Source organism: Olea europaea, chromosome 11 (assembly GCF_002742605.1).
Source record: "Olea europaea var. sylvestris chromosome 11, O_europaea_v1, whole genome shotgun sequence".
Classification (NCBI taxonomy): domain Eukaryota; kingdom Viridiplantae; phylum Streptophyta; class Magnoliopsida; order Lamiales; family Oleaceae; genus Olea; species Olea europaea.
Window position 1 is genome coordinate 3,200,113 of NC_036247.1, and position 66,321 is coordinate 3,266,433.

At 33.7% G+C, this 66,321-nt stretch overlaps 5 protein-coding genes and 1 long non-coding RNA gene across 9 annotated transcripts; 4 read left to right on the plus strand and 2 right to left on the minus strand.

The window, feature by feature from the left end:
• Positions 1-612: 612 nt before the first annotated feature.
• On the minus strand, positions 613-5,229 carry LOC111404329 (kinesin-like protein KIN-10C). The gene is made up of 16 exons (XM_023033151.1): positions 5,203-5,229; positions 4,620-4,820; positions 4,357-4,516; positions 4,042-4,230; positions 3,689-3,884; positions 3,558-3,597; positions 3,459-3,473; positions 3,100-3,165; positions 2,856-2,961; positions 2,587-2,631; positions 2,268-2,521; positions 2,142-2,188; positions 1,867-1,930; positions 1,130-1,303; positions 750-788; positions 613-657 (listed from the first exon to the last, which is right to left on the minus strand). The coding sequence occupies exons 1-16, from the start codon at positions 5,227-5,229 to the stop codon at positions 613-615; spliced, it is 1,668 nt and encodes a 555-aa protein (XP_022888919.1).
• A 6,565-nt stretch (positions 5,230-11,794) lies between these two features.
• Positions 11,795-13,791, plus strand: LOC111402991. The gene is made up of 3 exons (XR_002704385.1): positions 11,795-11,892; positions 12,015-12,285; positions 13,524-13,791. It is a non-coding gene; the product is annotated as an uncharacterized LOC111402991 (long non-coding RNA).
• Positions 13,792-18,056: 4,265 nt separating this feature from the next.
• On the plus strand, positions 18,057-19,768 carry LOC111402993 (60S ribosomal protein L36-2-like). Its single transcript, XM_023031328.1, has 4 exons — positions 18,057-18,202; positions 18,571-18,675; positions 19,134-19,333; positions 19,457-19,768. The coding sequence occupies exons 2-4, from the start codon at positions 18,574-18,576 to the stop codon at positions 19,485-19,487; spliced, it is 333 nt and encodes a 110-aa protein (XP_022887096.1). The 5' UTR covers positions 18,057-18,202; positions 18,571-18,573; the 3' UTR covers positions 19,488-19,768.
• Positions 19,769-19,988: 220 nt separating this feature from the next.
• Positions 19,989-27,824, minus strand: LOC111402992. Of its 2 annotated transcripts, XM_023031326.1 has the most exons (10): positions 27,369-27,823; positions 26,854-26,940; positions 24,620-25,587; positions 23,671-23,759; positions 23,452-23,555; positions 23,271-23,370; positions 22,759-22,834; positions 22,547-22,661; positions 21,938-22,469; positions 19,989-20,818 (listed from the first exon to the last, which is right to left on the minus strand). In XM_023031326.1, exons 1-10 carry the CDS (start codon positions 27,667-27,669, stop codon positions 20,326-20,328), a joined length of 2,865 nt encoding a protein of 954 aa, XP_022887094.1. In that variant the 5' UTR covers positions 27,670-27,823; the 3' UTR covers positions 19,989-20,325. The 2 variants fall into 2 exon arrangements, with proteins under 2 accessions (XP_022887094.1, XP_022887095.1); XM_023031327.1 differs by lacking the exon at positions 26,854-26,940 and having other exon boundaries at positions 27,369-27,824.
• Positions 27,825-41,072: 13,248 nt separating this feature from the next.
• On the plus strand, positions 41,073-50,290 carry LOC111402995 (pectin acetylesterase 9). Of its 2 annotated transcripts, none has more exons than XM_023031330.1 (13): positions 41,073-41,650; positions 41,776-41,858; positions 44,695-44,824; positions 47,153-47,232; positions 47,844-47,930; positions 48,324-48,448; positions 48,546-48,606; positions 48,782-48,838; positions 48,914-48,991; positions 49,100-49,205; positions 49,412-49,560; positions 49,826-49,943; positions 50,058-50,290. In XM_023031330.1, the coding sequence occupies exons 1-12, from the start codon at positions 41,626-41,628 to the stop codon at positions 49,928-49,930; spliced, it is 1,086 nt and encodes a 361-aa protein (XP_022887098.1). In that variant the 5' UTR covers positions 41,073-41,625; the 3' UTR covers positions 49,931-49,943; positions 50,058-50,290. The 2 variants fall into 2 exon arrangements, with proteins under 2 accessions (XP_022887098.1, XP_022887097.1); XM_023031329.1 differs by having other exon boundaries at positions 41,073-41,646.
• Positions 50,291-57,781: 7,491 nt separating this feature from the next.
• Positions 57,782-65,596, plus strand: LOC111402996 (tripeptidyl-peptidase 2-like). Of its 2 annotated transcripts, XM_023031331.1 has the most exons (16): positions 57,782-58,272; positions 58,389-58,467; positions 58,789-58,862; positions 59,028-59,137; positions 59,292-59,372; positions 60,314-60,400; positions 60,491-60,633; positions 61,224-61,400; positions 61,660-61,810; positions 61,901-62,023; positions 63,306-63,389; positions 63,692-63,879; positions 64,058-64,232; positions 64,331-64,452; positions 64,545-64,624; positions 65,362-65,596. In XM_023031331.1, exons 1-16 carry the CDS (start codon positions 58,116-58,118, stop codon positions 65,439-65,441), a joined length of 1,911 nt encoding a protein of 636 aa, XP_022887099.1. In that variant the 5' UTR covers positions 57,782-58,115; the 3' UTR covers positions 65,442-65,596. The 2 variants fall into 2 exon arrangements, with proteins under 2 accessions (XP_022887099.1, XP_022887100.1); XM_023031332.1 differs by lacking the exon at positions 61,224-61,400 and having other exon boundaries at positions 57,785-58,272; positions 65,362-65,586.
• Positions 65,597-66,321: the final 725 nt, after the last annotated feature.

Genomic DNA, 66,321 nt, shown 5'->3' on the forward strand with positions numbered 1-66,321 from the left:
ACCATTTACACCAATTTTCCTTTAAATTAAGCAATCATACATTGGAGATTACTACCTGAAAAATCAGATAGACAGAATGAGAAGGGATTTTACACTGATCCTTGGAGTTCAAGGATAATGAAGTAGACGTTAAGCATGACACAGACCAGACTTCTGAGACGAGGCTCAGTAGATCCAAAGTCTTACTCTCGCAGCTCCATAATGCTAACAAAGTAAGAGTCGAGAAGGACATTGGACGGCTTTAAATATCTGTGTCTGATACAACTGCTGTTGGCATGCAAGAAGATAAGGGCAGAGCATATCTATGTAGCACTTCTTATCCGATATTGCCATGAAAGAGGGCCAGATTTGGCCCTGCAGACGAGTTAGCCTTCGAGGCTGCCATTCTCGATATATTCAAAAATGAGGAATTAAAACAATTTTGACTTGATCTAAGAATAAAAATAACAATTTTACTAAAAAAGTTTGCTCCATGAAGTTACAATAACAATCGTCTGGTAGATGAGTCAAGAATAAAGTACACATATAGTTGAAGGAAATAAATTCCTTTTCAAACATAAAACAACCAGCAGTGGCAACTTCCTGTTGCCAAACAAAATTATTCAATTTTCTCTAATTGAAAAGCTCTCCAGCGACCTGTTTCAGCATTCCTTTAATCTGTGTAAAGAAATATTAGAAAGTTAAAATATACATAAAAAAAAATTAAATAATTTAAAGAGCAATGTTAAACCAGTTCAACAAATAAATACCTGTTTTGCTGAAAGGCCAATGTCTTGTAAATCATCCAGCTGTGAAGTAAAACATTCTTCATGTTAAATACAAACAAGAACAAAATGACTAAGGAGACTTCGCATTTGGAATTGCACAAAAAAGAATATCCATCTCAACAAGTTATATGAAACTAGTGGGAGAACAATGACTGCTGATTTATTTGTCAAGAAAGATGAGATAAGCTGACTCAAACCCCTTATGTTCTGGTCTTGCTCATATTCTGAGCAAAAACTTTATTTCTTATAAGGATTTAATCTTTTCGAGAAAAAAATGCACATTCTCGTAGCACTTAGAAATATGAAAATGGTTATAGGATTAATCAATCAACGGTAGTCGTACTTTGACAAAGAAATCTTACTTGCTTGAATGGTTTGGGAGTTTCTTCACGGAGTTCAAGAATATATGTAGCTCTTTTCTCTCCAATGCCCTGTATAATTAGTACATCATGTGATACTACTTCATCTAATCTAAGGAAATGCCGAATTAAAAACATCAAAGATATGAACATACCTTCAGGCCTTTCAGCTCTTCCCTGTAAATTAGAAGAAAACAAAAACCCAAAAAAATATGTTTATGAGTGACACAAAACGTGTGGTAATTCATGACAATAAGGTAACAGAGTAGATGCATGGTAAAACATTGTAGTCAAGAAATAACAGTAGCAAATTAACCTACATCCCTAAACTAAAATAAAGATTTACTATTCTAACATTAGTTGCAAGAACATTAGTTGTCGGCATAGCAATCATTAGAAGCATGTATGCTCTAATATCATATGTCATAACTAATTATCTTCGAACCCGTTTTCCATGTGCAATGTTGTCTAACTAATGATGATTGTGTTCCAAAATTCTAGTATCAAATTTGATTTTGATTTTCTTTAGAAGCGATTTTCTGAAAAGTGAGTTTGTTTGAGAGAATGAGTGGGTTGAAAATGAATTAAGGAAAAGTGATTTTGAATTGAGTGGGTTGAAAATGAATTGAGGAAAAGTGATTTTGAAAAAAATTCAAAATCGAACAAAGGCTAACAGCTGAAATTGATCAAAATACAGAATTTTACTTATAACACCTTCTGGTTAACTATTTTTTTCCAACTTCGATATCTGCAACTTGATAACTGGAAGGTGCATGAGTCAGTTCATATCCTGACTGGTTGGCCCTGTTGTTGAGAATCATCAGCAAATAAGAACCACTAAGGTTTGCAGTGGGTTTCATAACCGAACATTTGGGTCTAATTGGATTATATTATATTTGCCACCATATGAGTTCAAATATTAAGGTCTAGTCTTTTAAAATATTACTAGTTTATGAATGCAGAATTCAAAAGGCGTAGATAAGAACCAGGGAAAAGGTTTGGTAGATTTACTTACTTGTTAGCAGAATTCAAAAAATTAAGGTACTTTTGAACAAGGGAATGCTGCCATGAACAAAGAATACTTAATTAGCATTAAACTAATAATGAGTTGCATGGAAATAAGGTATATGGTACAACAAACCTTCACTCCCGAGCTGCGACTGCTGAAAGTACCCCTAGGACTACGGTATCTCTTGACAGGAAGTTCCATGACGGGGGTTTTTGGGTCTATCTGACTACTATATGGTGTAACTGCATTGTCTAAAAACTTAACCCTGGATGGAATTGATGAACATAATGACCTTAGATTGTTTGATATTTCTCTTAGTCTTTGAGTAAGTGACGGGACTCCATCTTCATTCTTCTTCAAAGGCACATTTTCCTCTCCCAAGCGACCTGAAGCATTGAACAATATGTAAGGGAAATGATATACTAAAAAGGTTTTGCATCAGCAGTAATACCAGGAGAAACAACTACATTATCACTCCTGCTGTGTGTGAAAAATCCTGAAAAAACAAAAGCATACAGATTATGCAAATTAGATCTTCATTAGCGTGTAGTAGTAAAATTTCAAAATAAGACCAACCTTACCATATTGGCAATTTAAAGAAAAAGTTTTAGTAGTACAGTCAAAATAGTCCACAAATAAACTAAGTAATGATACATTTTCAGCAAGAATAATAGCCATATCCTTTGGGGAAATTGGCAATGCAGTGCTCGCAATTAATACTCTGATTGAGTGTAAATTCCTTAAATCTGTAGTAAATTTCAGAATCAATAATTCTTACATTTTCTTTTGGTTCCACTGCTGAATTTACATCTGAAATATATTTATCCTGTGTTTGCAGCATTGAACAAATATTCTTAAGGATAATGACAGTATCAATCAAATTACATTGTTATCTGTTTTAACTAAATGTATTACAAAAATTTTCTGAGAATCGAAATATCTGTTCCAAGGAAAAGGGTGTAACATCTGAAGCAACAAGAGGGAGAAGCATAGATTTCCTGGCTGAAGTATCTTCAGGTGGGCATCTCAACTGCATCATATTTGAAGTCTAGATGATCTTACAGCTAAATGGAATTAGTGCTTAGTAACTGACCTTTTATTTTCATTTTTAACCAAACCAAACAACACCCGTGTGGCCAAGGTATGGTTCGGATTGAACCATAAAACATCAATACACGTGGTAAATGATGCATTCATTTTTCCTCCACAAAAGGGGAAAGGAAATAGAGTACATCAGAAAATAGAAAAACTTTAAACTAAAAAAAAGTTTACAACAGTAACAGTTTTCCGTGCTTAGCGCTTTAAATGTCTAAAAATCATTACCACAATATCTACATGCTGGAAAGACAAAAGCAAAGGAAAAAGAAAGAAATGAGAACCTGAATGAATATTCAATGGATTGCAGAAATTAATAGACAATACCTGCTTAGAATTGTTTGATTTTTCTCCATCAAAGAGTTTCCTTCAGTGGCATAAAAGAGAGAGAGTTTAGTAAAATGCAATATTGAACACTTCATAACTTAGGTTCCAATATGAGATGAAAGTAGTTTTACCTTCCTCTCAAGATGCTGCTATCCTTCTTTCTCGACATGAGCACACTCGAGGCAATTTGTTTTTCCATGATCAAGGAAGTATATGGTGTCTTCCCACTTTTTCTTGAAGAAGGCGCCTTCACTTTGGCTGCTGAATTTCGACTTCTGTTTGTGGAGCCTATCAACACTTGCTTGGCGTTTCGGCGTGACAGAGAAACTAAACTTATTGAGCAAACAGAGTCTTGGCAAAAGGAAGGGTTCTGAATTCAGTAGGGATGAAATGAATTAAAAAGAGAAGTAGAAGTTAAAAATAAGATCACAATCTAGGAACAAATACTAACATGAATACAACTCCTAAAGTATAAAACCCATACCAAGCATGTAAGCATCATTACATGACTCGTTCCTGCAAGAGATTCTTGTAATATTCGAGTTAGTTTGCTCATGTTTCTCATCCGCATTAACGGCATAGACTACATTCAACAAGGTATATAGTGACTTAGTCCTATTACTCTCATTAAATATGATTCCATCTTTAATATTTCTTCGAGAATCTTCATAGCCTGATACACGAAAAGAGGAATCACAAAGACAAGTTTACAGAAGTATGAATACAGTTATACAATCTTAAATCCTGTTAAAAGTTTCGTGGGTTAAAACCTGCTAAAAATCAACAAAATACATCTTGCTTGTTAACATGGTTTTCAGATTGTCATCTTCGGGTGTTACGCGAATCATCAAGCCCTTGTGGTTGCGCGTTTGCTCTGTTGGTATCTTTTGTGCAGACTTTTGAAAACTACCACGACTAAAGTATATATTGTGGAATTCTTGAATAGATTTCACAGAGACCTAGAAGAGAACAACATTAATAAAGCACCATAAATAGATATAATATCAAAACATGCTAAGTCCCCTATAGTAGAAAACTCTACTTCTATCCGTCGTTGCTTGCCTGAGAAAGTCCTTTAAGATGTATTTTTCCATGAGCAGCTTCCAGTATTTGAACCTCGAGGTGTTTAGGATCCAAAAGATCATAAGCATGGTCTTGTATCACCTCATAGAGAGATACAGAAACTGACATCTCAAATTCCATTGCTTTTGAAAGAATTTCAGATATTGCCCTTACTGCTAAACCTGGTTTTTCTTGAGAGCCCTTCAATGGATCAAAATAATAAAATAAGCATACAAATTTCCTCGAGTTATATAAGAAAAAATGGGGGACTTTTAAATTTGACCCAATCAAATGTTCAAAATTCTACTTTGATTTTGAAAATCTTGAATATTATCACATTGGTCTTTTGTATAATAAAAGACAAAGATATCCTTAAATGTATTATACAATTACAAAACAATGTATAGTTGAAAGGACTTTACTACCCTTTTAGTTAATAATTGAAAATCAAACACTTCCTCACTTATAAAACTTCAAAACGAGCTTTCAACACAGAAAAACTCTCATCTTTCATCTGCTTGAACCTCAAAATTTCAAAAAACTTTCAAACGCTGAAACCAAAGATTTTTTTCATATCAATTACTTCAAATCGATAAGTATATTTACGCATGTTTAATTTCGTTTTCAGTAAATTAGTGTACATTTGAATAGAGATATTTTATTTCGACATAATAATAGTGAGTATAATTTTTTTTAACAGATCTTACCTATCAAAAAAATATTTTTTTACAGTCGCGTCGACTATTACAGCCCACAGCCGGCTACTAAATAATCAAACAGTCAATTTTTGTGTTTCTATTTCCACAAAAACCTATTGCTAAAGCTGTTTTAACGAATTTTTTGTTAATTAATTAATTAATTAATTTTTGTTGGCACTGATTTTTTTTCTTATAATTAATAAATAAAATTGATTATAAATAAACATATGAATTTTATTGTTGTAAGTTATTAAAAAAAATTATATTTCCTCATGCAGATATGATAATCACCGTCTGTTATTTCGGTGATCTCGAATTGCATGAAAATAATCAATGGGAATGAAGATGGACGAGTGACATATATGGTTGTATTGCAATTCTCATAACAGAGAGTACATCATACTCAGAAGTGTACCACAATTTGCAAAATAAGCTGGATGTCGATCAATCTCAATACGATATGCAACTGAGATATCTATTCAACAGTTATAGGGATTCATCCATTCCGATTCCACTGATATTCGTTATTAATGATGTTGAATTGAATTATCTATTAGAATTGAATAAAATGCATCGAATTTTGACTGTTCTTGGTGTGACTTTAGTTAAGAAGGATGTTGTCGAAGGTGAACGCGAAGATTCAAATAGGGAGGATAATAATGATTGGGGTTTTTGGGAGACAGTGGAGATAGTTCCTGTGGATAATGTGGTTATTCCTGAGACAGTTGCTCCTGATCGTAATGTCGCTGTTACGCACAGAATTCTATCGACAGTTGAAGACAACGAGACTATAAATGATTTTACAAATGAAAATTTGATTACTTTATCCCAACAGAGACATGAGTCGGGTGGGAGCTCAGAGGTTGGAGCAAGTGGACCGTCCTCTAATTCTTCCCGTGTGGCTCCCGATGATGAGGACTTATATATCGAGCAACTGTTTGAAACCAAGAAAGATTTGCAGGAAGCTGTGCACCGGCTGACATTAAAATATAACTTTGAGTTCAAGGTAAAAAAAACCAAACAAGTTATTGTTGACAATTGCATGCGTCGAAAACAGTTGCCATTGGTGCTTTAGAACAACTAAGATGGACACGAATGAGTACTTCGTAATTCACAAATATTCGCGGGAACATACTTGCAAAGTGGGAATTCGTCAAAACGATCACAAGCAAGTTTGAGCATGGTTTATTGGTTGACAGATAATGCAAAAGTATCAGGACCCACGGACAAGCTACAGACCTTCAGACATAATTAACAACGTCCATCGAGAGTATGGAGTGATCATGAACTACCAGAAAGTTTGGAAGACCAAAGAATGTGCGTTGGAGGATTCAATGGGATAGGCTGAGGAGAGCCATGCTACATTGGCCAAGTATTGCCATAACATGGGAACAACTAATCCTGGCACGACATTTTTTATTGAGATGGGGGGATAATTGTTTTAAGTATTTCTTCATGACTCTCGAACAATGTATTCGGGGTTTTCGGAATGCAATGCGACCCGTAATTTTAGTTGATAGTACAACTTTGGAAGCTAAATATCAAGGTAAATTAATTATTGCTACATGTCAAGACACCAACATCCAAATTTACCCTATTGTATTCAACATAGTCGACAACGAGAATGATCTGTCCATGCGTTGGTTCTTTTCTAAACAGAGGGAAGTGATCGGGGAAGTCGAAGACCTTACCTTTGTAATTGATCGGGAACAGTCTATAATAAACAGTATCGCTGAAATTTTTCCCGAGGCACATCACGGGTATTGCATGTACCATATACAAGGTAATTTGAAAACTAAATATTGGGGCAAAGGCATCGTTTCATTGTTCAGGAGAGCAGTCGAAGCTTACAGTGTTGAGGAGCGTAATAAGTTCATGTTCGAGATAGGAAGTAAATTATTACCGGCGTTGGAGTATCTAACGAACATGGGGAATGGACATTGGGCACAGTCATACGTTTCAGGACGTCGATACAACATGATGATGTCGAATAACGTGGAGTCGCTCAATGCATTGTTTAAGAAGGATCGAAAGTTACCAATTTTGCAATGATTGAGAACATTCGTAACAAGCTGCAACAGTGGTTTCATGACCGACGTGCGGCATCAAAAAGTTGCACTAGTGTGCTGGCCCCAGCTCAAAAGGAGAAACTCTTTAAGGCGGTAGAGGTTGCAAGAAAGTTGAATGTAGAAGCACTAGATGAGTTCCGCTTCTCTGGGCAATGTGCACGTAATATGGCATATATGGTGAACTTAACTGATAACACATGCACTTGTACGAGATTTTAGTTAGAGAGTTTTCCATGTGAACATGCACTTGCGGTGGCCATGTATCAATACTTTACAGCGAGAACGTTATGCTCTTTGTATTATATGACTAAGTCTTGGAGAACAGCATATGCTGAGACTATATTTCCTCTGTCGAATGAAGCCAAGTGGAAAGTTCCCCAGCACATTCTCCCGTTTGATACTTTGTTGCCACCAGCAGTTGAACTGCATGGTCCTGGATGTCAAAGTACATCTAGAATACCATCTACCAGAGAGTTTCCTCGACCGCATAGGTGTAGCAGGTGCAGAGCCATAGTGCATACTCGGCAATTTTGTAGCAGTCAAATTCCCCTAAATGACAATTAGACAGGTACGTCAAATAAATAATATTTTCGTTTACTTTACACTGTTAAATATTAATTCTTGATAAATATTCAATGTTCAATATTTATTCTTGATAAATATTCATTCTTGATAAATGTTATTTATAATGATTCATATAAAAAAGTAATTTCATACTCGACATATGTGTAAAAATCAACTTACAAAAAAATAATTAAATTTTCAATTTGAATGTTATATATATTGAACACAAATTTACAATTATTTCATAATCACAAAAAATAATTAAATTTACAATTCGAATGTTTCATATATTTAACACAAATTTACGGGTCACCATCAAATTCGAACAAATCACAAGCTAACTTCTTTCTTCAGAGAAGTATCCACGATTGGTTGATTCTATCAATCTTATGTCTTATACTTAAAAATTCAACGTACTTAATGGCAAATATGCTGCAGTCGCCTACAGCTACGGACTTCAGGTGTTGCTCGAGCCGGCCTTGTTTCAAACATGAATGATCTGGGTCGTCTATAGTCGTGTCAGCAAAACGATCTCCAGCGTAACATAGTGATTATTGATGCACGCTGGAATGTACATATATGTACAACCCTCTCATGATTTTTCCCCGACACTCGGCGACATTCCTATGACCCACTCGAGCATATATTCTGGCACCATGTACTCGTTACCCATAAGTTGGAGCGACTGATACTCTATGGTAACGGCACACAGGAACTCGGTGTTCAATATGACTCGGCCATGGACGTCAAATGATTTTGGATGTCTTTGAGCTCGATCTCACAGCAAGTCCATGGCCAGGTCGATGTGCTGCATCAGGAAACACCAGAAAAACTATGAGTTATTTATTTAATAAACACAAAGTGACGTATACATAAAAAACATGAAATGAATACTTTACTTACATCGTCGGCGAGCCAAGCTCCCGCTTCCCGAAGTGGTGATATCGTGGAACCACTTGTAAGCGTCTGAGACCGTCCTCTGACCTATCGTGCGCTAACTCTGAAAAAAAAGGGAAATCTTAAAAAATAAGCACAGACGAGTTAGCGTACAGTGCTTTATTAAAATCATACAATACTTACCCGGGGATAATTTTTCTCCACTCCGTCTCGAATGCTTTCCACTTGGCGTGGTCCACCTCCCTAAATAAGTTTGGGTGCGTCCCATCGATGAACGATCTCCTCTTGGTCTCAACCGTAAAGGGGGAAATAACATACTGTGATAGTACTCTCGACCTCTTGCCGACCACCTGCTCCGTCTCATCAACAGCATGTCTCTTACCTCCAGTCACGATGCCATCGAGGCCACCTCCTCCTCCGCCCCTCCCATCGGGGCCACCCCCCTCCCCCTCCATAGACAACCACAATGTCATCACGCCAAAAATGTGGGTGACTCCCCTCTTCATCACCATCTCTGCCACCCTCTCGATCATCATCTCCGCCATGTCCCCCATCGCCTACCAACTAAATTTCCAATAAGTGCCGCTACTGTATCCTGAAGGTCGACAACGTAAGACCGTAGCATTCCAACATCATGGGATAGATTGTCAATCCTCCTTGTCAACTCTCGTCTCATATCGTCGACCCTCCCTATCAACTCTCATCCCAGATCATTGACATTTTCCATCAACTCTCGTTGTAGTGCGCCAACTTCCTCTGCTATAAATCCAGTCACACGGGCATACAAATCATCACTGTATGTAAGAGATACACGAGGGAGGTGTCTGGACGAGGGAGAAGGAGATACCCTTGGCGGTGGCGATACCAATGGCGACGACGATGCCCTCGACGAAGGTGATGCCAATGACCGCGACGATGCTCACGATAGAGGTGATACCAATGGCGACGGAAATACCCTCAGTGGAGGTGATCGTCGATCAGCTGAACCGCCCTCCTGCACAAATAAAAACATTAAAAATCATTCAATAAATTTATACAAAACGATATTCAATAAATTGTATTTAATTCACATACCCAATCTCTGTCCAGGCTCGGATCAAATATCTTCGATATCTCCTCGTCTTGGGTGTACGGAACACCTAAATCCCGCACAAGACTCTGAGCCTCCTCTTCCATTGACGACGTCAACTCAGGTATGATTTCAAGCTCACATATTGACATTTCAACTAATTAACGATTATGTACACAGATTTTAAACTACGTCTAATATAAATCACAAATGCTTATACTTATCTGAGGATCGTCGAAGAAGGTCGATAACTGTTTCCCAGTGGGATATCCATCCGCTCGCGATGATGTATAGTATTTACCTGCACCGCTAAGGGCAATCCATATGTATCGTATTTACGCGTTGACCCATTGGGCCTCAATATGATCTGGTGAAGACATGTACGGTGTCTTCATAGCATCTCCGACCCCATGGATAGTGGTTGAACGCATTGATGTCGTCAACAACTTGCAAATGAAAAATGTCGATGGCAGTCTTCTTGTGAAGACACCTCATCACACCCTCGAGGATGTAGACCAGCCCAAACTTCAATCTATTTAGCATCTGGTCGCACCCCCTGATCGCGATTATCAACTCGGGTAGAAGCACCGACCCATGTCCCTGGAAGTACATCTCATACAGCTTAATGTTTTCTCTTAATGGCTGTATCGTCGCCCGTAATCCTCAGTCCAATAATTAAGGTAAACTCAATTATTGAGAAACTGACGACCTTGCCCCTGAGGTCGAAGTGGAGGGAATCGCCGTCGACTGGCCTCAGAAGCCGACATAGAAGTGCATCGATGATCTGTCCTGAGTATTGTACCTCTTGCAACTGGTACAGTGGCCACAAGAAGGACTGTCGTAACATATCTCCGTACTGATCATCGAGCAGCTCCAACACAGCAGTAAAACTCTCAAAGCTACTGTTCCAAGTAGCTTTCCCTGCCATCTGTCTTAACTCCCTATCTAAATGATACTCCATCCTACAAAAATTCAAATATTAGGATATTGAACAAGAGATAATAAAATAACGCATAATCTCAAAAAATCAAGCGAATCGAATTCTAACTACCATACAATACGCAAGACATTAACGCTAACAAAATAAATTCAGCACAAATGTAAAAAATAATTAATTAAATTAAAATACAAACATGAAAAATAAACAAGCTGTAGAGTAAAATCTATAGAAGAAAAAAAAATACATGTATTCGAATACGCACTCGGTCGTTTTACAATTACATAAATGCAAAATTTTCTGCAAAGTAAACAAAAAAAAAAAAAAGGAAAATGAAGTTACCAGGTTAATTGAGATTCATAAGAAACCGTAACTTTACAAAATGAATCTTCTTCTTGAGATTTCTTAACACTTAACCGTGATCCATTTTTTCGATTCTTGGGTCAGAGATTGAGATTCTTGATCTGTGAAAAACCTGATTTTCCCAATAATTCTGACTTTCTTTGATGCACTTGACCCCTTGCCAACTTTAACACGGTTTGGGTCTGTCGTTACTGAATCCATGGAAAAATTTCACAATTTCTTAACGCTGGAGAGATGAATAATAGGATTACTTGTGCACCTCCGACTCTCAAAGCAATCCACAAACAGAACCAGCAGTAGGAAGTAGGAACAATAACATGGATGGAACATGGAAACAAGAAGCAGAGATGAATGTGAATGAATATAGCCGTTGAGGTTTTATTCAAACTCTGGTCTGAGCACTCTCTTTCGCTCCGACGCTCTTAAATTTAAAAACGAGGGTATTTTCGTCAGTTCGTCGCAGTCTTGCCCTTTTCAGCGCACACCAGAGTGACCATACGCTCACTGTCAGAGTATACTGACTCGAAGAAATTACACAACGGGTCCTCAAATTCTTGTATGAATAGCAAGTTAGCCTCAGTATTAAATAGAAGGAAGTTCCTCTATTTTTCTTTCTCCTTCATTCTCTACGGTTCTTTCAATTAGCATCTATAGGCGACAAATACACTAGATTCTGGTAATTTTCTATTCTAATATATTCTTTGCAATCTATTTAGCTAATTTCTTCAATCAATTGTTTATGTAATTATAAACCCTAGTTTGATGTAATTTGGTAAGCTGACTTGTTGGATGAGCAAGAAATTGTCGTTTCAGATAATCGACCTTTACTCGCTGTAATCCGAGTATTGGATTTGAAGAAAATGGAAGGAATGGTGGATAACTACAGGAGCAGTACAAAGAAGATAATGTCACCATGTGACGTGGAGGCTCTGAAGAAATGTTTGGAGGAAAACAAAGGGGATTATTTCAAATGCCAATCGCAGATTGAAGCTTTCAGATCTTCATGTTCCATAAAAAGTGCGAAGACATCTTCGGATTCCCGCAAATAGTTAAACGCTGCTGTTTAATTGTAAGTTTCAGCTACACTTTTTACAATTTTGTTTCGCAGAATTTGTATTTATGGTTGTTATAGCTGCAGAATTTTAAATTGGAATCCTCAGTATGGGTTGAATCTGAATCGTGTTAGAAATCCAGAACCTTTCTATCTCTACAAAGGCTAGACCATGTTTGCTAAAGTTTAAGGTTCGCTTATAAGTAATAAGTTTTGAGAGTAGGTTAAAGCTGGAAATACGTAATTGTTTTTACTCGAAAGTGAGAAGAGAGTAAGTTATTCAATGTCTTTTTATGTGAAGACTAGGAAAATATCTGATGCTTCTTAAGTAGAACCGGCCAGCGAGAGAAAATTCTTGAGCAAGTGAGAGTTTTTGGAGCTATGGAAGAGAGATCTGTATCCGTACTTGATGTTTAGGATGAGTATCTTCCTCGTGAATCTCTTGATTTGCCTCCCTCCCACATTTTTTGAAAATTTGATGTCCTGAACTACATGGTACTGAAAATTAGAAATTCTAATTCGATACCACAAAGAACAATGATCTCGGTAAAGAAAAAGAAAAAAAACAAACGCACAAGATTTATAGATGGTCGCTTGAGTGTGAGAATATATCTTCTTCCATCGCTGCAGTAACTCACTTTAATGAAAAGAAGTTTACAAGAGAACAAATCGAACGCCCAATTTTCTAAGATCTATCTCTCCTTTGATGATGATATTTAAACCCCGACAAAGGCTTCCTATTTAAGGCCACATGACGACAATAATTAGGCTTCACAACTTAATATCAAGATATTAGACCATATGTTATGAAAGATTGGAGGAATCCTCAATTTATACATTAGTGACATAAAGAAATAAACTCTTCACATACTTGAAACTGCTTTGCCTATCATCATTTTAGCTATTGCATTTATTTCTCTTTGTTGCTGTAATGCGTATAAATGAAATTTAGAATTGGACACAGTATCATATATCTTTTAGATGCTTGTATTCCTTGGGAATTCTTAATAGAGGTCCACATTCTAAAAGGTTTATGATAATCTATTAATCTGAACAAAAACAGGAAAATGCTCAGTGAGGGTAGCAACACATTTTCTGTAGGTCCAGTGGATTTAAATGACGTTTATTAGTTTAGCAGGAATTTTAGATTCATATGTATACTCTGGTTGTCGTTCTTCTTCAATAGTTGATTGTGTCTATCTAACTATATTGGACTGTGACGATTTATGTGTGTAAGTGCTCAATTCCCATTTCAGGTAATCTACATCTGTAATACGAAGTGTTGTGCCTAGATAAAGGGGAGACAACTGCTTAAAGATTATCAGGATGTTGTGCAGGCTCTCATGAAGAGTCGAGCTTTAAAATCTTCTCGCTCTCTAGAAAATGCCTTCTATATAGCTCAACATTGATGTTTACTCTTTTTTTGTAGCCTTCCATTTTCAATTGGACAAGTCGGGCATTTCTGCTCTATGACACTGTTGGTTTTGAGAAATTTGCAATAACTATTTTTTTCACTTTTATTCATGTTCTTGGTTAATTTTCTTGGGCATTTGAGTGTGCACTATGGGTCATTATGATCTTTTGCTTCCGTTTTGGTTTCCAGTTTCAGGCCTTGTTTGAGCCACGTTCTTTGAAAAAAATACATTTTTCAACAGTGATTTGACATCATTTTAATCACACATTCTTTAATAAAATAATATTACACGCAAATTCAAGACATTTCCTTATTTTTTAATTACACATTTCTTATCAATATACTATTCAAAAATGTATTTTCATTCCAATAATATAACTCAAACAAGGGCTTAATCTTTTGTTATTTGTGGTTCGGAGTATAGCGCTGTCGGTTTTTTTTTGGGAGTTCAACGATGTTAAAGTAAGGATATTTATAGGTGGATATAAGTTTATAAATTGTAAACAAATTCAGTTAAACTCAAAGATTGATATTACTTATTATTATCTAAAAATTTTGAGGGATTCACTTCTATTTTTAGAATAAAATGTTCAAAAATTTACTCATGCCATGAAATAATTTAAATACAAATTTTTGTATCAAAAGATTGTGTGTAATCATGTAATGTACTTGAGGGGTAGGGATGGCTATTAGGGGTGGACAAAATAACAAATTCAGTTAAACTCAAAGATTGATATTACTTATTATTATCTAAAAATTTTGAGGGATTCACTTCTATTTTTAGAATAAAATGTTCAAAAATTTACTCATGCCATGAAATAATTAAAATACAAATTTTTGTATCAAAAGATTGTGTGTAATCATGTAATGTACTTGAGGGGTAGGGATGGCTATTAGGGGTGGACAAAATGTCGAGATCAAACCAAGTCAAACCAGAACTAAATCAAACCAAACTAAACTAAGCAGTTCGGTTCAGTTCCACAAAAAAAAAATAAAAAAAAAATAGAATGGTTTTGGTTCTTAATATCGAGAACCATTTGGTTTTGGTGTTCTAGAATCGAGAACCAAACTTATTTTATAATTTTATTTTTATATGAATTTAATCTTGTATTAATTGAAGCTGGTCCAATAGTTATTATTTTTGTACAATCCATAAATGGTATTACTCCAAATTCAAACCCTTAAAGAGTCCCAAACTTTGCCCTTCATATCCCTCAAGCGAAGCAATGAAGTATTAAACGTTTAATGATTTTCTGGATAGTAAGTGCTAAGTTTCTATCATGAAACTTGATGTTATTAACTTTTTGGTAAAGAAGCATTCGTTTATATTTTGTTTGTCAGTTTGAACTTTTGAAGTATTGATAATTGATAATTTAAACTTACTAAATGTTTGATATTTATATTTTTTATTTAAGTTATATTACTAACAAAACAATTGGTTTATGGTTCGATTCAATTCTCTAAAAACCATAGCCAAATGGAATCATGTCCACCCCTAATGGCTATATTTCTAGGAGCGAACTCCAACCGAATATGAAGCACATCTATGTAAACTCCAGTTTGATAGAAATTATAATCTAAATTTTTATCAAAATTACAGTTAACAACTAATTTTAATTATATATTTAATGAAACTCACAACTTTTTTAATCACATGTTTCATTAACTTTTATCAACATCTTATTTTAGCCTCCACCATACATGGACTAAATTTTGAATTGTGTCGCTAAGTTATTTAACCCGTGTTTGGGTTCTATTCTTCAAAAACTCATTTTTATTTCTTTAAAAACTCATTTTTTTCAAAACTAGTTTTTATCCACACATTCTTCCATAAAATAGTTCACCTAAACTCAATTTAATTTTTTTTTAATTACACGTTCTTCTAAAAATCACTATTTCAAAATACATTTTCCTCCAAAAAATAGCGTAGTGTTATTGTAAAACTCAATTATCCTAATTTTCCCTCAAAATTTATTGAAATAACATAAATTAGTTAATTTTTATATATTTTTAAAGTGAAAATTACATAATACCAATTATTTAAAAATTACAAAAAATCAAGTATAAAATTTTATTATTCACAAATCAGGTATTATATATAATTAATCCACCCAATTCAATTAAAAATCCTAATCATTTTACCCATTTTCAATCTCATCTCTTCATTCTCTCTTCTCGACGCTGGCTTCTCTATTCTCGACGCCGACGACCCATTCAAACACTGCAATGATGATGAAGGAAATTCGTCAGCGTGTGGAGGTGATGCTGCTGTGAATGCAACGTTTCGATGTTGCATTTATCTTTCTCTTTCCGATTTGCAGATGATGGTTTGTGCCCGTCTCTACCGTCTCTCTTTTCAACGTGGCTATCCATTCAAAAACTGCAACCGATGCCAAGGAGATGCTCTGGTACCTACATGGGGGAGGCGACATTCGTAGCAGCATGAAGTTACAGTTTCGATCTGCACTTTCTAGGGAATTTTTTGGGTTTTTCGATCTGGCGACGATTTTGGTTGAAAGTGTTGGTGGGGTGTTAATGGTGGCGGTGGCGGTCGATGATGGTGATGTGATGGCGACGCTGTAATAGTTTCCTCCGTGCAGCGTGGATGTGGGTGGTGTTGATAGGGCTATCAATGGATTGAACTTTAATTCGAATTCAATCCGAATTCGATGAAATTAACGGCAGATGGATTTAGGACATCAGTCCGATAACCCGATTAAGATTCAAATTCGATAATTCATTAACTAAATAAAACAAATATGGATATAGGTCAATCTGATCTGATTTATTATAATAATATAATATATTTTATATATTATTTCATAATTTATTACACATAAATTTATTTTTATTTTTATTTTTATTTTGAAACTTGTATTATACTTAAACATAATTTTCAAATAACTAATAATATTAGATAATAGTATAATGTTGCTAATTGAAATATACGAAGAGATTTAATTTTTTATTAATTAAGATAATATAAAAATAATATTTAATTTATTTTATAAATTAAACAACCAAAGGAGTCGACATTAGAATTGCTTTTATTATTTTCAACTTATTACTCCCCACATCGAATATTTACTAGAATATCATAAAATTTACAATCTATAATTACGTAGGCAAAGAATTGGGTAAAAAAGCTATCTAGGCAATAAGAAGTTGACTAAATTTTTTATTTTTCTAATTTTTTCAATTTCGGATCGGGTTATCGAATCAGATATCCGACAACACGACAGATCAAATATAGATTTAATAATCAAATATATGTTAGATTATGGATCAGATCGGATAAGATAATTTTCTTAATGGATCGGATCGAATTTGGGCAGATCCGATCCATTTACAACCCTAGGTGTTGGTGATGTTGTAAGGTGATGGTGTGGCGATGGTCGTGCAGGGGATCTGGTAGGACGGTCGTGGTGGTGATGGGAGCGGCAATGCTCATGTTGGCAATAATGATTTGGGTGGTGTTGGTGAGGTTGGGAGGTGGTATATTATTGGACGTGTTTGGTGGTGGTTCTAGTCTTGTTGGTTGTAGTGATTTCTAGTGGCAGTGGAGATTGTGGCGAGGTTGTGGGTTGGGAATTGTTGTTGTATTTGATGGTGGCGGTCGTGGAGATTTTTGGTGGCGATGAGCGGCAATGCTCATGTTGGCAATAATGATTTGGGTGGTGTTGGTGAGGTTGGGAGGTGGTATATTATTGGACGTGTTTGGTGGTGGTTCTAGTCTTGTTGGTTGTAGTGATTTCTAGTGGCAGTGGAGATTGTGGCGAGGTTGTGGGTTGGGAATTGTTGTTGTATTTGATGGTGGCGGTCGTGGAGATTTTTGGTGGCGATATCATGGTGTTGGTGGCAAGGTGAGGATGGTTACAAGTGGCGGTGGTAACAGTGGAATTGTTGGTGGTGTGTGATCGACTATTTGACCTATAACCAATTATTCGGTTACTCATGACCAATTATTTAATTGTAACATTAAAATTTGATAATTTGTGACCAATGAATTTAAAAATATGTGATTGATAGATAAATTGTGACTATAATTTTTTGATCTGTGACCAATGAAATAAATTGTGATCTATGAAAGTTTTTATTTGTGACCTCGAAATAAGTTATGACGAATTAATTCGATAATGTGTGACCAATAAATAAGTTGTGACATATAATTATGTACATACATGTGATCATTAATTGTATAATTGTGACTTTATTATATTTAATTTATAAATATTTTTTAATTAATTAGATAAAAACCTGATTTGTGAATTCTTCATAGTTAAAATCTGGTTTGTGAATTTTTCCTTTTTTTAAATATGTTCATTCAACCTTTGAGTAGACTGAATTGCAAGAACGGATCCATGTTCAACATGGCCCAATGGGCTATAATAATCAGCCAGATGAACTAGGTATAGAAACTCCGTCGTATCTCACGACACCATTATTATAGTATAAATATTGGGGGTTAAACCCTAGTTCTTTTAACGGTGGCCTCCACAGACCAGAGAGATCAAAGGAAAGGTAATCTCCCATCTGTTAGCTTGGTTACGTTTACAATTGTGTATGCCTAGCTTTCTGTAAATGTGTACGAATGTATACAACAGTGTTTAGTTTCGACATTTTTGAGTGTGCTGAATCAGTGAACAATTTGTATATCTGTGTAAATATGTTGAAAATTATTTAAAATAAAAAAGAAAAAAATTCTACGGATTCATTGATGCTCAATAATAGCATTTCTGTTTGTAAAGTTATATCGAGTATACTTGGAACGATTTCTGTCGCTTTGATCGAAATTATATTAAGATAATAGCGTTAATGTTTTCAGATTTGTGTGATAAACATGCAAGAGAAATAACTATCTGGGACTGTGCTTTAATGTTCTAATATAGGTAATGGCTCCAAAGCAGCCGAACACTGGTCTATTTGTGGGTTTGAACAAAGGCCATGTAGTGACCCCAAAGGAATTGGCACCCCGCCCGTCTGCTAGAAAAGGAGTGAGTTCTTCTATGCCCTTTGTCTAGTTTCTTACTAATTTGTTAAGAGTATTTCTGCCTAAGGAAACTCATAATGGTTTTGAATGATTGCACTTGTTCTAGCAGATCAAGCTTTTGATGATATATTACAATTTTTTATGTTAAGACTTTTTCTTCCAATTTACCATATACTTCAGCAAGAATGATGAAATGATAGGTTGTATGCATATTTAATTTTAAGCTGGAAGATTGTTCCTTGAATCATGGTTGTTTTGTCTATTATTATGTGCTGTACAGATATCTTAATAACCATTTAACAAGCCTGTTCGAGAAATTCAGACTTTTGTTAAGTAGATTAGTTTTTTAGGTTAATAAAGCATAAGCTAATATCTACAATTCACAATTCATAAATTCTTTTTCTAGCTAAGTTAGACGCAAAAATTCTGACCCTTGCTGTAAACAATTTGGGATTAATTCAGAAAACAAGCAAGAGAGTACATTTTGTGAGGAGCCTTATTAGGGAAGTTGCTGGATTTGCACCATATGAGAAGAGGATCACTGAGCTTTTGAAAGTTGGAAAGGATAAACGTGCTTTGAAGGTTGCTAAAAGAAAGTTAGGCACTCACAAGAGGGCAAAGAAGAAGAGAGAGGAAATGTCTAGTGTTCTCCGCAAGATGAGGTAATTTTCCCAAGTGATATTATTGTTCTTTCCAAGTTTCATAATACCAGGAATTTGCCATGGTCTTTATATAATTGATTCCTTAATCCTTTTTTGCTTATATTATTTTGGAAATTTATGCAGGGCTGCTGGAGGTGGTGAAAAGAAAAAGTGAAGCTTTTATCTTAGGCTTTCAGTTTTGGAAGTAGATCTTGAATCAGAGTATTTGATTAGAAGTGTATTAGTTTATGCATTTTCATTAAGCTTTAAGTATGTTTTGTTGGTATTTAGACATTATTAAATTAAGGACCTTTTTTTATCATGTTGGAGTTACTTTTAAATTTTATTATGTAACCTATCTGATGACCGAGAGTATTTTGTTCTTCTGATAACTGTTCTTGTTCTGCATAAACTTATGAACACTTTCAAGATCGAAGGAAATTTAGTTAACGGGAACGAGTATTTCCAGGCCATTTAGATTTGAATTTACAAAGGATCTGATCCTGTTCAAATATCTAGCTACTGCAAATTTTATTCACTTTTGTTAGTCGTTACGTAATTTGCTTATTCAAGTAATGATTAGAAACAAAAATATGCTTCCCGCTTACTTTTAAGCTTAGCCAAACATGCTGCCAAGGAAAGAGGCTATTAGGTCACTTTTTTATGGTGTCATTGCTAAAATAGAAAGCAAGATGATCATTTCTCCTTCAAATTTTCCTGACAAAGCAGTATCAAGTTGACTCATAATTAAAACTACTTGACCCAAATGCGGGGTTTAATTATCCATATCAATAATCGACCACCACAGTACGAAGGAAATATTACAATTCTACAATTTCCTTTACAATTATTTAACGATAACATGCGACAACATTCATTGATGCTATCAGTTTCTTATACTGCATTCTTCTCTATTTTGGTGAACAGAAGCCCAACAAGCAGTAAAGCAGCTTTTCCATGGCCATTACAGTCTATATAAAAAAAGGACGCAATTGAAAAATTACAACATGAAATCATGTCTTGAACTTCTGGGATATTCTCTCGACCCCTTCTTTCCAGTTTCCAGCTGCTCGCTTTGTGCCTTCCTTAACAGCTGAAGTAAATTTGACAGAGTTTTGCCTTACCTCTTGTAAAGAACTTTCCAATTTTGATTTAGCAGCATCTTTTATATCGCCTGCCCCTCTGCCTATGTTTAAGAACTTCTCCTTCAACATTGATATCAAGAGAAGTATTTTCTCAATGATTTTACTAATAGTATCTTTTGATTTACCCCTCACTTTGTCTGCCATCGCCCTAAGCTTGTCCACCAAATTCTCAGACCTTCCAACAGTTCCTTCAACTGAGAGCTGCTTTCCAGTAGCAAGCCATGTAACTGCAGCATCTTCTTCTTTGCGCAGATCATTGTCAACCACAATTTTAAGGCCCTGCTCCTCCCAACGCTCTCTGGCCTCCTCCAGGACTTTTAATTGCTCTCTTGCTCTTTTCGCCTCGTCTTCAGCCCAAGATCTGGGTAAAATAAAATATGAACGTGAGTTAAATAATTTAAAAATAATAAGAAAACAATAGAATCATCGTTTCAAGTATTATTTTTATATTCTTCTTCTACTTCATGAAACATATTGTTTTTCTGCTTCCCTCTCTTTTGAGATGTCTCAGAGAGAGATTAAAATCAAAATTGCAATCACCTCGTCTTTCTTATCGAAACCTTCCTACATTTCTCAGAGAGATCAACATTCAACTCTTAGTAACCAAAAGCAAAAACTGTGGAGGGTAGTTAAAATGTCCACCACACCCCCACCCCCCAACCCCCAAATGTTAAACTCCCTAGACACCATAGACACTTTTTCCAAAATTCTGTACTACGCACAAGAGCAGATCTTTTGACATGTTCAGTCCCATGGTGTTGCCCATCCATCAGTATAACAGAGACAAACCACCAATGGCTATGTTAGTAGTTCAATGATCAATTTTGACCCTATTCTGTCACAGGGATGATACCGGCTAAAGCATTTAGAAGGTTAAGTTAATGGTAGAAAGAATAGGATGTCTTCCTGGTAAATTTATCTGTTACTTATTTTGCCACGAGGGGAAAAAAAAACTCTCCAGAGGATGTCTCCCTGGTAAATTTACCTGATAATAATTTTGCCATGAGGTGAAAAAACTCTCCAGAAGAGAACATAAAGGTAAAAATCAGCAGGAAAGAAACTATAGAGATATAACAATCTTGACATTGCAAGAAACAATCTATAAAGAAATCTTTTGATATACTCGAATGAAGGAGCTTATTTTGATGGTTACTTTGTGCTATATATTTTTGCCTTGATAATCCAGGAAATGTGTCTCACAACATATCCGTGAAAAATTTTCATAAAAAAATAACCCGTTAAAAGTGGCCATGTAGACAGACATTGGCCAAAAGGAAAAGGAATTGCAGGCCACACCTATGACCAAGTTATACTGCTTAGACAATGACACACAAATCTAATTAGAATGCAAATTAGAGGGAATATTATCTTCAAAGTTTTATGATATAAACACATGCAATCCCTTTATCATTATATATATAATTTTTAACCACTCGAGAAGCCTCTATTCAAATGTAAAGATGAAAGAGAGGTTTCTCACCTAGCCATGGATAAGGCTTTTCGCTCAACTTCCAGCTCATACTGTAACCGGGAAATCTCTTGATTCTCAGTTTCTGCATCCCTCCGAAGCTGGTTAAGCCTTTCTTTTTCATAGGAAATCTCGAACTTATTACTCATAAGGGTTTGCAATTGTTCCTCCAGTTCACGCCTTAACTTAGAAAGAACTTCCATTTCTGAGTCCACAGCAGCTTGTTCCTTCATTAAGGTAAAACTTTCATTTTCCCGTTCAGCCCTCATCCTCTCCAACTCTCTTCTTGCCTCCTCTGCCAATTTCTCAACAGCATTAATCTTTTCCCTTTCCAGAAAAAGCTCCTGCTCATAACTAGCATTGAGATCCTTTTCAACTTGAGCAACTAGAGTACTATGAGCAGCTACAGCCTTTTCTGCCATAGTTTCAGCCTCAATACGTGCAAGTTCCTCGCTAACAATGGCAGAAGCATCACCAGTTGCAAGGGCAATAGCAGCTTGTGCTTTTGTTACAGGTTTTTCTGGCTGGAATAGTCTTGTATATCCTATCGTAGTAATAGGATGGCTTAACTCCATATAAGAAAGTAAGTTAGACGAAAATGATGACATGGATGAAACTCACCAAGTGCTAGGGTTATAATCCCTTGTTCTCCAGCAGCTAAATCAGCTACAAGAGCAGGCCATGCATCTGGATGGATCTTGTCAATATCTATGAAACCAGATAGCTGCTGCAAGGTCTGGTTGCAGAAAAGGGCAGGTTGATTAGAATATGATCTCAATGCTATGCTATCCACAATAAGTAAATAAAAGCATACATTATCGAATTTGCATAACCTTTCTATCAACTACTGGTAGCTGCCTTTTCTCTAGGGCCATCTTCCAACTCACGAGATCCTGACGACACAACGGGCTGCAACACAACAGTTTGAGAAATAGTTCAAGAGTTGGAAGCAGAAAATGCCATAAGCCCACAATATGCTATATTCATAAGCAACACAAACTCGGGTGTGCAAGAACAGTTCGAGTAGGAAAGACACAAGACAGGGAAATGACTGAAGAGTTACCATAAAGTAAAATATGTTGATCAGACAAAGGCTCCAGATGATTTTATAGCTAAAAAGCACATGAAACCACAGAATAAAGAATGAAGAAAAAGGTTCAATAAAAGAGAGAATTTAAATAGACTCAAGAAAGGTAGCAAGAAAATTGCTATTCTATATACTATATGCAGGTCCTAGAAAGGCATCCATTTTCTTTTTCTTCTGCTATGCTCAATTCAATTAACTATACAAGCCAATCATGTAGGAGAAAAATGACATATATCAGTGAGCAATCATATCACCTACCTGTCAGGAGAGAAGCATAGAGGACTTGCGTCTTCATCTAAAGATGACTGCATATCACGTCTCGAAAGTTTGCTGGCAATAAGTCCAGCTTCCGCCAGGCCTGAAAACATCCCATTGATTCAGAGTCCAGAACACAACAAAGGAAAGTCAATCAAATTACACTCTATATTCAAGCCCCTACCTTGAATGGAAGGGAAGTCAGGGTCTTCAGGTGTAATGTCATCAAATGCAAGTTCCGAGATGTTCTCAATGTACATAGCTGGATAAACTTTTGAAGAAGTGTTCCTAAAATAATTCAGAGATACTGTAATAGCAATATACAGCCATTTGATCTTAATCATTTCAAACACTACAAATCAATATCTTTCACCGTTTATTATAAAACAAGAGAAATTAGTACCTTGAAAGAGCATTGCTTGCTAAAACCAACCAACGAGCATATTCCCGGCGAGTACATAGATCTCCTGGTTGAGCATGAGCATCAATAACCTAAAAGCGTGCAATAAATTGAAACTGAGGTTGGAAACCTTCACACTTGTTCTTCAGAATTTACAGCTGAATTTCTACACTATCGAAAGCTAAGGAATGCCAGTGCCATCTTATATTGCCCACTTGAATGAGTTACTTTTTATCATATTAATTTCAAGAAAGTAAAAGTTATTAGTGAAGCCGATTACATAAGGGCTCTGCACTCGCACGAGAATTAAGTGTGCATATGTACCTGTGTAATCTAGAATTCAAATGAATCTTTTGGCCTTTGGAACACTTCTGGTTTAATTTAAAATACCTACAACAGGTCAAAAACTGCTGGTAGAAAATGCATGAAGTGATTGCTGAGGAAGAGGTAAGCCCTCTTAACGGGCGTGATTGGTTTTTAATCACAATACGAAGTTTTGATGAAGTTGCATGGCATCTAGTCCAATTTTTAAAAAAGTTCTCATACCTATTTAATTAATAATTAATTCATCTAATATATACATAAAGATACTTTTCCATGAGTTCTTCAAAAGAGCACTCTTAACACCCTCCTATTGCACTGCCATGTAAATCACTTTCCACATAAAAATAGTTTAAGAACAACATTAATTTTCGTATCCAGCAAATAAACGAAAATCTCAGTAAATCCATGTTTAATAAAATATACAGTTCAGAAATCACTGTACTATATATACTAAAGGAATTCGGTTCAATTAAATTCTTCTAATCTTTTTCAGTAACTTAAATAAAGCTTAAATATTCACATTGAAAGATAATTATCCAATAAAAATAGGTGAAGCAACTAGTTATGTGAACTACACAGCTGATCTAGCAAAAACAGAATTAAAGGCTAGAGCAATCTGATAAAGTACCTTTAAAATTTGCAACGCTGCTAATGCCTGACCTTGAAGTTGATCGACGACAGAAGGAACCAAAACCCTTCCTGGAAGTGCATGCAGACCCTTAGAGACAATGGATGGAGCAGGAATGCCAGCTGAAGTAAAGAACTTTTCAGGATTTGTAGATTCAAAAGATGAACTGTTAAGATTGATATCATTAAAGTCATTGCCATCTTGCTCATATGCAAGATCATAATCTGCTTCCGGCACAAAAGCAGCTCCATTCAATGCAGTTCCATTTATATTTTCCACTTCGGGATGTATATCATCCATGTCTACTGAATCACCTCCAGCTTTGCTTGACTCAATACACTCTTCATGGCCGAAGCTTGGTTCTAAAACTGCAGCGATCTTTGATTCAACTGAGATTTTTAATGTTGAAGGCTCAACAGAAGAAGGATCCGATGAAGAGTTAGAATTTTCTGTCTCATTCAAGCCAGAAACCCCACCCCTGAAATTGGTGCTTAAATTTGCAGAATTAGCATCAGAGACTGATTGTTCAGGAATAAAGTCATCAAGAAGGTTCTCAGCTTCTGCTTCATTGGTTTTTTCGGCAGTAAGGTTACCACTTTCACACTGAATGCTTGAGTCATCAGTGGTATCAGATTCTGGTGGTTTATTGATCACTTCACGAGCAACCACAATATTGCTAATTGCTGATTCACCATGGGCAGCTTTTTGAATAGAACCATTACTGGTGACATCACCATCTTCAGGTAAATGTCCTGCAACAGTACCATCAGTAATTCTACTTTCAGTAGTTTCGCTGTTTCTTTCACCTGAAGAAGGATCCTCGTATGCAACAGTTTTGCTTGGATAGCTACTCTCTTGCATATCAAGTTTCTCAATATTTTGCTCCTCTTCAACTCCACCAAGATGTTTATCAGAGGACGATGACTCTTCTTGTTGTGTTGTCAGTGGCTCCATCTGCTGTTTCACTCCTGTGAGGGGAAAAAGTCATATCTAGTGAATAAACATATCAGAGCAATATAATCAATAACTGAAGACAGAAATATAATGATGCTAGCACAGAGCATGGATGCATAAAAAGACGCTTAATGAAGCTGAAGCCACCGGTAGAACACCTAGTAGAGAGATCCAATCTTGAGTGAAATAAATATCGTGACTTCAATCATTTTCAGTAAAATCATCATGCAGTAAATCAACAAAGCCCAAAGTCGTGTCTCTTTCCCCTTCAAGTTTACCTATTACAGTACCGGAGTAAATATGATATCCACCAGTATACGTAAGAGCATCTCCAAGAGACTCTTTAAACATGAAATGCTCTTTATTTCAAATAGTCAACCTCCAAAATCATGCTCCAAAACACTCTTTAAATTAACATTTTAATTTAGAGTCTCACTCTCTATAATTAAATGCATTTAAAGTGTTTCAATTTTCAATATAAAAAAATAATAAAATAATCTAAAGGAAAAACTAGTTCAAATAAAAGATAGAGAAAAATAAAAAATATTATTTTGAAGTAATAAAATTAAATGTTAAATATAAAGAGCTTGTTGGAGTATTTCAAAATTTTAACTCTAAATTTGTAAGTGCTCTTGAAACAATAGAATATGCTCTTTAAAAATAGATAGACTCTTAGAGATGCTCTAACGCTTTGCTAGTACACAGAAGTGTATACCATGATTCTTGTGTCTATCAATAACTACAAGCATTACACGGTGAACGTGAAAAAGTAGGCCATTATCTTGGGGATTTCAAAACTTTGGTCTAAATCCAACCTAAGCCAGTAGAGGATCTGTTGAAAAATGATTGGGCCAATCCTAAATATAAAGGGGACTTGCAATCCAGTAGACAACAAATACAAAGAAAAAGAAGCAAAAATAATCAAGATTCAAGTGATTTGGTCAATGGATGGACCTATGTCCAGCAGATAGGAGTGAAATCCACTATCGAGAAAAGAAATGTGGAATTAATATTTAACGAATGGAAATTCCTGATATCCCAAAACCCAAATTCTAATACAAATAAATCAGAATACATTCAATGACAAACCCCCAGACTTCCACATACAAGTACTCAACCCTATTATGCCCATTAGTGGATGGCTTCAGGCTAATTAATTGAAGGAATAGTGAAAAATGTTTCTTAAATAGATAATTTCTTCCAACGATTTGATCCTAACGAAAAACGCACATATCTAGGCTTAGCTTACTAGACAGTCACGTCTGAGAGAACAGACTCACTTGAAGTGCCTCGCTTGCTTATGGACAATGTGGCAAAAGTGAGTCCGGTGACAAAAAGAATCCCTGCAACTCCTGTTCCCAGTATCCCTGAAAGAGAACCACTTCACAAGTGTTATTAGTCTATAGGAGAACCCACCAGTACCAAAAAACTCTTAAATATACACCATTTATGGCAACAGCAGCCTCTAAGGTTATCTGAGTCATTTTTACAATTAATATCATACTTATAGACTTCAATTGGGCAATTTTTTATTGGAAGATTTTACTCATACCACTTCCTTTAATCAAAAAAATAAAAATAAATGGCACGTTAATCAACGAAATTTAAAATAGAAAATCCCTTCTACATACAAAGATATGGCTAGTTTTTCACTTGCTTTTCCATTTCAAAATTTTAAATGATCACATTCAGTCAAATGCATCAACAAACTGCTGTTAGACAGAAATACCCAATTTAATAAAATGAGTAAGATCTACAATAAGAATAATTAGTTAATAGACAGATATGCTGTCACCTGCAAGTGATTGCTGGGGGCGTGAGTCACCCGACTGTTCTTCAGCGTCAGCATTGGACCAACCGGAGAAAGTATCTGAATTTGGATTTGTCCACGAATAATTTCTAGAGCGGCGCTGTTCCACTCCATTACCACTAGCCGCACTAGTACGAACCACCAGCGACACGAAATTCAAATTGTGGCAATCGAGCTTCTGAAACCGCGTGCATACAAAAATTGGCGGAGATTTCCGGTAATTGAGCGCCAGTTTTAGCTGAAAGGAGCTCGGGCACCACGATGTGGTGGCGGTAAAGGCGCTCATTTCCGAAATTCCACCAGTTTAAAGCTCCATTGAAATTCAGTAGTGAAATTACTACAAACCTCAGGATTTTGTTATACAGTGGTTGAAATTGTTGGAATTTGACGGTTAATATGAAAAACTATAAGAGGATAATTTCTAGGGTTTTCAAGTTTATTTAGCCCTGTTTAAAGAATTTTTCAATAAACTAATTTTTAATCCAATATTAGTACATTAAAATATTTTACACGTAAAATTAAATTTTTTTCTACTTTTTAATTACACATTCTTAAAATAATAATAATAATAATAAATCACTATTCTAGAACTCATTTTCCCTCTAAAACTACCCTTTTCGACTTCCTTTAAAATAAAACAATTTATTTTTTATACTCATTTTCAATCAAAATAAAATATTTTACATATAAATTCAATTTTTTTTCCATTTTTTAACTACATATTCTTCAAAAAATTACTATTCAAAATATTGTTTTTACACAATAATGATCATTAAACAAGGGCTCATTAAAATGATTGCGAAAGAGGGAAATTTATAGGTTTTTGTTGTATGTCTATATAAGTATTTTATCTATCTATCTAGCAAACAACGGCTTCTAAAACTAAGAATAAATTAAACCCAATCATATTTTGCATCTTTTCATTTTAACAATGAGCTACCAAGTTTTTTCTTTCAAAAATTAGGTGTATTCTACCTACTCGATTCCGCGACACAACCCACCAACCTAACCTAATTCATTTTCCAAACCCAAGGGTTCAATATTCCTCGATTGTTGGCACCATTGCTTATGACATTGTTTCAATCTTCTTTTGTTGTTGTTGACATTGCTTCCAACGCTAACGGCGAGCGTCACTATAGCAATGGCGTTTCTCAATTTCATAAAGCTACTATTCAGATTTTCTTCTTCTTTAGGTCAAAGCTGCCTCCAGTAGCAACAACAGCATCGTTAGGAATTTCGCAAACCTGTTTTCTCCTTTTAAGTAGCTATTGTTTCTATTTTCTTCTTTCGTAAGTAGCGGCGCCCAACCACTATGCTTGCATGCACCCTCACATTGCTTACTAGTGACAGTGTGCTCGATGGTAGATTGTGGTGCGATGGTGCTAGCAAGGCGAAGTTGTGTGTGTTGTGGTGTGAATGTGTGGTGTGGTGGTGCAGTGGTGGTAGTGGTGGTGATGGTGGATGCAAGTGGGGTACAGGCAATGGTGGTTATAATTTGTTGAAGGTGATGGTACTTATTATGGTTGTGGTAACGATGTGTTCGTAATGTTGGGATGTAGTGGTAGGGGATTGTGAATTCGAGGTGATGGTATTTTTTGGGTGGCATGGACGATGATGGAGGGGAGAGATGGGGGAGATGAAAGGTAATTTATGAACATTTACTTAGATAATTATAATCAGTTAATTCGATAATATATGATAAAAAAATAAGTTGTGATCAATTAATTTAATAATATATGATCGAAAAATAACCTGTGACAAATTAATTTGATAATTTATGACCGATAAATAAATTGTGACTTAAAAAACTTGTAGTTCATGATTGTAACTAGTATATAATTGCAAAAATGCTAAATGGATGGGGCTTGAAGACAGGCCTCAATGTAACTTCTCTCATATAATTGTGAACGTAAATTGTATGCTATTGTGACCTTAATTTATTTAATTAATAAAATTTATTTAATTGCCACTTTGATTAATACTACATGATTTTTAAAAGATCTTCACATGTTTGTCAAATTTGAAGTATATTTTTTTAAAGTTGGTAGTAATGTATTTTTTCCTTCTAAAATCACCAACAAACATATCGAACCAAAATAATTACTATCACCATATTTGGAAATAGTTATTATTCATCTATTTAAACAATTATGATAGTTAAAGGTTGTGATACTATTCATTAAATACTTATAGATGGTTCGTCGTTATTCCACACAAAAAAAAAAAAAGAAAGAAAAAGAAATCACTCAATCGCTTCAAATTAGAGTCTTGAACAATGCTAGGTGTACAATTTTGCTTTAAGGTTTTTTGCAGATATAAATTTGGCAAATTTTCATTTGTTCATAGCAAAAAACACAAAAAACAGCTAGACATAGCATCTGCAAAACTTTTGTAAGGATTTCTTCTATACACATATGGTTTTGGTCTAGAGACTTTTTAAAATCTAGACCGAACTGTAGGGGACAAGCCAAATCGATGCTGCATGTGATGAATTTTAATACAGGAAATTTTGAATGGTTAGATACATTCCAATGTGTTACATTTTACACTGGAGTTAAGATTACTTGTCACAAAAAGCTTGTGCTGCAAACTTGCAACATCAGTAATCTGTCAAGGGAAATGTGAACAATCATTTTCGTTAGTAATTTACGAGTATTTCTTTTTTACTCTACATTCAATTTGTTTCAAAATTATCAACCTCATAGGTATCGATATAAAACAAGACGATCAAAGTGAAGGAGCTCGGTAACTTCGCATCTATTTGCTCTAAGGTAGGGTTAAATCTCGATCGAAATGCCATAAAATTTATAAAGAATGCCCAAGTTACACCTAGTATGAAGAATAATAGCATTAATGGATAATCAAAACCCATTTGACATATCAAATATACAATAAAATTAAGCCCTTGTTTGATTCCCATTTTGGGGTAAAGAATGTATTTTGAATAATAGATTGATGGAGAATGCGTGGTTTACAATTAAAAAAAAAGTTTTGGGTCTACGCGTAATATTATTTTATTAAATAATGTGTGATTGAAAATGAATTTTTAGGAGAATGAGACTCAAACAACGGCTAAATTCAATTATCTTGGTCTCAATATTTAAATTATGGCCATGTTTGTTTATCATTATTTCAAAATTCTTTTCTTTTTAAACTCATTTTCAATCACCTGTTCTTACAATAAAATATTTTACACGTAAACTCAAATTTTATTATTATTTTTTTTTTACTTTTTAGTCCACATTCCTTCGAAAAATCACTAATTCAAAACTCATTTTCATTAGATAATGTAGACAAAGTGGGGGTAAGTTTGTCATTCAGCAATAAGTTGATTGCTATGTCACAAGTGCTTGATTTATGAAGCATCGGTGCTTTACTTATCATAAGCATTGATTACACGACAGATGAATTCATTAGTGGATAGGTTTATTGTCGATTTCATAAGAGAAATGTAATTTCTAAAGAAAAGCTTAACATATTTACAAAATAAAGTTTCTTAAAAGTAAATTTTAAAATTACTAACCTAGTAATTAAACTCAAAAGTTTCTTCCAACTAATAACCTTATATTTAGCGTTTGTTTTACAAACCTTTTTGATATTGTAAGTTAGTGTGTCTCATAAAATGTGAATTTAAAATAAAAATTATTGGTCCAATTAAAGGTGTTATGCTTCATCATATGAGACCCCAACAACAACGGTTACGTGGCAGTCAACTAACAAATTACCCGAGGCTCGTAGTCCCCATCTCTTGCTTATTTGACCTAGCCGAGACCATCAAAGATGAAGTTGAAATGATGTCTTCACCTTGGTCGAAAAGTGCCATGTCGAGGTTGACCCTCCATGGACAAGACTAAATGCCACACTCTGTTGCAACTCATTTTCAAAGCTACGAGCTTTTGATTCAACAAAGCATCTTCCAACTTTATTTCTCTCAAAAGATATTTTGTACATGATCTTTCTTATGATTAATTGATGTAATATCTCTGCAGTAGACGTCTCTCTATCAACTTATCAATATACTTTTTCAAATGTTAGACCTAAGCTATAGACTGATCAATTTTTAGAATCATTAAATGTCATTTGAACCTAGAACTGCAGAAAGTGATGCCTACGAGGATTACACGTCAATCGTTAAGATCATGCTATTTATCTTTCATTGATGATAACCACTTCATCTCTTTCCACCATAAAGTTTCCCATTTAGTGTCATTTTTTAGTTAATGCAATCTTACACTACGCAGTAATCTTGCTTAATGTTTTCTCTTTACAACCCGGATGTACACATACTTCGTGACTCAAAATATTCCGTTCGTTCCATATAATATAAGTTGATTGATTTGATTGTCGAAGTGCTCGGGACCAAGGCCTTCCCCACCATTGAAGAAGTCCACATACTTCAACGATTTTTTCAAGTATGTAGGAGCCTTAAGCATTGACCACTCCGTCCAATCGAAAATTGAGTTCAACAAAAATGATGATTTAGAATTAAATTTGACTACCTAAAAATTTGAATGAAAAGAAAAATTCCACCAAACAAGAGCTTCAAAATTGCATCCTTATTTGACCATGGTCATTAAAAGTAGTCTTTCAAACAATATTGCATCCTTCTTTAACAAAAGTTTGCACTTTTCATTTTCAATCTTTGTAAAATTTTAATTATATTACCCTTAACCCTTTTTAAGCATTATTCTTAACATTTCAAAAATGTTGTAGAATTCGACATTCCATAAATTTTGACTAATAATTTTCCTCATCTTTAAATAGAAAAAAAAAGGGAAAAAGAAAAAGAAAAGAAAACGATTTAATAGAACAATAAAGGGAAATTAGCAGGTGCCCTAAATATTTTTTAAAAAACTATAAATATATATATGTTATAAAAGTGAAGAAAAGAGAAAAAAACAAAGGGAAGTTAATAGATTTGTATGTTTTATTAAGAATCAAAATCCTGTATTTATAGGGTAGAATTAGGGATAAAATAGTAATTATTTCTAGGGTTGTAGGGGTATAATTGTCATTCACTTCTAAACGCTAATAATATTTCCTTTTACAACACTCCCGCTTGAATGACACATTACAAAATATCTGTCTCGTTAAAACTTTGTTTGATAAAAACCCAATGGAAAAAAATCAAACGAAGGAAAAAGAGTACAGCTACTCCCCCTGATGTTGATCACTGAAAATCTTTGAGTCGAGGTATTTCAATCTCATGAACTAATTTATTGAATGTGGATGTTGACAGTGCTTTTATGAATAAATCGGCCACATTGTCACTTGAGCGAATTTGTTGGATATCAATATCGTCATTCCTTTGAAGCTTATGTGTATGAAAGAATTTTGAAGAAATATGTTTCGTCTTATCACATTTGATATAGACTCCTCTGAGTTGTGCAATACAAGCTGCATTGTCTTCATACAAAATTGTTGAACTATCTTTTGTTGAAATTAATCCACATGATGCGTGGATATGATGAGTCATGTTTCTCAACCATACACATTCTCGACCCGCTTCATGGATTGCAATAATTTCAAAATGATTTGAAGATGTAGCTGTCAAGAATTGCTTCACAGATCTCCATGATATAGCCGTTCCTCCACATGTAAACACATAATCTGTTTGTGATTTAGTTTTATATGGGTCAGTTAGATAACCTGCATCTGCATATCCCACTAAAGTAAATCCCGACTTTTGAGAATAAAATAATCTCAAATCAATAGTACCCTTTAGGTAACGAAAAATATGTTTAACACCATTCCAATGTTTTTGAGTTGATGTAGAACTATATCTTATAAGGAGATTTACAAAAAAAGTTATGTCGGATCGAGTGCAATTTGCAAGATAAGTTAATGCTCCAATTGCACTAAGATATGGTACTTCAGAACCAAGAACTTTTTATCCATCTTCAAGTGGACGAAATTGATCTTTTTCCACATCAAGTAATCAAGCGACCATAGATGATGTCAATGGATGTGCATTATCTATATAAAATCGTATTAAAACTTTTTCTGTATAAGTAGATTGGTGAACAAATAATTCATCTGCGAAATGTTCAATCTACAATCCAAGATAAAATTTGATTTTTCCCAAATCCTTCATCTCAAATTCATTTTTCAAATAATCAGCAATTTTGTTGAGTTTTTCAAGAGTTCCAATTAAATTTAAATCATCAACATAAATTGCCACAATTGCAAATCCACTATTTGTTTTCTTTATGAAAACACATGGACAGACATCGTCATTTTTATAACCCTCATTCAACAAATATTCGATAAGGCAATTAGACTACATGCGTCCGGATTATTTTAATCCATAGAATGATCTTTGCAATTTAATTGAGAACATAATTATCGGGCATGTATTGTTTGTTCCTGATATCTTAAGTCCTTCGAGGACTTTCATATATATGTCACTGTCAAGTGAACCGTACAAATATGCAGTTACTATATCCATAAGACGCATATCAAGCTTTTGTGATAAGGTCAAACTAATTAAGAATTTAAAAGTGATGGTGTCCATTACGGGAGAATATGTTTCCTCATAATTAATTCCTAGTCTTTGTGAGAAACCTTGAACTACTAGTCGCGTTTTGTATTATTTTCATTTCTCTTTCGTACAAAGACCAATTTGTATCCAATAGGGATTACATTTTCAGGTATTTGAACTACAGGTCCAAACACTTTTTGTTTCTTCAAAGAATTCAATTCCGCCTGTATGACTTATCTCCATTCTGGCCAATCATTTCTATTTTGACAGTCTTTAATCGAATGTGGTTCAGGATCCTCATTTTGTATAATATCAAGAGCCACATTAAAGGCGAAAATATTGTCTATAACAACATTATTTCGTTCTCATAATTTATGAGATAACATGTAATTTATTGAAATGTCATTATTTTTGAACACTTGTGGTTCTTCAGGAATAGTATTTTCAATATCTAATTGATCAATATTTTCTAAAGTAATTTCTTCCAAAATTTTTGGTTGGTTTTTCTCATGTACTTTTCTTTTTCGAGGTACAGAGTCTTTTGAACTAATTGGTTGACCACACTTCTAGTGTATTTGATATTCATTTGCTACAGCAGATTGTCCTATGGGGACATCAATTTTTGCTGAATTATTTTCTGCTGGAACATATGACTTTGTCACTTTTTTGTGTTAACAAATATATCAGGTAATTGATTTGCAACTCTTTGCAAATGAATGATTTTTTCAACCTCTTGCTTACATTAATTGCTACGGGGATCAAAATAAGATAGAGTTGTTTCATTCCAAGAAATTTTACCTTGTTTTTCAGGATGTAGTGTTTCCTCTCCCAAAGTTGGGAAAGTCATTTCATCAAAATGACATCTGCAAAACGTGTAGTAAATAAATCACCCGTTAAAAGTTCAAGATACCTAATAATTGATGGTGAATCAAAACCCACATAAATTTCAAGTTTTCGTTGGGGACCCATTTTAGTACGTTGTGGGGATGAAATAAGAACTTGAATAGCACAACCAAAGACCTGTAGGTGAGAAATATCAGGTTCATAATCAAATGCCAGTTGCAAAGGTGAATATTGATAATATGCAGTTGGTCTAATACAAACCAATGATGCAGCATGTAGTATAGCATAACCCCAAACAGAAGTTGAGAGTTTTGTTTTCATAAGTAATGGTCTAGTAATAAGTTGTAAACGCTTAATAAACGACTCTGTCAAACCATTTTGTGTATGGACATGCACAATTAAATGTTCAATTACAATCCCGATTGACATACAATAATCATCGAATACTTGTGATCTAAATTTACTAGCATTGTCAAGGGGAATAGTTTTAAGTGAGTAATTGGGAAATTGTGCTCGTAATTTTATAATTTGAGCAAGTAGTCTAGCAAAGGCTACATTCCTAGTGGAAAGTAGGCAAACATGTGACCATTTTGTAGAAGAATCAATTAATACCATAAAAATAACAAAATGGTTCACATGGTGGGTGTATTGGCCCACATATATCTCTGTGAACTCTTTCTAAGAAATTTGGAGGTTCAATATTGACATTTGTAGTTGAAGGTCTAATGACTAACTTGCCTTACGAACAAGCTACACATAAATAATCATTAGGTAAAAAAATCTTCTGGTTCTTTAAAGAATGTCCATGTGAGTTGTTTATTATTCGACGCATCATTATAGCTCCTGGATGTCCAAGTCGATTATGCCAAAGTATAAAACTTTCTGGATCAACGAACTCCTGGTTCGTGACATTGTTTGATTCAACAATTTTTATAAATGTATAATACATGTCAGATGGGAGTGCATGAAACTTTTCTTCTATCTGCTTCTGACCAGATACAAAAGAAGTTATAAAAAGATATTCAATATTATTTTATTGTGTCGTCTCAATATGATATCCATTGCAACGGATATCTTTAAAACTAAGCAAATTTCTTTTGGATTTGCTAGAATAAAGTGCATCATTAATATATAATTTTTTATTATTTGGTAAAATAATACAAGCTCTTCCAGAGCCTTCAACGATATTAGATGTACCTGATATTGTATTGACATTATTCTCTTTTAATATTAAGTCCAAAAAATATTTTTTGTCTTGAAGAATAGTATGTGTAGTTGCACTATCAATCAAGCAGGTGTTTTGACAATCTAACATGAATTTATCAATATAACAAAATAGATATATTTAAAAAAACTTGAATTTAAATTCAAAATGATAAGCATAATTAATATTTTGAAATTAACGATAGATAATAAAGTTCAAAATTTTTGTAAAAAGTAAAAACATATTTTTAACTAAATTTCTAAAATAAAGGGAAATACCAGAAATAGAAAAAATAAATAAATAAATAAATAAACTAATCTATATCTTCCATCACACCACCTTAATCAAATGGTCAATATTTTCATTTGGATCAGTAAAAAAATCGGAGACATCCAAATGAGTCACATCAATTGGACCATCATAGTCAGCAAAATTTGTTTCCACCTTTCTCTTTCCCTTAATTGATTTTTTACAAGGTGTTTTACCATACGACAAGTACGTGTCCAATACCCTTTTATTCCACATCTAAAACAACTTTCTTCATGTACCTTTTTTGGTGTGCTACTTTCGTTTACTTTTTGCCTTTTAAAATTGTTCTCTTGTTGTTGATAACTTTGTTGATTATTTTATCCATGGTTTACTCTGCGTGCAAGTCCAAATCCACGTCCACGTCTATGTCCTTGTCTTGATATTACATTTGCTTCAGGCAATGCAGTACCATTTGCATCGGGCAATGTTACAGAACCAGTTGGACGTAACCCATGATTTTTTATCAGCAGTTCATTATTCTGTTCAGCAACAAGCAGACAAGATATAAGTTCTAAGTACTTTTTAAAACCACGCTCGCAATATTGTTGTAGCAGGAGCACATTCGAGGTGTGAAAGGTGGAAAAAGTTTTTTCCAACATATCTTCATCAGTGATTTTTTCTCCACAATATCAATTTTGAACATATTCTGAACAATTCAGAATTGTACTTGCTAATAGTTTTGAAGACTTGCAAACGAAGGTGCATCCACTCATAACAGGTTTTGGGGAGGACTATAGTACTTTAATGATCAAATATTTCAGTTAATTTTTTTTTAAAGAACCTGTGGATCTTTCTCAGTAAGATATTCAATTTTTAGTCCATTGTGAAGATGATGACGAAGGAAGATGAGTGCTTTTACACGATCCTGCAGGAATTCATTATTTCCTTCTTTTATTGTCTCTCTCAAACCTTTTGAGACAATATGAATATCAGCATCAAGTACCCATGATAAATAATTTTTGCTAAATATGTCAAGTGCAACAAACTCAAATTTTGTGATATTTGCCATTTGATTAACTACACAATAAAGTAAAAGAAAATATAATTAGTTTCGAAAAATATGATTAAATATCATATAATTGTAAATCAAGTAACATGACATAAGTTACATGTTTTCTTTCAGGGATAAATATTAAAATAATATGTTTTTCGAAACATATGCTATTTCGAGAGCACATTATATTTTATTATTACTTCTTGAAGAACAATATGACAATATTCTTCTAAAATATTGAAAATTATAATTTATGCTCTTCAGGAGCAAGTAATATTCTTCAAGAATATTAATTATAGTATAGTGCTACTTCAGAATCATCAACAAACTATTTATAATAAATAGATATTCGATTAATATTCTTCAAGATTATTAATTATAATGTTGTGCTACTCCAAGAGTAATAACATGATAAATTATTAATTTAAGTTTAAAGAAGAATATCTAAAGTATTCGATCAAGTAAAAAAAAATTAATTATCAAATTTGCAAAATAAATCATTATGCTGTGAATATAATAGACGATGATTATAACGTAATTATTAGTAAAAAAATATAAGAATAGAAAATTAACTATGCATACAACAGAAATTGAAATTTTTCATCATTAATTAAGGTGATCATTATTGCATGACATGTAGTGAATAAATAATTAGTAAAGAATAAATCATTACCATGTAGACATGACATGAATATATATAGAAAAATTAATTACCAAAAATGTATAAGTAAAAAAAAAAAAAATCTTCCAAACATGCATGTGAATTGAGTGAAAAGACCAAAAAAATTCATAATTATGACATGCAGAAACAATTTCACATATTATGACGTGAATTTTGTAAACCAATCATAAAGTTTTTGAAAGCAAGAGAAGAAGAAGAAGCAATGACTAATTTCATAAATCAATTAACATGCAAAAGTTAATTAAAGTAAAAACAAAAATGTAGGCACAAGGGCTACCTGGGTACACGTATGCGTAATTAAAAAAATTGAATTAGAAGGAATCAATTAGGACGTAATAATTGATTTAATTAGCACCAACCAATTTTGCTGAATTCAATTAGCATGAATTATTGGATTTGAAAGAAACAAAAAGTTGGGTACAGCAAATGATGGTGGCGACGGGTGTAATTTTGTAAAAATAATTTAACTATGTATGTATTATGTAAAAGAAATTTAATTTTGGTACTGGTACATGTAAGAGATGATTATACTTTAAAAGAAATTACAACCTTCACTAAATTTTGAAAAATTAAGTTTTCGTGCTGATAACGTGTTATAGAAGTGAAGAAAAAAGAGAAAAGTCAATAGACTTTTGTGTTTTATTAAGAATCAAAGCTCTATATTTATAAGGCAGAATTAGGAATACAATAGTAATTATTTATAGAGCTGCAGGGGTGTAATTGTCATTCACCTCTAAACCCTAATAATCTTTCCCTTTACAACAATATCACAATTAAATACAATTGACAAAATTTGTTAAATTATAATGCATCAAGCCTTAACCCTTGTTTCATAAGGATTAAAATCAGATTTTTAGTATATTTTGGTAAAAGATGATGAAATGTGTGTTTGAAAGGTTGTGAGTTTTATGAAACATGTAGTTAAATTTAATTCTTAACTTTAATTTAGATTAAAATCTAAATTTTAAACAGTACCAAATATGGGCTTAATTTTGATGAAAGAAATAAATTCAAAATAGTGTGCTAAAAATAAATAAAAAAATAAAAATATTTCTTCTCCAATAATTGAACTGTTAAATAGAGTGACTCAAAATGATCACACAATAACCGAAATCACAATACTCTATTATGTAAATTATGGTGAAAATAATACCGGTAATAAATAAATAATGCGCATTTAACCTAATCAATGCCTTGCATTATTATTTTGATTTCTTCTTTCGCACTCTTAATTATTATTAATTAATTAGATTCCAATTTGTCCACTTTAGACGACTAATCCCATCATTGTCAGATCTCTTTCTAACTGGTAATAATACGTGATATCTTGTTTATTCTCACCACATATACAATTATGAATTACCTAAAAACTTAAGCCCCGTTTCACTCCTATTATTTGAAATTTTAATGGTCGAAATAATATATTTTGAATAACGTGTGATTAAAAAAGAATTTTTTTTGAGGTTTATGTATAATATTATTTTATAGAACAATATGTAGTTGATAAGAAAAAAGAGAAAAATGAATTATATTTTAAAAGAATGTATTTTGAATAGTAAAATTTTGTGTGTTTTACATAAATTTTTACATAAACAATTACCTAAATACCTAAACAATGTGTGTTTTACACAATTTTTTGTGAAAATAATGAATTTTTGAATTGTAAATTTTGGGATAATATGGGATTAAAAGATAAGAAAAAGTTTTGATTTTACATGAAAAATATTTTATTATGAGAATGTGTGATTAAAAATAAGTATGGAAAAAAAAAAAAAAGAATGAGAGATAATGGATGTCAAACAAGGGCTAAATTTTATTAGCCGCTATTTGGTTTAGTTAAAAATCATATTTTTAGTAAAATTCTATAAAAATTAATAAAATGTGTGTTAAAAATTTGATAAAGTTGTGGATCCCATTAAACGTGTGGTTGAAAATGAATTTGAAATAAATTGAGTTTTAGAAAGCGAAAACTAAACATGGACTTAATATTTTCGGTGCATTTCAAAAATAAACTCCTCAAGTAAATTTATTCTAAACTTAGAAATATTATGATTTTAATGCGTAGAAGTGAAATTATTGGTAACATCGATTTTGCCAAGCCAAGCAAATACGTCTTATGATGCGTTTCTCCGTTCAAATTTTTTTATCCAACCTTCAAAATTTTGTATCTAGTGATGTCACACTGATGGCCATACGAGCATACAATTGTAACTTCTGTTTGGACTATATTAAAATTAGTTTTTAGGAAAAAATATATTTTAAAATAGTGATTTTTTGATAAATGTGTAGTTAAAAAAGGAAAAAAAATCTTAATTTTAAATATAATATTATTTTATTAAAAAATACGTGATTGAAAAAAAAGAAAAAAAATACATTAAAAATAATATAAAGTCCAAACATGGACATATATTGTTCTCACCACCATTCACGGCCACTTCAACTCATATCTCTGTACCATTGTTCAATTCAATCTCAATCTCAAGACAATTCAAGAGGGGGTTAACTACCATGACCAAAAGCAAGTGAAACTACTTACGCAATCAAAATTACGTGAAATTCACTCTCCCTTCCTCATCATTGCCTTTCTCAGGAAAATTGCAGCATTGTTCCTAATCTTAAGTCAATACTCAAACCTTTGAAAAAGAGCAATTTAAGTCTTAAATTACACAACGAGTTTTCAATGATATAATGCTCCTGTTTTGGTTTGGATTAAAATCCAACTAAAATTTTAACTTCACATTTTATGAAAATCACAACTTTTTGACCGTACATTTCATCAATTTTATCAAAATTTATTAAAAATATAATTTTAATCTCTACTATACATGGACAAATTGTACAAATCCTTTATTAAATCGTCATTGGATCTCAGAGAAATCGTGGTTTTTGCAAAAGTTAGACACGTAATAATCATGTGACAATTTAATAAAGATTTGAACATTAATTGAAGAAGAATTATGCAACTACAATGAAAAGTTGAGATGGTGTACTTGTTCATTTTTAAAAGTTAAAGACCAACTCCGGCTGTCGAACAATAAATTGGGGATCAATAAATTTTCCCTCCCTCTTATACCAAAAGGGCCCCGAAACTCATATGCAATTGGGCCATTACGCCATCACAGTTCTCAATAAATAAACATTCCACTCTCGGGAATCCCTCCGCTTTCTATATAAAGCCAAATACCGTAATTAACACTTTTCGTCCAAGTTTCCCTCTCTCTTCAGTCTCCCTTCTTCTCCCGTCTCCATCTCTTGTTAATTCTTTTTTCTGAAATTCAATTCAATTCATTCCAATAATACATTGAATTTTGCAGTCACGATTCAGAATTTCATTACGTTTACATGAAAACTCGTTATTAGGTTCTCTAATCTCTCTTAAAATACACCTAATTAAAGAATTTCCAGAGATATATTCAGTTTTTTCATTCACATTTCGGTGAAAGTTCATTATCAATTACTGTAATATTTTAAAGAGACACCGAAATAAAACAATTTTCTGATATAGGCTCTGTTTCAGTGCATATACATTATTTTTTTCTCAAGTGATAACTCATTGTGAATTATAGATCTCGATTTGCGTTGTTTCATATACATTCAATAGCAGAGCCATTTCGTAAATGAACATGGATTCAAATACAGTTGTATTAAGCTTGCTGGTGTTTCTAACATGCGCTCCACGGTGCATTTACTCGGAGGAGCGCCATTTGGTGAAGATGAATCTGGTTCGAAATGCTTTATCTCTCGGCGCCTGTATGTAAAGCCATTGCGAACTCTTCTATGAGAATTTTATATACTTAATTTTTTATTAGAAAGTTTTATTTATTTTTAGAGAAAATTTTTCTACGAGAATTTTCATTTAGTAATTTTTTTGAGATGCAGATTGTTTGGACGGAAGTTTGCCGGCATACCATCTGGACAGAGGATTCGGCGCGGGGGCACGCAACTGGCTTTTACAGTTTGAGGTAATTTATTTGTGCATTTGTGGGGACAAAATGATTATGCATTGAAAAACAACATGCACACAACCTACCTTGTGCTGTTTAGAGTAATTTTTTTCACTTTTTATGGGTAAAAAGGAGAAAGAGCTCCACGCAATATATCAATATAGACTATGATGTACAGCCCCTTCCCAACAAAGGGGCCCACAATATAACTAAATGGGCTGTGATTGCGGTACACTTTTTTGTATAGCTCCCTCACAATAGGGGCTACAACACCATACCATATAGCATGGTGTACAACTACCTTTACCTAACTATACAACTACCTTTACCTAACTATATAGTTATTTAGCAATGTTAGGAGGGTTATGCTATATGTACATTATGGAGTCCGTATCCACAATATACAAGTAACATAACATCATTAGAGAGTTAAAAAACAATTTTTTCAATCTTCCAATTATGGAATTTCATATGTACATTATGAACATCTTTATGGATAACATAATGTACATGTAGAATTATTCATGTCAGGAAGTCATGCATTTGCACTGTATATTTAGATCTTACAAAATTATTTACTCAACCCTTCTCTTTTTCTTCACGGGGTAAAAGGGATAAGTTGAGCCAACTCGGTTCTTAGACATTTGAGCACGGCTCTTGTCCACAAATTAGGTTAGGTTTGAATCTTTGACTCGTGTGCACAATGAACGGAGTAGAGTATGCTTGTTTTTTAAATAAATTAACAAAATAAGTTAAAAAATGAACCAACGAGTAAAAAATGATGCTTGACTCGACTTATTACTCATTTGAAATGAGTTCGAGTTGTCCATAGACCAACTTGGCATGAATCGGGCTGAGCTCGCTAATTGCTAGACCCTTTTGCCACCCCTATTCTTTCTTTCTTTTCTATCCAATTTGGAAATTAAGCTTTCAAACTTCAAAGGTTTTGAAAATAAATGGGCAAGTTGCACTATTGGCCTCCAACTTATTACAACTAATAGCGAGTTGGTCTTAAATCTTTTAATAATTCTCTAACATTTTATTATATTTGTTCAATCAATTCTCAACGACTGAATCATCCAAATCTTCTTTAGACTACTTATTAATAAATATCCCTTTTCAAATTTTTAGGCGGTGGTTCAAGTTGAGAGTAAAATTTAGCTTTATAACATAGGAAATATGAGGGTTATGTAAGGGTCCAATTTGAGCCACTGGAAATTGAATGTGATTCAGTTGACTTCTTTTTAAAAATTTGAAACAACTTGCTATTCAATCAATAGTTATAGACTGATAGAGCAATTTTTTTTTTTTTTTTTAATGTTTTATATATCTTATCAGCATGAATAATATGCAAATGAATTAAATTACTTGTACACAATTTTTTTTTACGCATTTGCTGACAAGGGCATTTGCCAAAATACATGACACCTCAGTATCTATCAAACAATCTATAAAAAAATTCTATACAAGTAGCTTAAATGTATGCAAATAATTCTGGTTTGTATCCATCGCCTCTCTCATGACTACCCTCAACGCAGTTATCACCACTTGGTGCGTGGTTGGTAAAGTTTAAATTTTGTTAAGCCCTAGATCCCCCAATTTTTGAATAAAAATATATGTTTGATCAGTTTTTGAAAAATTGAAATCTTGACAAAAATGCACGTAATGAAATCGGATAATCGGACTGTGCAATTAAAAGAGAACAAACTAGGCACATGTTTGGTTATAATTAAAATCTAATTTTAATTTAAGTTAAAATCAAACAATTAATATTAACCACATCTTTCATGGGTCTCACAACTTTTAAACGGTACATTTTAAAAATTTCTATCACAATCTACTAAGAAATCTAATTTTAATCCTTATCTAATATTCTCTAGATCAGTAACAAAGTTACCATCAAATAATAATGGAAATTGGCAGATTATGAAACAAATTTCTTTGGACACCACAAATTGAGCTTCAATGATCATCCAATAGTGCTCTAAATTTTCAAGGGACAAGCCTTTATCAATCGGCCTCTTGATATCTTTTTCTCTTTATCTTTTGTTGATTTTTAGGTCATTCTTATCCATTACCAATATTTTTTAGAGGCCATGCTTCAATATTTCCGATTCATGGCGAATTTTTGGTCCATCCCCTTTAAATTCAACACTCCTTATCATTGAAACGAGAATAAGAGGATGGCGGCTGACAAATGAGTCTCTTGGCTATCATGTCCGGGGGCCTATCCTAATTTCTAACAAATTTGGCTTTCTACGATATTCAATACTTATATTATTCAAATTGGGCCTACAGAGAAATTGAATGGCTGGTGGATATGAAAGTCACATGTATTGAGTTGGTAACCACGATAGTGATGTTGACCAAATAGTATCAATCCAACTCAGCTGTAGGGACAATTGAAAGTCGAAACCACCCTGTTACGGGACTGGTCCGACAGGCCAAATTTCTCAGGAAACCGTCTTGCAGGCTAGGTCCATCCCAAGATTTGGACAGACATCGTTATTATTTCAAATTTTTAATTTAGTTTAAAACGGACTTACAAACTACAGTGCCAAGCTTTTCAATTGTGAGAAGCCTATTCGTGGCCTGGTCTATTACTGATAGACTCGTGGCTCCATGCCGTCTTGTCTAATTCATTTTCACACCAATAATTCTATATTTTTTAATTAACTTTTAGAGAGTTATGTTAGGACTCTTCAAGTAAATTTTTTTCACTATTATGGTAGAAATCTTTCAATAAATTTATTGTACTAACTACCAACTGAATGATTGATGCAGGTGGTCTGTAAGTAGTTATGACCCATGAATACTGACCGTATTTACTATTTGTTAATCATGATCATAATAGGGTGGAGGTTGGTGCAACGATATTAAATCATGCTTGGATAGAGCCCAAACTCACCGAGGATCTACCCATTACATGAGTAAGGTGGAAGTCTTTTCTGGCATTTTAAGCAATAATGCCTCTTTAAATCCTGGTATGCATCTTCTAATCAAAGGATCCAAATTTACCAAAAGTTTGCCACATGACAGCATCTTTCTTTATAGTCTTTTATGATTAAAAATATATAAAATCACATATAAACTATAATCAACTTGTTTGGCAAAAAATAGTTCTTATAAGTGGATAGACCCACTGGCAGACCTACATTTGGTCCAGGTGGGTCACGTGACCCTCCAACTAAAAAGGATTATTTTTTTTTAATTATAAATAAAAAATGGAGTAATGAAAAAAACCCTTCCGATTTCCAATTGAAAGAATCCAAACTGTCCAAACTCCAAAAACCCAAATTCCAATCCAAAGAAACCTAATCCAAATTGAAATTCAATGCAAGAAACCATACCACTCCCATTTCAATCCCAACTCCTGGCTCCTCCCAATTCCAAACTTTGAAGAAAAACCCAGCAATTTGATCTACCCTTGCTGACAGTTCCTAACCCGACTCCCTCCGTTGATGATTCAACCACCTTAAATAGCAAAACAAGATAGCAATATCATGCCCTACTAACTTCAAATGTCTGTCTCCGCCACTAGATAGATCCGTAATTATGTAGACATCTACACCACTATAGGTCCTGCGGCTGATAAAAAAAAATAAGTTGAGTCCCGCAACTTATAAAATTTGTGGGGGCCAATAGTTGTGTAAATTTTGATTCATACAATTTGTAAGTCCCTCAACTTGTAAGAAAATTCTTTTTTTATCGAAACTAGATTTCTAATTTATTTTTGCTCTCTTGATTACTGAACAAAAAAATTAAGCTAAAAAAGATGGTTAGTTTGGCTTTGAAGTATCAAACTACCTAACAGGCGGTGATCTTCTTGGCTTCCACCTTGAGCTAAAGCCTAGAAGCATCTTTCAAGGCTGTATTCTGATAGTGTATTGTAATTATGCGACAAAGTTCATGTTCATCATATTACCTCGTAATTTCTGGTCGTCCATCACGTGATGAATAATAGAAGTAGACTATAACTAGCGCCAAAAACCTACTGCTACTACTGCTTCAATATCTTTCAATTCCAGCTTTCTCCCAGTTCCCATGCTAGTATATTAAATTTTTCCCAGAGTGATTTTTATATTTTAATGATTTCTCGGAAGGGAAATGCTGGCTGTCCTTGTAGAATAAGATACAAAGCCTCGACAATGTATTGAATTACTTCCCCACGAACTATTCAGCATTGGCCCGTTTTCCTTGTTTTCGATTGACGAGTATATATTATTGTTACTAATAAAAAATAATTGTCACGTTTGTCATTACTGTGGTGTAAACGGGATCACAGACTGATAAGAGCGACCGAATATGCCAAATTGCCAATAATGGACTCATCTAACATAGGTCTTTGTTTATTTTTCAGTAGCCCTGTAGAGAGCAACCTTAGTAATATGTTTTATGTCTGATTTGTTCTATTTCAATTTGGTCACCTTTATTTTTGTCGTTTTATTTGGTGGTGTTGGTAGAATGAAACTAGTCTCCTTCTGAGGCTTTTGTTGTGGAATCCCTGACGCTATTCAAATTTACAAAGGGATCCATATTCCTCCTTCATTCTATGTAATCTTTTTTAACTATAGCTAAACGAAAGTATTGGTATTCGACTAGGCTGCTTAACATATAATCTCTTGATTCTTGGAAGAGTTTTTTATACATCATCATGTATTCCTAAGAAGATAGACAATGTCTACGGATATCAATTTTGCTCATTGATTCGGGATGGCCCGTGGCTCGGTCCAAAAAGCCCGAGCCGTCCCTGATCGCAACTCAGACGGCCCGTGGTTTGGTACCAAAAAAGCCCGACCTGGCCCAGATCTTGGCTCCGGCCGAGCTCATTTTTGGGCATCAACTCGAGCCGAGCTAGCCTATGACGAGCCACACAATCACGGGCCATTTGGGCCATCAATGGCCCGTGTTACTGCCTGCATAAATGCAGGTAGTCAAACAAGCTGCCTTTAAGTAAAAAATAAAAATAAAAAAATTTAAAAAGTATATTTTCCAAAAAATAATCCAGCCGGCCCGGCTCGGGTCGGGCCTCACTCAGCCTAGATTTTTTGGCCAAACTTTTGTTAGGTTCGGCTTGAGCAATAAAAGCTCGAGTCACTTTTTACTCGAGCCACGAGCTGGCTCAGCTCCTTTACATATCGCTCACAATGTCAACATGTTCATATTTATGCTACTTGTGATAGTTATTTGTTCGTTAGTAATTAACTCCACAGCTAAAAGGTTATACAAGAACGAAACTCGTTTTTTTTTTCCTTTTTTTTTCAGAACTTCTAATTCTTGGTATTTTCTATTTGATGAAACGAAATTAACAGATTTTTACAATTGGAATCGAGTGAAGCTCAGATATTGTGATGGTGCCTCATTTGCAGGTGATGCTAAGTTTGATAATGGGGTAAGTTGCTAAATTTTTATGCACTTCCATGCTAGTGTCACTTCATTGGTTAACTCCGCCTGTTATATCCTTACTGTGTGCAAGTTTGGCTAACTTAAAAAATCAACTTTAAGCAAACTTTAAATATATAACATATTTATTGGTTTTATAAGTAAATTACATGTTTGGAATTTTTTTTTTTATTTATTCATTTTTTTAAATCAATAGTATTTTGCAGCAACTATATGCAGTTAGATGATAAAAGGCCTCTTAGTAGCGCTGCAAACGTAACGGAGGTCCATATACCAATATCCACTGTTCCTTGTCCAATTAATTTCTTTTTCCAGCTCTCAAAATGAATGAATCTTTTGTAGACCGTAGATAACATTTGAAGTGAGACCTGTTCAATTGTACTCAAGTATTTTTAAATTAATAAGATGATTCGTAATGTCAAAACTTCTGAAAAACAAATTTGTTTGGCCTTTGCTCTGTTTGTATATATGTCTTTTTGGCTTTTTATAAACTATATCATCAGATCAAAACCTTATTTATTTGAGCTGAGAAGAATTTTGTAACTGAATTATAAGTTATCCTACTATTGACTAAGTAGCTTACATCTGCTAAATGTACAGACGTCATTGCTTTATTTCAGAGGGCAAAGAATTTGGCAAGCAATTATTCTTGATCTTCTCCCTAAAGGTTTGGGCCAAGCAAAGAAGGTAAATAGATTGTTGTCAAATTTTTCGTTCTGTTGAAATTGTTTCAATTTTAGACTTCTAAATGAAAAATCGAGCAACTTAAGGCACACTTGTTATACCCAGTATGCACGATATATTCTAACATGAGTATGCTGCTAAAACTTGAAAGATGGATGAAAAGTGTACCAGATTACCATGTTGTAATTCTTAAATGTCGAAGTCCAGTTTCATGGATGGACTTTGTTATAAACCTCAGTTACTCCCTACTTATGACTAGCAGCTGATTTGTGCTGCACTCTTGGAGATTCACTCGAATTTACCTTAGAAAAAGATCACAGCCATCTTTAGAGATCTCAATAGTTTGATTTAACTACTATTCATTTGCATAAATTTTTGTACTCCCATACATGCCAGGCTTTGCTTTCGGGTTGCTCTGCTGGGGGCTTAGCTACATTTTTGCACTGTGATAACTTCACAAATTATTTGCCAAAGAATGCAAGTGTTAAATGTCTAAGTGATGCCGGATTCTTTTTGGATGCGTAAGTTCTTTTATTATTTGAACAGAAAATTTTAGTTCGAATTTCCATTTTCACATTGAATAATTGTCATTGCAAAGAACTTTGACATTTCTTGCAGAAGAGACATAGGTCTAAATCACACAATGAGATATTTCTACAAGGATCTTGTTGCTCTGCAGGTATGCCTTATGCCTATCAGCATACAGAGTTTTTGATTTAACATTCGATCCATACCAGTAGCTTGCGCCATAGGTTACCGAGATTAAAATAGCAACACGACAGTCTAGGAATTCCTACAATCTTTTCGTCTTTCACATATATTTGCTAATCTTCTATGAACCATTTGCCTCTCAGGGGGTGGAACAGAACCTTGACAAAAATTGCACAACTTCTAATCCATATCCTGCACAAGTACGATTTCCCTGTTATTGTTTATTTAACCATGATTAAACTAAGGCTTCACTTAAGAATCTGAATTTTTTGCAGTGCTTCTTCCCACAGTATGCATTGCCATACATTAGAACGCCGTTTTTCATATTGAACTCTGCCTATGATGTTTTCCAAGTAAGACTGTTTTCCTCATTGATCTTTACTTGAGAATTTGAATCATCACATATAACCCTAGTGCTTCTTATGAAACAATATTTAACATTGAGACCTATTATTCAACAGTTTCATCATGCATTGGTGCCTCCTGCTGCTGATCCTCATGGACACTGGTATCACTGCAAGCTTAATCCAGCAGCTTGTAATGCAATCCAGATATATACTTTGCAAGGTTTTGACCTCTGTAATTATTCATTTTGTCTATATGGAATGTGTTCTTCGATTCTGTTCTCTGCCAATATTTATCCATAAAAAAAAAGTATTAATTACAGTTTTCCCTTTCCAAATTTTATGCTTAATGGTGGAAATAGCAGGTTTTTGAGAGAAATGTAGGTTTCTATTTAGCTTTAACTGACATGTTTGTTTGGCTTTCTTCAGGATTCAGGAAATATATGCTTGAAACGTTGAGATTTTTCTTGAACAGCTCAAGAAGAGGAGGAATGTTCATAAATTCTTGTTTTGCTCATTGCCAAAGTGAGTTGCAAGACACGTGGTTTGCACCCGACTCTCCAAGAGTAAACAATAAGGTTTATAAATTAAATCTCCTTCCTTGGTAGTATGTTAATTGCTCTTTTTAATCTCTACTCGATACAATTGTTATGGAATTCCTCTGCACTTTGGTCAATCACCCAATGTCATGAACAATGTTCAAATAGGTTAAATCGTAAACATATTCTTATTTGCAAAAAACCATTTTAAGGCCATTAATCTAACAATGATTGTGGTCGAATACTTAAACATACTCGAGAATGTTCCAATTAGAGCTAAATGCTTCATAACTTTTGTTTTCAGACCATTGCACAAGCTGTTGGCGATTGGTACTTCGGGAGAAACATAAGCAAAGAGATTGACTGTGCATATCCTTGTGATAATACTTGTCATAACCTAATTGGTTGACGCATTTATTCAGGTAACACGAGCTTTTTTGTCAGCTGTAAATTCATCAAGCAGTTAACGTGTCATACGCCAAACTGCAGACTGAAAATGCTCTTTTCATGCTGGAAACTTTTTTTACTTGTTGCAGGTCACTAGATTATTTTTGGAGTTACGGCAGTACGATAAGTAGGTTTCTACCAGATTTTCCATTCTCTTCAAGAATACCAAATATACCAGAAATCATACTCTTCTGCACACACTTATACATAATACTGCAATTACAATGTATACATAAAGACCAATTTGGCAACACATTTCCTTAGTTTGTACTTAACCTTATGTATTTGAAATTTTATAACCAATTCATTAATATTTCTCTTATTTCTTCAAAGTACTTATCTCCCAATTCGATGTTAGGAAACATTGTTTCAGCCTCTTTATTAAGGGCAGTTTGGTCTTTTTCGTTGATTAACACTTTATATATTTTATTTGTAATATTTAATTATTAATATATAGGTAGCGTCTCGCGATCTTTCTCAATTCGAGCATAAAAAATTAGAATTATGCTAAAGGTACACAACTGTGTACCTAATGTACACCCGGCGTTTCGGTATTGACCGAGGAGCCTGTGGGCCCCGACATGGCAGCCGAGGCACTGGGTGTCCATTAGGTACACGATTGTGTACCACTAGTAAGATTGAAAAAATTATAGAGGCCTGACTCAAATTTACACCTCTAACCCCAATTGGCCATCGTCCAATGATGTTGACCAAAACAGAGGTGTTGTGAGCCCTAGTAGAATTATAAATTATCAAAGTCTTTTGGCTCAAGATGATCACATTTTTCCCTCCTTCTAACATAGCAATCTGCAGGCGTAGTGAAGAGTTGGCTTGTTGAGTACTGGAATTGGTTTTTGATGTGATGTAATGTCACTACAAATATAATTCTTTATACAGAACAAACAAAAAAATATTACCTGATTTTCTTTTCTTCTATTGTTTGAGCCTTTTTTTTAGAAGAATAAATTTTTGAATAGTGTATTGATGAAAAATATGTGGTTAAAAAATAAAGAAAAGTTTTGAATTTGTGTGTAATATCATTTTATTGAAGAATATGTGGTTGAAATGATGTCAAAATACTGTTAAAAATGTGTTTTTCCAAAAGAATGAAACTCAAACAAGGGCATAGTTAGAAATTTTGGACAGACGTAAGATTCATCATTTTCTATTTTTAGCCCCGTTTGAATCTCGTTACATTAAATTTCACTACATTCTATTTTTCCCTCTCATATTTTTAACCACACAATCTTCCATAAAATAATATTATACGTAAATCTAAAAAATTTCATTATTTTTCAGCCATTTATAAAAAAAAAAAACACTATTTCATCCAATTTTATTTTCAAAAAATGGGGACCAAATGGGAGGCTTAATTAGATATGTACGTAGTAACTCAAGAAAAGTTGAACTTCTATATATGCACTCTCTAATATATGTTGGGTTTACATCATTTAAGTTTGATTAATAATGATTGATACTTAAATTTCAAGAACATTTTTTCAAGGATATATCTTATATATGACATTGAATTATTTTCTTAATAATGTTGAACTTTTAAAATGAAATTCAATTTTTAATATGGAAACAATTCGCTAATATCCTTAAAAGTTTAATAATTTCATTATAAAATACTTATTTTTGAATTCTTTTTCATTTTAATTACTTTAAAATAATTTTTGTAACGTAATATGTTGCATTTTATAAAATTATAGTACATAGCATATTAGAAATTGTAATACACACATTTTATCACCTCTATTTTCACCGCCACCACTATCACTTGTAAAAATAGTGTTTTACACATTTTTGTCTTCTATTTTCATCATCTTCATGGTTGTAACCACCATCACTATCACTTGTAATACAATGTGTTTGCCGCCTACTTCCACTATCACTGCAGTTGCCATCACTTGTAACACTTAGGGTCCGTTTGATTGTAAAAATAGAATTGAATTAAATTGAAAACGAATTCCAGGGAATTGAATTGTCTAAAAATTATTTTTTTGGGAATTGTAAATTATTGTGTTTGATTTGTATAAATTTTCACGTAGAAAATGTTGAAATAAAAGTATTTTTTTATGTTTGTTTGACTTTATTTTACATAAAAATTATCAATTAAAGGGATATAATTTATTGGTGTTGGAGATAAAATTTGTTTCCATTGCTAAAAAAAACAAAAAATTCAAGAAAATCATCTATATTTTGGTGTTCGTTTGACTTTGTTTTATATGAAAATTGTCAATTAAAGGAAAATATTTTTTTACAATAATTCTTAGAATTTGTTAACTTTGCCAACAAAAAAAAAAGGAAAGAAAATATATATATGCTACAGTAACCAGGAAAGTCAATTCCCACATTTTCCCTAAAAAGCTAGAAAAGACCAAGTCCAAAAAAACATGGAACTTGAATTCCATGGCCAAAAAAATCATATCAAACACTTGAAAGTGGGATTTCCATTTTCCATGGAAAAGAATTGTCAATCAAACATACCCTTAGTGTTATACCACCGTTATCAAACCCAATACTTGTAACATTTATTATTATGCCAACACCAACATTATTCTTAACACATTGTATTGCAATCGATAGCTACCATTAAAAATACTAGATCGCCGTCATAGTAACTATTCACAATTACCACAACTGTCATCGTCATCACCAACAATATCAACAATTATCCTTGAACCATAACACCACCACCATATATACCAAATACCAAGACCACCATCACAAGCGCACAAAAAAAAAAAAAAAAAAAAAGACTCATCATCAATGCCACCCAGAACAGTTTCTAAATCAGAAAGAAAAAAAAAAGGAAAATTAAAGCATTTCAACTATATTTAGATGGTTCTAGATCTGAAAATTGGGTAAGTTCCCAACTATTGTAAAAGGGGTGATGGTTGATGGTGAAGGCTAGCTTTTGTGAAATTTGAGAGAGACAAATGAATTGGAGGTGGTGGCAACAATGTGATTGATGGTTGTGAGGTAGTGGGTGGTTGGCAATTGCAGGGAATGAGATAAGGTGGGGATGGGACGACGATTATGGGTTGTGATCTAGTATAATTAAAATGTATTGGCATATAGAGCATGTTTTTATTATTGCTTTGAGTGTCATATTCTTATATTTCAAATATGGCTAGTCTGTTTGTAATCTTAGTTCAGTATGCTTAGGGTCGTGAGCAGAAAGAATAATAAGTTTTGCTAACATAGTTTCTTAGAATTTCGTGTTGATAACATGTTATAAATTAAAGAGATAAATAAGAGAATCAAAACTCTTGTAAATATTTATTAAGAATCAAAGCCTCATATATTTTATAATTAGAATTGTATGGATGTAATTATCATTCACAAATAATAATAAATTTACAGCAAACTATAATATTAATGCAGTATTTTGTTTTCGTTAATGATTTAATTATTTAAATTTGATTCAACATTGAATCAAATAAAATAAAATACAATTCACACAATCAATTTTAAAAATAAAATTTATCTTATTAAAACATATTATAGTTAATATTTTTCTCTAGTTTATAGTTTACACTTTTTTTGTTCCTTGAGTTCTACGGGTTTTATTTACGAAAAAAATACATAACTATCAATCTTTAAAGATACACTTTCAAACTTGATAAGCTTGTGAAATTCTTTTGAAAATTAGGCGATATTAATTAAATAGATAACCAATAGATCAAGGATACAATAAAATACAATTTATGGCCAGTTACGTATTAGTCACAATCACATAATATCAGTTACAAAGACACAAAATGTGGGTGCAATTACAAATTTAGTCACAAATTGCATATTTTTATAAGTCACAATTTATTTATTAATGACAAGTTATCAGGATAATCGTTTACAAAATTATTAAATTAATTGATCATATCTTATTTATCGATCGCATATTATGAAATTAACTAGCCACATATTTTCTTTATGTCCCCCACCTCACTCCACCCTCCTCCATCACCGTAGACACCAATTAAATTATTGTTGCTTATTCAAATCCACAAACCACTACCACCATAACAACCATCAACACTTGCAACAACCTTCACTACCCCACCACCATTGCTACCACCGCAATCGCACCATCATTTTCGCATTGCAACTGGCATCACGTGGTTAAGTAGTGGCGTCGCACCATAGATTGCTATAGTGAATTGTTGCAAAGAACCGTCGCCTACCTATGAAATGAAGTAGTTGAAGAATTGAAATGAAGCAACAGGTTTGGGGTGGAAAGTTAATTAGGGTCATAGTGGGTTGTGGTGTAAAATCGGGTGGGGGTGGATATGTGGGATGTGATAAAATGATTTTTGAATTTTACACGTGATTATTGAAATGAAAAGTTAAAGAATAATGTTATTTAATCTTATTAAGATTATAACCACATTTTATGTTGCACTAATATGGTATTAATGATATGCGCTAGAATAATGCTATGTAATCCCATTTGGATTGCAATTTCTGTCTAGGTGACGCTAAATGATAAATTAAATAAAATGTGAAATTAAATGGGTTATTCAATTCCACTTATTATCTAATGCCATATCAACTTCACCTAAACTGGAATTGTAACCCCAATAAGGTTAACTAGTATTATTCTATGCTCTATTAGTACCACATAAATTGGAATTATAACTTGAATAGAACTAAATAGCATCTCTCAAAGTTAAAAGGTAGAATTCGGTGATAACTTTCTCTATATTCGCCATTAATATAATTCGAATTCTAATGGGCTATGGGTCCAAGGTTCTTATCTATAATCATACCAATAATGTGGGTCACATTAGTCCACTATTCCCATGCGATAGACAAAGTAATATAACAAAAACTTCTAAGAAACTCAGCCCTTTACACAACCCAAATAACCCTTGAAATCCCGGCATCTGACCATTCTTCTTTGTACCCCAATTTTCGCCCCGGTATCCGATACTCACATTGTCAAATTCCGAAATCACCCCTAACAAAATCATTAATTCACCCATCATTTTAATTACTTTAAAATAATTTTTGTAACGTAATATGTTGCATTTTGTAAAATTATATTATAAATTGTAATACACACATTTTATCACCTCTATTTTCACTGCCGCCACTATCACTTGTAAAATAGTGTTTTACACATTTTTGTCTCCTGTTTTCATCATTTGCATGGTTGTAACCACCATCACCACCACTTGTAATACAATGTGTTTGTTGCCTATTTTCACCATCACTGCAGTCGCCATCACTAGCATCATCACTTGTAACACTTAGTGTTATACATCATTATCGAGCCCATCACTTGTAACATTTATTATTATACCAACACCAACTTTATTTGTAACGCACTGAATTGCAATCGATAGGCACATTAAAAATACTAGATTGCCATCGTAGACACTATTCGCAATTACCACAACTGTTTGTTAACTTAGTTTCTTAGAATTTCGTATTGATAACATGTTATAAATTAAAGAGATAAATGAGATAATCAAAACTCTTGTAAATATTTATTAAGAATCATAGCCTCATATATTTTATAATTAGAGTTGTATGGATATAATTGTCCTTCACAAATAATAAATTTACAGCAAACTATAATATTAATGCAGTATTTTGTTTTCGTTAATGATTTAATTATTTAAATTTGATTTAACATTGAATTGAATAAAGTAAAATACAATTCACATTTAAAAAATAAAATTTATCTTATGAAAACATATTATAGTTAATATTTTTCTCTAGTTTATAGTTTACACTTTTCCTCTTCTTTGAGTTATAAGGGTTTCATTTATGAAAAAAATACATAACCATCGATGTTTAAATACACTTTCAAACTTGATAAGCTTGTGAAATCCTTTTGAAAATTAGGCGATATTAATTAAATAGATAACTAATAGGTCAAGGCTACAATAAAATACAATTTATGGTCAATTACGTACTAGTCACAATCACATAATATCACAGTTACAAAGACATAAAATGTGGGTGCAATTACAAATTTAATCACACATTACATATTTTTATAAATCACAGTTTATTTATTAACTACAAGTTATCAAGTTAATCAGTTACAAATTATCAAATTAATTTGTCATAGTTTTTTTGATCACATATTATTAAATTAATTGGTCACAAATTTTCTTTATCTCCCCCACCTCACTCCACTCACCTTTTATCACTATAGATGCCAATTAAAATATTGTCACTAATTCAAATCTACAAACCACTACTACCATAACAACCATCAACACCTGCAACGAACCTTCACTATCCCAACGCCATTGCTACTGTCGCATTGCACCATCATTTTGCATTGCAACTGGCACCATGTGGTTAAGTAGTGGTGACACACCACAGATTGCTATGGTGAATTGCCGTGAAGAACTGTTGCCTACCAATGAAATGAAGCAGTCGAAGAATTGAAATGAAGTAACATTCAGAGAAGAATGATGCAACGGTTTAGGTTGGAAAGTTAGTTAGGGTTATGGTGTGAAATCGAGTGGGGGTGGATAGATGAGATGGGATACAATGATTTTTGAATATTGAATGTGATTATTGAAATGAAAAGTTATTAAATAATGCTATTTAATGTTATTGAAGTTATAACCACAGTTTATGTGGTGCTAATATGGTATTAATTAGGGTTGGATATGATCCGGTTCGATTCTGACGAAAATTGAGCCGACCTGAAATTTTCAAGTATTTAGTAAGTAAAATCGTCGGGTCCAAGTTTAATTATGGAATCGTTTGGGTTCGGTTCCATTCGATTCAATCCGGTTCGGTTTGGTTCCATTCAGTTCCTAAATTCCATATTATAATTAAATTTTTAATATTACAAAGTTACATTAATTCATTTAATGATATGTTCAATCTTAACTCTTACAAAATAACGTAGTCTAATCTTATGTGTCTTTTGTATTTCTCTTTACTGAATTTTTCATATATTTGATTGTTAAAATCATAGAAAGAAGAAGAAGATAGCGAATTCAAAATAATTAAGAGAGACATTGTCGAACTTTATTTCGATTTCTCCAGAACTGTAGAAACAGCACTGCGGGAGATTAAGAGATTTGGATAAAATTTAGGTTAATTCGATTAAGTTGACTTTGAACTGAAAATTAGTGATAGAAAAATCACATTTTTTGGTTTGAACTAAATTAACTAATTAACAAATTCATTTAGAAAAAATAAAATAAATTTGCTTATTTAAAATAAAAAAATTAAAAAAATTAGGGAGATTCGATTATTCGGGTCTTGATTTAGAACCGTGAATCGAACCAAACCCATCGTTTCTGGATTCGGATACTTGTTCGGGTATTTTACTTAAGAAGAATCACTCAGTTCGATTCGAAAGTTTAGTTCAACCCTAGTATAATGATATGCTCTATAATAATGCTATGTAACTTCATTGGAATTGCAATATCAATTTAGATGACACTAAATGATAGATTAAATGAAATGTGAAATTAAATGAATCATTCAATTTCACTTATCATTTAATGCTACATCAATGTTATATGGATTGGGGTTGCAACTTCGGTGGAGTTAAATAGCATTACTCCAAACTCTATTAGTACCACATATATTGGAATCATAACCTTAAAGGAACTAAATATTAAGTAGCATTACACAACGTTAAAAGGTAGGATTTGGCGATAATTTTCTTTATATTCGCCACTAATTATTATTCGAATTCTGATGGGCTCTGGGCCCAAGGTTCTTATCTATAATCGTTATGTGGGTCACATTAGTCCATTCTTCCCATGCAAGGATAGACAATGTAACTTAACAAAAACTTATAAGAAACTCCGCCCTCTATACAACCCAAATAACCCCTAAGGTCCCGGCATCTGGCTATCCTTCCTTGTACTCCTCCACTTTCCGCCGCCGGTATCCGATACTCACATTGTCAAATTCCAAAATCACCCCTAACAAAATCTTTAATTCACCCATCATTAGACACTGATGCAAAGCCCATTATCATTGGCTTTAAATACCGCCCATTCCAAGTTTCCAACCAATTCCCGTCATATTTTCGCTCATTGTTTCTCACTTATTCTCTGCTCATTAGTGCACCCAAAAGTTACTTTTCCAGCAAAAAAAGCAGAGATAGAATAAGCACTTGCACTGAGAATAGCAGTAGGATCTTAATAAGGGCAATGCCTTCTGGAGAAGACAATGGTGCTTTACGGAACTTCAAGCTGAACGAGTCAACTTTCTTAGCTTCACTCATGCCCAAGAAAGAAATTGCTGCGGATCGGTTTGTTGAAGCCCACCCGGAATACGATGGTCGTGGAGTGATTATTGCAATTTTTGGTATTTTTCTTGATTCTCCTATTGTATATTTTCAACCCCCATTTAAATTGAAAGGGAATTAAATCAATGTTATTTTATTTGTGTGTGTGTTTTTTTTTTTTTTTTTTTAAAATTAGATTCTGGGGTGGACCCGGCTGCTGCTGGGCTTCAAGAAACCTCTGATGGGAAGCCAAAGATCTTAGATGTTATTGATTGGTAAGTGAAGGAATTCGTGGTGAAATCATTTGCAGGGAATTGGAAAACTTGAAAAATTATAATTAGTTGACTCTTTATTTTGTACCTGTGCATTTGTTAATAATGAAAGACGGAAAGATTCTAGTTTAATGTGAGTCTCGGGGATTTTGAATACTTCATTTATATCGTGAATTGTACATGTAGTATGATGGATTTGTAATTTGTTTTCTTTTGAATTGGAATCTGAAAGTTTCTACTTCCCTTCACAACTCACTACATTCTGGGAAATGTGAAATATAACCGGCCTATGTATGTTTTTCTTGTCTGGGTTTTTTCTGATAGCACTGGGAGTGGAGATATTGATACATCAACGGTAGTGAAGGCTGATGACTGTAGGTGTATCCGCGGGACATCTGGTGTGTTTCTTGATTCTCATGATTCTTGATTTTGGCAAATATAGTTTTGTTTTTCTTATTTTGTCTTTGTCTACCCAGATTTATTGGAAATAAGACTTGTTAAGGGTTTGAGGCTTAATTACACATTTTCATTTATGCGTTTTCGGAAATAATGTTGTGTGTCAGGGGCTACATTGGTTTTAAATTCTTCATGGAAGAATCCATCTGGCGAATGGCATGTGGGTTGTAAATTGGTTTATGAGCTTTTCACAAATACGCTAACTTCTCGATTGAAGGTAACCCTTATCTACTTGTTTATAATTACAATTCAAATGAGGGGTAGGGGCAGTATGCCATATGATAATTTTTGAAGCAAAAATGTTTTCTCGCATAATTTTATTGTCCTTAACTTATGTTATTTTTGTCATTTTCAAACTCTTTTGTGTCCAGAAAGAGAGAGAGAAAAGGTGGGATGAAAAGAATCAGGAAGCAATTGCTGAGGCTGTAAAGCAGCTTGATGCATATGACAAGGTTGGTGCTTCTTTCAGGACATTATCAACTTGTTACAATACTACATATTGAGACACTTATATTTAGCTTCAATTTTATGTTCAAAAATTTTGAGACTTAGCCTCCATTTGACGAATAGATAAATAAATTTTGGGTCCCAGGAAATGCGTGGTTGAAATTAATGTTTGATTTTGACTGAATTTATATACCAATTTACAAATTGTATCAAATGGAGTCTTAAATTTTGTTTCAGTTTAATTGGTGTAGAATCCCTTGTGCGATTTTTCATACTTCAATTTGCATGAATTAATATTTTGCAGTAGTTTTTAACAGAGAAACTGGCATGGGATGTCCCTAGTCTTTACATAAATTGGCACTTCGGTCCCCAATGAATTTTACTTGGCATTTGTGTCCCCAGCCTTGAATTTTTGTACTAGTTGGGTCCCCTTAACTGATTTTATCTGAAAATTGCATGACTTTTTCTTAAGTAAACATAAAATCATAAAATGAAAATGAAATCATCTTCCTCATCCTTAGTCCAGTCCCCTTCCACTTCCTCACTGTTATGGTAGCAACCCTCCCCGATCCCTATGTTTTCTCTTTTAATAACAGTTGCATGGCGCCCTCAATGTGTGTGCAAATTATAAAGTAAGTGAAAAAGTGGAGAAATTACCTTTTTTTGTGTGCTCTTATTAGTTAGAGTTCGATACTTCTCTCTTAAGTTCCCATGCCAAAAATGTTTCACTTGGAGAGGTGCATGAAATTTAAAAAGAGTGCAATTATATGAATGGCATTTTTAAAAAATTAAGCCGCATATGCATGTTTATGAACTTGTGGAATTCTATAGGAGTTCAATTGAAAGTGTTCCTTGATTTTATTTTCTTCCTCCCACCAGCTTCTTGTGCTGGATTTCTTGCTACATTTTCTCTTTCATGTAGTTATGATTATGTTCTGACATGTAGAAGCACACGAAAATTGAGGATGCAAACTTGAAAAAGGTCCGGGAAGATCTCCAGAGTAGAGTTGATCTTCTACGCAAGCAGGCTGACGTCAGTGTCTCTGTCTTGGATAATCTTCTTTTCCATACATTTCACAATATATCTCCTTTTTCTTATAGTTAATCACGCATATACGTGTAGAGCTATGATGATAAAGGACCTGTCATAGATGCTGTTGTATGGCATGATGGAGAAGTTTGGAGGGCTGCTCTTGACACACAGAGTTTTGATGATGAACCAGGATGTGGGAAGCTTGCTGACTTCGTTCCTTTAACTAATTATAGGTATTTAAGGCTTTTCTAGCAATTCAATTGACTGTCTCAAGTTATTTATATTTGGGGGTCGTAGCTTGGATCTTGGGGAATGAGACATAATGCTTTTAGTTGGAAATAAGCGAAATTTCGATGCCGTTTGGTTTGTGTTTTAGTTTTCAGTTCATTTTTTTTCTGTTTGAGGGTCCGTTTTAAGATTGCTAAAAACGTGTTTGATTTGTCATTTTGAAAAATTATGTCTCAAAACAGAAAATCATAAAGCATGTTTGGTTTGAAATTTTGAAAATTGTTTTATGACATTTTATTCCATTACGTTTTGATTCAGTAAAAATAGAACAATTTTATGTTAATATATTATCAAGTAGCATATACATTTTAAAATTAGTGAATCTTACAATATTTTCTTCTCACTAAAAAAGTAAAATAAAAATAAATAATAAATTGAGTTCAAAATATAGGAAATAAAAAATAAAAATTAATGACATGGACTAAGAATATTTTTATGTGTGGAATTCTTTGAGCTTATCTATTCTATTTTTGATCATCAATGTATTGATTTAAGGCTTGATTTAGTCCCTGATGGTCGATGTTATCTTCGCAAGCAACCTAGAAGGTCAATTGGAATATCACATATCAATCAATCAAAGAGAGATTCAACAACTAGAAGAAAGATCGATTCTTTGGGATCCTTCCTTTCTTCAAATGGACAGAGATAGAATCAGACCAATTCCCGAAATGCCTTTTTGGATATTCCTCAATGTCCTGGCTATTCACGGAATGTGAGAAGCAGATGATTTCATTTAAATATTTTTTTTAGAATTTTTATGTTAAATTTATTGAGAGCTAGAACTATTTTTATTTTTATTTTATTTTTTGTAATTTTTAGCTTTCTGGAAATTTTTTTAATTTTAATTTTTCAGAATTTTTATTTCTTATTTTTTTAGAATTTTTTTGGGGATATATGTTATTACGAGGCTAGCTGAATTAAAGTTTAATCCCACATTCCCAATTGTAATTTGTTGTTTCCTACAATTGAAGGATTGAACGGAAGTATGGCATTTTTAGCAAATTAGACGCTTGTACATGTGTTCTTAACATATATAATGAAGGCAACATTTTGAGTATCGTAACCGATAGCTCTCCTCATGGTACGCATGTTGCTGGAATAACTGCTGCTTTCCATCAAAAGGTAGTTTATTATACCCTTTAGCAATAAATTGTGTTATTCGCTTTACTTGTATGTAGTAAAACCCTTTTACAACACATTTTTATAATTTAGGAGCCTTTGTTGAATGGAGTTGCCCCTGGAGCACAATTGATTTCATGTAAAATTGGAGATTCACGCTTAGGTTCAATGGAAACAGGAACAGGCTTGACTCGAGCACTGATTGCTGCTGTTGAGGTAGATCTTGCTATTGATAATCTGACATGTTTTGTGTATCTACAAGTATTCATCTTCTCAGAATGATTGCATAGAATAGGCAATATAACAGTGTTGTGCATCTTTTATTACGGAGTAGTTTGTTCAAGCATCTTCGGGGATTATTTTATCAAGTTCGTTCTTTAGTAAGCTTTTGTGGTGGATACGCAACATTTGATAAATTGTAATCTCCTTTACTACTTCAAAAAGTATACACTGATGGTACTTCTGGGCTCTGGGGCTCGGGCAGCAGAAGATAGGCTTTCATTTTGATTGAGTGTCCATAGGAACTAAGGAACTCAATTTTTGAACAGAAGAATTGAGGGATTGCCAATTCACTTAAAAATTATAAATTGTCTATTAATTTTTGTCATTGAGTTTTAGAGTAGTGAGTAGTTGCCTAGGTTATTAAAGCATATTTACTAGCATCTCAACATATCAACAGCTGAATGCATCAAGAAGCAAGCAAGGATGCTCTTTTCCCTAGTAGACACAAGCAACGCAACATATCAACAGCTTGTTTTTTATTGTCCAGATCTCTTACTAAGTAGAGTCATTGATTAAACTTAAAACTGTTATACATTAAGGCAATTGACCTGAATGTAAGATCTGATCAGTAACTTTCTTCTTTCTATTATATTAGATAAATAGATTTCCCACTAATTTTTAATTGACTGACTTGAACTGTCATGACCAAGACTATCTGGTGCTACTTTAGATCAGAGGGTTTGAGGTCCTCTAGATGAGAATTGAGATAGTTCCCTTCATGAAGTGATTCAAGATAATTGAAAGGCAGCAACTTAAATTTCTATTGGTTTCTGAAATCAATAGAAATTAAAGTTGTCGTGCGATTGTTGACATTTTGAGACAAAAATTTGACCCTCACAAGTGCATTCTCATTACTTTGTCAGTTGGTCTTATCTAAGAATTGATCTTCCTGTATCTCTATGCTTCTCTCTTTCTTTTTGTTTTCCCTTTGAATATTTGTGGACGTTATATCTCTGTGTAAACAATCAACCAGAAGAATTGCAAAGTTGTTTATAGAATCACTTGTGGAAAGTCATATGTACTAGCAAGATTATTGTGTCTAGGAAGAAATAACTAATTGGTGGGTAATTTTATGTTGTTAATTATATCCTTAAGGTGCCAAAACTCCCTTTCGTTGGCAGTTGGTGTCATCTGAAAGGTGGATGTTGCGCTATACACTCTTGCAATTTTTATTTTTCAGTTTTCTTGACTATGGTCGTTAAATGTTATTTTGCAGCACAAATGTGACCTTATAAACATGAGTTATGGGGAGGCCACTTTGCTCCCTGATTATGGTTGTTTTGTTGATCTCGTGAATGAGGTAAGATTGCTATCCCATGAACTTTAGCCCCTATTTGATGGCCATTATTTGGAAATAATAATAATAATAATAATCTTTTGAATAGTGATTTTTAGGAGAATGTGTGGTTAAAAAGTAAGGAAAAATTTTGGATTTATGTGTAGAATATTTTATTATGTGAATGTGTGGTTAAAAAAAAAAAAAAAGAAAAAAAAAAAGAGTTTTCAAATAATGGTTGTCAAATTGGGGCTTAGACTAGCTCCTCGTTACCTGTTATGCCCCATAGGTGACACTGTTACACTGACCATTTATGGAATTTATAGGTAGTCAACAAGCACCGGCTGATATATGTTAGTAGTGCTGGCAACAATGGGCCAGCATTGAGTACTGTGGGTGCACCTGGTGGTACCACATCAAGTATTATAGGAGTTGGTGCATATGTTTCTCCTACCATGGCTGCTGGAACTCACAACTTAGTTGAGGCTCCTCCTGAAGGTCTTGAATATACCTGGTATGTTATATTCTGGTTTCCAAAAAAATCCAATTTTTGGCCAAATTGCATACTGTTGGTTTTGACATCCATTGCTGACTTTCTCATCCGAATAAATAAGTACATGAGATTTGAAATGGAATAAGCTGTCATTCTGGTTCTTGGTTTGATTTGAACTGATTATCTGAAAGTGATGCAGGTCTAGTCGAGGACCAACAGCTGATGGGGATCTTGGAGTCTGCATAAGTGCCGCTGGAGGAGCTGTAGCTCCTGTTCCTACATGGACTCTTCAACGACGCATGCTTATGAATGGAACATCAATGTCATCTCCATGTGCTTGTGGTGGGGTTGCTCTGCTTGTCAGTGCCATGAAGGTTCTAATGATGGCTTGTCCTGCTTTTATTTGATTTGTTATGTTGGTTTCATCTATGCTGTCTGTTCCATATTTTGATAAAATCATCTAATCTTTCAGGCTGAAGGGATTCCTGTGAGTCCATACAGTGTCCGTAAGGCTCTGGAGAACACAGCAATTCCTGTGGGTGGATTGCCTGAAGATAAACTGACTTCTGGACAAGGGCTTATGCAAGTTGACAAGTTAGGTTCACTACTTGTTGCCTATTTTCTTTACTTGCAAGAGGTTATTTGAACCCTCTGTAACTTGATATTTTGTGGGGATTGAATGGCAGGGCCTATGAATACGTTCAGAAGTCATGTAATGTTCCATGTGTGTGGTACCAAGTAAAGGTTAATCAATGTGGAAAACCAAGTGGGTGAAATTTTCCTTTGTGTACTTTCGTTTAAGTGCTTGAATTAAACATCTGATTATGATGTATGCGTCTATGCTAGAAGAAGTTATTTGCTATTGGTTCAAGTTTTTATTCAAACAGGATTTTATTTTATTATTATTATTTATTTATTTTCACAATCATTAAACTATCCTTGGATTGGATACTAGGACTACAAATGCAGTGCCAAAACGTAGCAGAGTACTAAAAACAGATTGAAATTAACGAAATCGAAACAACAATTAAAATAAGAAACCCTTAAAAAGGCCAAAGTGATTGATGCTCAGGAAATTCAGGAACAGTACTCCTTGGATCTCTGCCTCATCTTTCGGCGCCTCCTCTTTTGTCACGGTGTTGAGTATGTAGTAGCTACAGGTAGACCCAACTGCTGTAGTACTTGAGAAGGAAGACCCATGTTTCTCTCGAGGCCGCTACCAATACCTTAAGTGTCATCCTGACATCCTGTATGATTGTGCAGGGTTGTTCAGAAACCCCTCTCAAAGTTATGGAAGTTCTTAATTTTCTTTCTGGTCTTTCAGTTACCACAATGTTTGCACAAGTTGTAGGTTATTTGTTGTCTACATTAAAGTTATTAGAATTTCAGTTTCAATGGATTTTGTGTTAGCTATTTATTTAATGATCACCACTTCTCGCGGGATGCACAATTGCCAACAAGTAACCAAATGAGATGGTAATTTAAGACGAGTTTTTATTGCAGCACCCACATCACGAGGTATCTACCTAAGGGAGGCTAATTCTTGTCGACAGAAAACCGAGGTGAGATTCCATGGTCAATAGATGCAGCTGCTTTGGCATATTCATCAACTTTATTGACTTCTTCATGTCTTCAAATTATGTTTATCTCATTTGTTGAGGTTGTTTTCGTGGAAGATTTTTTACTCAATTCATGAATCTATTCAATGTACAAACTTTATTCATAGTTAGAACCTTTCAGCCTTTTTAGTTCCTACATTGTGTTTGAGGCTTTAATGATGATTTGTCAAATATGTCTAATTCTTTCTGAAACTTTCCATTCTTGTATTTAGATCTGCTGCCACTGAATTTCATATGTTTTGCAAATGCTTTATTTATTCTTGTGGTAAAACATATTAACCATTGAATTTCCAGTTAGCAGAGACTGCTTCCTTGATATATTGGCTCCATTTTAATGCGATTTTGGGAGAAAATGTATTTTTGAGAATTTATAGTTAAAAGATAAGGAAAAATTTTGGGTTCACGTGAAATATTATTTTAGGGAAGAATGTGTGGTTGAAAACGAGTTTTGGAAAAATGAATTTTGAAAGTAATGGAGCCCAAACAAGGGCTAAGGAATAAAAGCTAAACAAGGATTATGACTAAAGGACTCTTTCTTCAAAGTCCTTTCCCAATTCCAATGACGATTAGCAATTAGTGTGAGTAGTTGTATTAATGTTTTGCAAATTTTAGTAATATTCTCAATATAACTAGATTAGAAATGATTTTACATCATTGAAAAATGACAGACTTAATTGAAGTCGTATACTTGTTGTCCTTTTGTTAAGTTTACCTGTTTGCATACCAGAATGAGCTTCTAGAAACAATGTTGGGTTGATAATGGGTTTTCAACGAGAAAGGAGGGATTACATACTTAATAATTGAGGCTGATATATTTAATAAATCTATGTGGAATATTTTCCTT

What these genes read in the sequence shown, in the direction of transcription:
- LOC111402993 (XM_023031328.1), top strand. Translation starts at nt 18,574, where the DNA reads ATGGCTCCAAAGCAGCCGAACACTGGTCTATTTGTGGGTTTGAACAAA. An exon ending in GCCCGTCTGCTAGAAAAGGA is followed by an intron (nt 18,676 to 19,133) that starts GTGAGTTCTTCT and finishes GGATTAATTCAG; the next exon opens with AAAACAAGCAAGAGAGTACA. An exon ending in AGTGTTCTCCGCAAGATGAG is followed by an intron (nt 19,334 to 19,456) that starts GTAATTTTCCCA and finishes AAATTTATGCAG; the next exon opens with GGCTGCTGGAGGTGGTGAAA.
- LOC111402996 (XM_023031331.1), top strand. Translation starts at nt 58,116, where the DNA reads ATGCCTTCTGGAGAAGACAATGGTGCTTTACGGAACTTCAAGCTGAAC. An exon ending in AGCTTGATGCATATGACAAG is followed by an intron (nt 59,373 to 60,313) that starts GTTGGTGCTTCT and finishes TCTGACATGTAG; the next exon opens with AAGCACACGAAAATTGAGGA. An exon ending in TTCTACGCAAGCAGGCTGAC is followed by an intron (nt 60,401 to 60,490) that starts GTCAGTGTCTCT and finishes ATATACGTGTAG; the next exon opens with AGCTATGATGATAAAGGACC.
- LOC111402995 (XM_023031329.1), top strand. Translation starts at nt 41,514, where the DNA reads ATGAACATGGATTCAAATACAGTTGTATTAAGCTTGCTGGTGTTTCTA. An exon ending in AGGATCTTGTTGCTCTGCAG is followed by an intron (nt 48,607 to 48,781) that starts GTATGCCTTATG and finishes TTTGCCTCTCAG; the next exon opens with GGGGTGGAACAGAACCTTGA. An exon ending in CTAATCCATATCCTGCACAA is followed by an intron (nt 48,839 to 48,913) that starts GTACGATTTCCC and finishes AATTTTTTGCAG; the next exon opens with TGCTTCTTCCCACAGTATGC.
- LOC111402992 (XM_023031326.1), bottom strand. Translation starts at nt 27,669, where the DNA reads ATGAGCGCCTTTACCGCCACCACATCGTGGTGCCCGAGCTCCTTTCAG. An exon ending in CCCCCAGCAATCACTTGCAG is followed by an intron (nt 26,941 to 27,368) that starts GTGACAGCATAT and finishes GTTCTCTTTCAG; the next exon opens with GGATACTGGGAACAGGAGTT. An exon ending in CAGCGTTGCAAATTTTAAAG is followed by an intron (nt 23,760 to 24,619) that starts GTACTTTATCAG and finishes GCACGCTTTTAG; the next exon opens with GTTATTGATGCTCATGCTCA.
- LOC111404329 (XM_023033151.1), bottom strand. Translation starts at nt 5,229, where the DNA reads ATGCGTAAATATACTTATCGATTTGAA. An exon ending in TCCCTCTTGTTGCTTCAGAT is followed by an intron (nt 2,962 to 3,099) that starts GTTACACCCTTT and finishes CTGCAAACACAG; the next exon opens with GATAAATATATTTCAGATGT. An exon ending in ATCAAGTTGCAGATATCGAA is followed by an intron (nt 1,304 to 1,866) that starts GTTGGAAAAAAA and finishes TCTAATTTACAG; the next exon opens with GGAAGAGCTGAAAGGCCTGA.